The 69,924-nt window shown below is 40.9% G+C and overlaps 1 protein-coding gene and 1 non-coding gene across 7 annotated transcripts; one reads left to right on the forward strand and one right to left on the reverse strand.

The window, feature by feature from the left end:
• Window positions 1-16,352: 16,352 nt before the first annotated feature.
• SRR1 (sensitivity to red light reduced protein (SRR1)) lies at window positions 16,353-35,962 on the reverse strand. 6 transcript variants are annotated; one of them, XM_088967301.1, is made up of 4 exons: window positions 35,180-35,936; window positions 32,090-32,627; window positions 23,603-23,787; window positions 16,353-17,384 (listed from the first exon to the last, which is right to left on the reverse strand). In XM_088967301.1, the coding sequence occupies exon 4, from the start codon at window positions 17,278-17,280 to the stop codon at window positions 16,447-16,449; it is 834 nt and encodes a 277-aa protein (XP_088823427.1). In that variant the 5' UTR covers window positions 17,281-17,384; window positions 23,603-23,787; window positions 32,090-32,627; window positions 35,180-35,936; the 3' UTR covers window positions 16,353-16,446. The 6 variants fall into 6 exon arrangements, with proteins under 6 accessions (XP_088823427.1, XP_088823428.1, XP_088823424.1 ...); XM_088967302.1 differs by having other exon boundaries at window positions 16,353-17,368; window positions 32,090-32,663; XM_088967298.1 differs by having other exon boundaries at window positions 32,090-32,663.
• Window positions 31,820-31,882, forward strand: LOC148871969 (small nucleolar RNA snoR101). The gene has a single exon (XR_016108389.1). It is a non-coding gene; the product is annotated as a small nucleolar RNA snoR101 (small nucleolar RNA).
• Window positions 35,963-69,924: the final 33,962 nt, after the last annotated feature.

The following is a 69,924-nucleotide window of genomic DNA, read 5'->3' on the forward strand; positions in this document are numbered from 1 at the left end:
ATGCTTGCGGATACCACGGTTAGACCCTGCAGTACAGCTCGCAGTGGCTAAAAGAGGGGTAATGCACAAAGAATTCAAATGGCACATGGTGGCCAGCCAGCCAGCAACCGTGGCTGATTTCCTCAAGCTCGCGAACAAGTTCATGAGAACAGAGGAAGAAATCAGCCAAAGAACCGAAGGAGGGGTCAAAAAAAGAAAAAGATAAAGCGAGCCCTCCAACCCAGGCGACAGAAGAAGCTAGGCCCGAGATGCGAAGCCAAGCCAGCCGTTCCAAGCTCCCTTAGCAGTTCGGACGGAATACACGCCGTTGAACACAAGGCGGACCGAGATCTTGATGACGATCAAGGACACCCTCTACATAAAGTGGCCACCTCGCCTAAAGAGTAATCCAAACAAGAGAAATAAAAATCTATACTGTAGTTTTCATAAAGATCACCGTCATAGTACCGAACAATGTAATAATCTCCGGGACGAGATAGAGGGACTCATCCGTCATGGATACTTGAGAAATTTTGTACATAACGACAATAATAATAAAGCAGGTCGGCAAGGGGAACACGAAAAGGATGCCCCCGAGTCCAGCAGCAGACCGGTTGAAGCCTTGCAGCGACCTCCTCCAGAAGAGGGGCTGGTTCAGGGAACCATCCACGTGATAGTGGGCGATTCAGTGGTAGCAGGTTGCACTTCGGCTGCAGCATGGACGTCAGTTCGCGAGGCGGCCCGAGAGAAGCAGAACCCTCCAAAGAGGTCGAAGATGGAAGAACGGATCTTTTTCACAGATGACGACACGCGAGGTGTTCACTATCCCCACGATGATGCGCTCGTCATAAAACTAAGGATTAGCGACTTCGAAGTCTGGCGCGTACTTGTGGACTCAAGCAGTTCGGCGGACATCCTCTTCAAATCAGCGTTCAACCAATTACAGTTGCAGAGAAGCGAGTTGAAGCCTGCACACCTCTGGTGGGCTTCAGCGGAGAGGAAGTCAGGCCCCTGGGGAAGATAACAGTACCTGTGGAAGTCAGCACATGGTCGTGCGTAGTAAGACTCAACCATGATTTCCTGGTGGTCGCGACCCCCTCCCCATACAACGCCATAATAGGGCGGCCAATTACGCATATTCTGCGGGCAATGGTCTCCACCTACTATCTTGCAATGAAGTTCCCTAAGGACTTTGGTGTGGGGGTAGCGTGGGGCGACCAGTTTGAGTCCCGAAAATGCTATATTGCCGCCCTAAAGAGAAAAACCAAGGCAGCCGACGACCTCGAATTGGAGCGGCCTACAGAGCAGGGTGAGGAAAGAGCTTCGCCCACTGAGGAAACAGTCACGGTCCCGACCTCGGCTACAGATCCGGTGCGAATGCTACAGATCGGTGCTTCCGTCAAGGAGCCTCTACGAACTAAATTGGTGAGTTTCTTACTTCAAAATTTAGATATTTTTGCATGGTCCACGGCGGATATGCCCGGTATTGACCTTGGCTTTATAACTTACAAACTTAACACTGACCCTGTAGTCAGACCCATTAGACAGAAGAAACGCAACTTAGCCCCGGAGTGCTGAAGGGCGATCGACGAAAAAGTCAAAAAGCTCATCGCAGCGGACTTCATAACGGAAGTTCATTACCTGAGCTGGGTAGCGAACCCAGTGTTTGTGAAAAAAGCAAACGACAAGTGGCGCATGTGCGTCGACTACACCGACCTGAACCGAGCTTGCCCAAAAGACTACTTCCCCCTGCCCCGAATTGACTGTCTACTGGACACGACTTCGGGACATGAGCTACTAAGCTTTCGGGACGCCTACTCAGGCTACAACCAAATCAAGATGGATCAGTCCGACGAGGAAAAAACTAGCTTCATAACTAAGTTCGGCCTGTACTGTTACAAAGTCATGCCCTTCGGACTAAAGAATGCTGGGGCGACCTTCCAAAGACTTGTAAATAATCTTTTTCGGCCCTTAATTGGCATGAAAATAGAATGTTATGTAGACGACATGGTCGTCAAATAGGAATTAATAAAAGACTTAAGTTTTGTCTTCCAAATTCTGCGTCAATATAGAATGAGCTGAACCCAAACAAGTGTGTCTTCGGTGTCACATCGGGTAAGTTCCTAGGGTACATTGTCAACCGGCGCGGTATTGAGGCCAACCCAAACAAAATAAAGGCCATCCTAGATATGAGACCACCCCGAAAAGTAAAAGAGGTTCAGAGGTTAAACGGCCGCATAGCCGCTCTGAGCCGCTTCATGTCCAAATTGGCAGACCGCTGCCTGCCTTTCTTTAAGGCAATCAAAGGCAAAGGGTTCAAATGGACCCGAGATTGTCAGCTCACGTTCGACGAGCTAAAAACCTACCTCGCCACTGTCCCAACCTTATCCAGACCCGAGGAGGGCGATGTCTTAGAACTATACCTCTCGACGAGCGACGAGGTGGTCAGTTCGGTACTAATAAAGGAAGTAGATCGGGTCCAGCGGCCTGTCTATTATGTTAGTAAAATTCAGCAGGGAGCAGAGACGAGATACCCGTAGATAGAAAAAATAGCGTACGCACTGGTGATTTCAACTTGAAAACTCTGCCCCTACTTCCAAGCTCACATCATCGTCGTCTTAACTGACAAACCTCTGAGACAAGTCTTGCTCAAGCCCGAGGTTTCCGGTCGGCTGACGAAGTGGGCCATCGAACTCAGCGAGTACGATCTCCAGTACAAACCACTGACTGCCATTAAGGCCCAAGCCTTAGCAGATTTTATCGCCGAGTGCACATTCAGCCTCGAAGCCCCTGAGTAGGTTGAGCCTGAGATCCCTAGTTCGGGTGAACCCGGAGCTCCCAAGCCAATAGAGTCTGAACCCCGTGAAGTAGTAGCCAGTGTGGCATCTCTCCTGGTTAGGCCAAGCGCGAACTGGGATGAGGAGCCCTGGATCCTTCACGCAGATGGTTCCTCTAACCAACAAGGTAGCGAGGCTGGAATAGTCTTATGTGGCCTGGGTGGCACAAAATTGGAATACGCACTACGCTTTGAGTTCGCGGCATCCAACAATGAGGCAGAGTATGAAGCACTGATAACCGGACTGAACCTAGCGCAAAATGTAAGAGCAAAGCACATAGTCATCTGCAACGATTCCCAGCTCGTGGTCAACCAGGTTACGGGCGAGTACGAAGCATGCGAACTCTCCATGATCGATACTTAGCGAAAGTAAAAGAGGCCCTGCTCAACTTCCAGTCACACTTCATCAGGCAAATCTCGAGGTCAGAGAACACTGAGACCGACGCTTTGTCCCGGTTAGCCAGCACGAGTCACAACAGCATGAGAACCGTGTACATAGAGGACTTACCTCGGCCTAGCATTCTCGGTGGGGCAGAAGAGGTCGCTCCCATCCTTGAAGCAGAGCCGAGCTGGATTGACCCGCTCATGAGCTTCTAGCTGGATTGAGCCGCTCCCATCCGCTTGCGAGTTCGGATGAAGCTGGCCAACGGTAACACCGAAGTGGTTTATGACCTCGACAAGAAGGGGGTGGAAAGGCAATCGCAGCCCCACAACGAGCTGCTCCCGAAATATCACTATCTCATCAGGACCGTGTTCCCAAGGAAAGCCACCCAAAGGAATGAAATAGGCGTACTCGACGAGCAAATTGTAAGAAATAATAAGAGATTGGAGTTCTTCGGGCGTCATGGTCGAAGGACCAAACCTATCTAGCGTCTGACCTCGACGAGAGGTAGACACCAAATTGCCCGAAGCGGCTCGACCTACTGGTTTGAAGTCGTCCTCAAGTTCCACCTCAGGATCACTAAGGCCATCGGGGGATGAGACTCGGGTTCGTAGAACCTACATCTGACCTACTCGAAGAATCGTCTGAGCTATCCAAGCTAGACATCGAGGAGAAAAGGTGGATCCAAGAAAGTACTCGCCCGAAAAAATGTTTCGAAGGCTCCGGAAACTGAAACAAGCAAGAAGACCTTTGAGGTGAAATAACAAGCCTAGACGTGAACTGAAAGGCCTGGGCGCGAGCTGAAAAATTGAACGCGAGCTCAAGAATCAAATCATAGAAGTGACAAATCGACTGGGGTCCCCTACTATTTATAGATACAGTAACCAAGAACCAACAACGCAGATCAAAGACAATCCGACGGCCCGCATTCGCGCTGACCGCACGCCCCCTAAGATCGAGACATGATTGGCACACGTCTCTCTGAAATGGATGAAACGTTAGCACACGTCTTTTTGAAACCAACGATGCGCTAGCGCACGTCTTTCTAAAACTGGCAATGCGCCGCACATGTCTTTCTGCAATTGACAGCTGCCAGTGCACGTCTCCTCAAAATGGTAGTGGCGCATTTTTTTTTTCAAAATCAAAAGACCCGCTGTCATGTCTCCCAGCGCCGCGTTTATTTTTGAAATTTAAAATAAACGCGCACCTCACATCTGTCAACATTTGTAAGCAGGTAGGTGCATCTCCCACCTTTTTGGACACTCTAGAAAACCGAAGAACTCTGACAAAGTACCTCGCGCTATCAAGATCCGAAGAACAGGACAAATCCACCTACCACCTCGCAAACTCCCCGCGCCAGGGCAAGACCCTTGGCACGAGGAGTGGGGAGCAATTGATGAAGGAAGATTTGGCTCGACCTCATAGTTACGCAACACGTGGAATAGGCAACAGCTCGGCACAAAAGCACGCCTAAGGCGCGAGCACCAAGGGGAGGAACCAGCAGACCGAACTCCCCTACCAGCAGTCTGAACTCCCTACTAGAAGCCCGAACTCTCCCTTAAGCCCCAAGCCTCTCAAAGGATAGTAACCCAAACTGGCCTGCCTTATAGCAGTTCAAGACACACCTCGCCGAACTGGCCTGCCTTATAGCAGTTCGGGACACACCTCGCCGAATTGGCCTGCCTTCGAACTCAAGACTTCACCTCGCTCACCACTCCAGCACTTCGCCTCCAGGGCGCCAAAATGAACAAACCGTACCATGCCTGACACCGAGGAAGTTCGTACCCAGGGGCGGTGCACCTGACTGACTTGGGATCTAACGCTTGACGGCTGCACTTCAAACGACCACCTGCCACAACCACCTGACACCGCCATCTCCAGTTACAGAGATGGCTCCAACAAGGAGCAGTGGCGGTTCTGTCCCAACAGAAAGGATGACACCCAAACTGGCAGAAATAGAGGTAATCATACCCGACCTGACAGAGGCCTCAGAGTGAGTACGCGAAGTGGTTGTAAAAGGCCCCCTACCCCCAAACAAGGTATGTGAACTTTGCGCCATCTGGGTCTTTACTTTGCCTTTGAGAGAATACTAACTTGAGCTTCGGAGTTCTCTCACCGGGTTCCCCCTGGAGTTCCCTCATCTTCTCCATTTTAGGCTCCCCGTCGTTCCAGTCAGAGACGAAATCGTTGACAGCTAAGACCGTCCGGATTGCGCTCCATCAACTATAGTTTATTATGGTGATTTATAATAGATCTTTTATGGGTAGTAAGCTATGGGTGGCAAACAACAGGGAGGAGATAAAGAATAAAATATTCAAAAAACACAAAATTTGATATCAAGGTTTTAGTATTTCCAATTAAGATTAAGTGAAGTGATTATCTTATATGAATAAGTGGTAGTATGTGGTAGGGGCTATACAACTATCATGCATCTAAACAAATCAATATATCATCATATATATATAATATTCATATATGATATATACTATAGAGTTGTGTTCGGGTTGGGTCAAACCTAACCCAACCCAAAGTAAAGTTGGGTTCATAAATTTCAGCCCTAACCCTTACCCTAACCCTAACCTGAACATCAACCTGACCCGATCTGACCTTTTCAGGTTGGGTTAAGGCTAACCCGGCCCAAGTTGCAGCCTTAAGAGATTGTACCAATTGAACCATCATGAGTTGGGAAAGAGAAAACAATTGTAGCAAGGGTGATCAATCCCACAAAATTTTGGACTTGGTTCCATGTCTTATATCTAGATTTATCTCAAGTTGGGGTGCAACGGAGTCGAACCTCTACATGTCTTGCCTCTATTTGACAAAAATATTATTAGGCTTGACTTTGTAATCAAATTTGACTTGAATATTTCCTAGTCGAGCTCAACTTGAATAAATATTCAATGAGGTTGAATTTGGTTTCAAAAGCTTGAAATTGAATATATTTTCATATTATATATATATATATATTATAATATATAGTATATTCTTATATTTTATATAATATAAAAACATACTAATATATTTTTATATTCTATAACATATGTATATATGTATGTGTATGTTAATCGATCTAGGTGAAGGGATAGGATATCCATCACATGGACGCCCAAAGATTGCGGAATAAGGGGGCGAATTTTAAAAATTTTTCTCTCCCTTCAACTGGGAATCAAATTCCCTATTTAGAAAATCATATTTTCAAGGATCATTCTTGAACCACAAACTAGACCAGATCTGAACCAAAAGGAGTAGGGAGGGATTATACCTGATATGGAGAAACAGTATCTCCCAATGGAGGTGCTCACGCCCAAGGAAGGATCCAAAATCTGCTCCCACTAAAAATGGCGCAGTGCGGGGTGGAGCAGAATCAGCAGTGTTCTTCCAAAAGAACTTGACCTTTCGCAAGAATTAACTGGATGGCTTGTGAATACAACTCCAACCAATCTTAAAATTGGTATCAAGATCAAATCTTGATTTCTCCCAAGAACTGGAGATCGAACTGCTGGAGGCGGCGGCTGTAGGAAGGAGGCGGCAAGAGAGTATTTGTAGGGTGCAGAATTCTCTTTTCTTGTGATTTTAGCTCTGATACTAACTCCCACTTGCACTTAGGTCCAATCAGGTACTAGCCGAAGTCTCATGCTTTCCACGTGTTTCACAAACACTTTCTGTGATTGTGGCTTTGTAAATGGGTCTGCTACATTTTCCACTGACGCTACCTTCTAAATCAGGATGTCCCCTCTACCAACAATCTCCCGCAGTACATGGTACTTCCTCTCGATGTGCTTCGACTTCGAGTGGGCTCGTGGCTCCTTAGCCTGAGCAATGGCTCCATTGTTGTCACATAACAATGAGATGGGTGATGTGCTGGACGGAACTACTCCCAACTCGTGAACGAACTTCTTCATCCACACGGCTTTTTTGGCAGCCTCACTTGCGGCAATGTACTCAGCCTCCGTCGTGGAGTCTGCAGTGGACTTTCGATCGTGAAAACATATATGGATGTAGACTTTCTATCATCTGGATCCGACTGGAAATCGACATTTGTATACCCTTGGATCTGTAGTGAGCTACCATCGAATACTAGACAAAATTCTTTTGTCCTTCGAAGGTACTTAAGTATGTTTATCACAGCAGTCCAATGCTCCTGCCCTGGGTTGGCCTGAAATCTGCTTACAATACTCACTGCTGGAGCAATGTCAGGACGAGTGCACAGCATGGCATACATGATGCTCCCTACGGCAGAGGCATAGGGAACGTCTTTCATGCCATCAATCTCTTCAGAAGTCTTGGGAGACATCTTTTTGGAGAGAGTGATTTCGTGCCTGAAAGGAACATTTCCTTTCTTGGAGTTTTTCGTGCTGTATCTTTTGACTATTTTGTCAATGTAGGCAGATTGGAATAATCCTATTATCCGCTTTGATCTATCTCTATAGAATCAAAGACCTAGTATATAGGAGGCTTCTCCAAGATCTTTCATGGAGAATTGGTGTGAAAGCCATACTTACACCGTAGTCAACATTCCTACATCATTCCCAATGAATAGAATGTCATCTACATACAGAACCAAGAAGGTAACCTTATCTCCACTGTACTTCTTGTAGACACAGGGTTCATCCGGATTCTACTCGAAGTCAAACGATTTGATAGCAGAGTCAAAACAAATGTTCTAACTTCTAGAAGCTTGCTTAAGTCCATAAAATGGATCTATTAAGTTTACATACCATGTTTTCCTGACCTGCAGCAATGAAGCCTTTCGGCTGCTGCATATAGATATCTTCAGTAAGATCTCCATTCAAGAAAGCAGTTTTGACATCTATCTACCAAATCTCATAATCATGGTATGCAGCTACAGCTAGCAGAATCCTAATGGATTTAAGCATGGCCACAGGTGAAAAGGTTTCCTCATAATCGATGCCTTCTTTCTGAGTGTACCCTTTCACCACCAGATGAGCTTTGAAGGTTTCAACCCTACCATCAGGGCCCTTCTTCATCTTGTAAATCCATTTGCAACCGACTACTTTTACCCCAGAGGGTGGATCTACTAGAGCCCAGACTCCATGGGTCTCCATTGAGTCCATTTCTGCTCTCATGGCCTCCACCCACTTCTAGGAATCTATGTCCAACATAGTTTCCACGTAAGTCACGGGATCCTTTTCACTAGTCAAGGTTTCCACCAGGTAACTGTCCTGGTCATAACCATAACGGACTGGTGGCCTAGATACCCGAGTGGATCTTCTAGGTTGGTCACTACCTGGAACTTGTGGGATATCTCCCACTACTCCTAAGCTCTCCTCATCAAGAACAATTTCCTGACGATGGGTGTCCAGGATGTAATCGGTCTCCAAGAATTGTGCATTTCGACTACAGAACACTTTTTGCTCACTTGGGTCATAGAATAGGTAACTTAAAGAGCCTTTTGGGTAGCTTACAAATAGACAACAGCTGGTTTTGGATTCCAACTTGTCTGCACTCGTTCTTTTAACGTGTACTGGACAACCCCAAATCTTCAAGTGTTTAACACTTGGTTTCTTTCCGGTCCAAAGTTCATATGGAGTATTTGGAACCGATTTGGTTGGAACCCGATTCAGCACATAAATCGTAGTCTCTAATGCGTAACCCCAAAAGGATGTGGGTAACTTTGAGTGTATGAGAAGCGACCAAACCATATCCAATAAGGTCTTATTCCTCCTCTCTGAAACACTGTTAAGTTGTAGTATAGCAAGCGGAGCTAAATGTGATCCTATCCCATTGTCCTTTAAGTAGTCCCTGAATTTGTCAGAGAGATACTCGCCACCTTGATCTGATCAAAGGGCCTTAATTTCTCTCCCTAACTGTTTTTCGACCTCTTGTCTAAATTCTTTGAACTTTTCAAAGGATTCAGATTTGTGTCTCATTAGGTACACATAACCATATCGTGAGAAATCATCTATGAAGGTGATGAAATACACGTGCTGATTCTGTGTCCTAACACTCAGGGAACCACATACATCAGTATGTATTAAGTTAAGTGTGCCTGTACATCTTTTAGGCTTGTAGGCAAGGTTCACAGGTGGAAAGATCTTCTATAGTTAGAAAATCCAAAGGACCATCCTTTACCAACCTTGTGATTCGGTCAACACCGCTATGGCCAAGTCGGTAATGCCACAGACACGTGGGATTAACTGTATCACGGGCTCTCTTCTTGGGGATTTTAGCCGATGTTTCGGTTATGTTAGTTTCTAGAGAAGGATGTAGAACATAAAGACCGTTCTCATGTTCCCTATATGCGATGAATCTGTTATTTCTTTTAATAGTAATTTTATTACTAAAGAAGACAGAATAACCATCTGCACACAGTTTTGAGATAAAAATCAAAATTCTCCTTAAATTTTGTACATAAAGACAATCTTTTAGTACAAAAGTTCATTCTCTAAAAAATAACTCCACGGTTCCTATGGTCGCGACTGCAATAGTTGCAGTAGTCCCCAAGTAAAGAGTGACTTCTCCTTCACTCAGCCTTCTGCTTACTTTGAACCCCTACAGTGAGTTACATGCATGAGTTGAAGCCCTAGAGTCAATACACCAGGACGCAGAAGCTACCAATAAATTGGTTTCTATAACACAAGTTTCAAAATTACCTTTCTTGGATTCCAGGTAGGCAGGATAATTCATTTTCTAGTGGTCGGTCTTCTTGTAGAAGTGACAGGCATCCGATGCTTTGTCTTTCTTCTGCTTCTTACCCTTAGTGGCTTTCTTCTGAGGCTTCTTCGCCTTCCTCTTTCTCTTGCCTGTTTTGCTAGCTTCAACAAGCATAACTACAGGCTCATCCTTTCTAATTAGTTCTTCGGCTCTTTGCAACGTATTGCTGAGCTCTAGCAAGTTGACATTCAACTTGTTCATGTTATAGTTCATGATGAACGGATTAAAGGAAGGAGGCAAAGAATTAAGGATAGCATCTATCTAGGTCGCAAGGTCCAGCCCGAATCCAAGAGCCTCCAGTTCATTGATGTATCCCATCATCCGAAGACAATGGTTGTGAACTTGTTGGCCCTTGGACATTTGTGCGGTCATGAACTGTTTCAAGACCTTTTGTCGAGTAGAACGATTATGCTCTTCATACATCATCCTGAGATTGTCCAATATGTCCTTGGCAAGTTCAATCTGATCGAACTGCCTCTGTATTGGGTTGTCCAAGGAGGCAATGATGTAACACCGGGCAAGGGAGTTTTTCTCCTCCCATTCCTGATAGTCTCTCCTTCGGGGCATGATTCTTTGCCACCTTGTCCAGCTTTTCAAAAGCTAGGACCAGCATAAGGTTCCTGCATCAGTTGGCATAGTTTGGGCCCTTAAGCTTGTTGTCATCGATAAGCTATCAAAAGATCCGTTTGCCATTTTCTGATAAAAGAGCAAACGTCAGTCCACAACCTAATTTGATTCATATTCATTTCATAGATATGGATTTTAATCTACGTTCCATTTCCATTTATTCGTCTCTGAGATTTTCCTCCTTTCTCAGTGACGGAGACTATGGGTTGTCTCTGGAAATGTGAGAAATCACATAGGATGCATGGAGCCAACTGTTTCAGTTGCATTACCCCACCACCTTTCTCTGAAGGATCATATCCACTCATCATATGAGTTTTCTCTTTGGCTTCTGTCAGACAAGGTTCAGAGCCGTTTTTAGGTAAACCTTTCTGTCTAGTGAGTGTTTACCCATCATATTCGTGAACGCCAAGGTACCGTGAGAGAGTTCCCATTTTCTGGTGAAGCCCCTCCCACATCGGTCTATGAAGTCTCTATCATCTTATGAAACACTTAGACAAGCCCAACAACAAATGGATAACCCATTTTCTGGTGCATTTCCTCATTACTGAAGGACTCATCCTCATGCTAATGATGGAAGGCCTTTAGAGAGTTCATCATATGAATCTCCCTATCACATGCACTCATATTAGTTGGAGGGAATAGTTAATTACGCCGTAGTTTGATTTAGGTCAAACCAAAGTAGCTCCCACTGACTTTCATAAAGTCAGACTTTGGTGGGCCTTAAATCGGCTAGGGTTCCACACGTAACCTCTCGATGAGGCATGGGGCCTACCATAGAGGGAGGTCATTCAATGACCAAAAGGGACACCATGGCAATGATGTGCATTCAGCCATGGTGTGCGCAAGAGCCACTGTCGAATGAGCATGGGCCAAGCACTTATGGCCCATGTACGTAGCACATCACACATCCATACATCTCATGCAGGGATAAATTGATCCAATCAATTAATTATCTGTAAGGCCCATTAGAAGCCCGTTTTAAATCCATGATATTAACCATTAATATTATCTAGGTATATGGGCTGAATTAGGGTTACTCAATTCGGTTCATATAGTTTTATCCTTTGAAGTGGGCTTTTGGCAGTTTTAACTATTTAAAACTGGGCCTTTACAGGTTGGGCCGAATTAACCATTTAATTAAATATCAATCCTCAGGCCCATTAGTGGGAAAATTAGGGCTGACTTTCATCCTTGATTAAACCCTAGATTTGGTCCAAACTGTTTGAACCAATCTTGGTTCAAATGGGTCCAGGGTTTGATCTTTGATTCAAGAAAATAATCTAAAATTAAATAACTGATAAAAGAAAATCAAGAATCAGTTAAACAGGGATGTTCGCACAACCACCCTACAAAGAAGAGGTTAGATCACAATTTGTAGTTTCATAAACTGCAAATCGCAGATAGTGAATGTCCCATCTGCGAAATCTCCTTCTCTGTGAAATCTCCCTTTCTGCGCCACCATCTTTGATCCAAGAATAAAAATAAATAGAAATCCTATTTTATTATTAATTATATCAGATCAAATGCCTATACATTGAGTAAAAAAAAATTATTTACAGACCAAATGTAATAAATTAAGAAACTGCAAATCTTGCAGTTCTCCCTACGCAAACCAAGAATTCGATCTCCTTTTGTACGAACAACCCATAAATCAAGAAAATCATAAATAACTATTATAGACAATAATTAGATTTATATAAAATTAATTTCAGATTATTTGCCCATCAATTTTGGGAACAACTTTCCCAAAACCCATATTTGCGCAAAATTGGGTAGAACGCCTTCTGCCCATTTGCGCAGGTTCAGATCTAAAATAGAATGGTTCAAGATTTGAACCATGGCTCTGATACCACTGAAGGGATAGGATATCCATCACATGGACGCCCAAATATTGCGGAATAAGGGGGCGAATTTCAAAAATTTTTCTCTCCCTTCAACTGGGAATCAAATTCCCTATTTAGAAAATCATATTTTCAAGGATCATTCTTGAACCACAAACTGAACTAGATCTGAACCAAAAGGAGTGGGGAGGGATTATACCTGATACAAAGAAGCTGTATCTCCCAATGGAGGTGTTCACGCCCAAGGAAGAATCCAAAATTTGCTCCACTGAAAATGGCGCAGTGCAGGGTGGAGCAGAATCAACAGTGTTCTTCCAAAAGAACTTGACCCTTCGCAAGAATCAACTAGATGGATTGTGAATACAACTCCAACCAATCTTTTCTCCAAAAGATTGGTATCAAGATCAAATCTTGATTTCTCCCAAGAACTAGAGGTTGAACTGCTGGAGGTGGCGGCTGTAGGAAGGAGGCGGCAAGAGAGTATTTGCAAGGTGTAGAATTCTTTCTTCTTGTGATTTCAGCTCTGAAGACAAGGATGTGCTGGTTGCATGTATAAAGGCTGCCGCCCCTTCCTCCTTTTATAATCTCAAAGGGATCAACTCTTAATAGGATTTGGAGTTGCTAACCAAAATCATATATGGATTAGAAGTCCCTTTAAATGATAAGGGATAACCCTTATCTTATTTGCAGATTAGATCAGCCATCTCCTAATCTAATTAGGAGGCTTCCAGATCTAAATCTTATTTAGATCTTGGACTCTCTAATTGGATAGGGTCTGGGCCCAATCCTATCAGCTAATCCATCTCAGAATTCGCCCCTTTAAGTGACTAATCAAATTAGCCCAGTTCGAAATGGGATTAAGGCCCATTTAAGGTTATGTATTCACTTAGCCTTCTAAACTGCTGCCCAGTTGGGCTTCATTGTATGGCGTGTGACCCAAACATTGATCTACACATCAACCACATGGGTTCGGCCCAGCCTTTGTTACAAGGCCTGGCCAAATACACTGTTATGGATAGTGCTTCCCCTGAAAACCATCTTATGGTCTCTATGGGCCCAACACTTACCCTAAGTGGTCCCTGGGCCAAGCCACCTTGTAACACCCAGGGACTGTGGGCGGATGCAAGATTAGCCCATCAGGTATTATCCTCAATGGTTTTACACTTATCCTTTTAGCCCATAATGATCATACACTGTCCGATAAGGGAGGACCTCTCCCTCGGCTACAAGGAACAGTGTTGCACTCTCTGCTTATATGGATCCCGGGAATTAAAACCTTTTGCAAATCATTTAGAAACCATAATATATATACTTTTATATCTCATATAAAATATATTTTGCAAACTAAATCTCAATGATTGAAATCGGCTGCCAGCAGTCTTGGTTTCCATCAGTGAGAGTGCATCCCCAATCATTACCTTTGTTCGACAAAGGGGTTGATCCTATCACTATAATCACCCACTCAGATGAATTCTCAGACTGCCCCAACATACCCAGGTTTTGACCCCCGCTAAGGATCTCACTGAATGGTATATCAAAGACAGCTCAATCCGATACATAGTGTAGTATCATAATCGAGTCTAGGGGCCGGGTGTAATTTTTCAGTTTTGCCCATCAATCTCCAAGGTCCAGGGAAATACTGGAAATCTGGTCTAGTTCAAAGATTCAATTAATCCTACACTGTACGTGCCTAGGGTCTCACCCTGGCAGCTGAGATAGGCCACCCCAACCGACTTGGTGGCACCACAGTGTCAGCCTTGTCAGGATTGGTCTCTCCAGACCGACCCACTGGCTGTGAATATTCTAAACTAACACGAGTCTCATTAAGTGTCCAGTTTAAGGGTATTACACAGAAACATACCAAAGGAACATGAATCAAATATGCACTTTTATTCATTTACAATAAACTCATAAAATACATCATCTTGATTGAAGCTAAGGGCATAAAATATTATTATATTTTATAAAATATAAAAATATACTAATATATTTTTATATTCTATAACATATGTATATATGTATGTATATGTTAATCGATCTAGGCTCATGAGCTTTCTAGCCAAACTTTTTATGAGCTTGAGTTCAAATAATTAATCAAGCTTACCTTGAGATTTGAACTCAATTAGAATGGAACTCAAATGGAACCTAATCCAACTTGAGTCTGTACTATTTGATTAAGTGTTGGTTCAATTGGAACCTTAATCTCAAGCCTAGGAATGTACATATATAGACATACATATTATTTTATCCAATTGGTTGGATTCATCAAAATTCACCTTGGGAGTTCTAATTGGTCAAATTTCCTATATATATATATATATATATATATATTATGCGAGTCACATGAATACTATATATAATATATTTTACAAATGCTATTGTGTTTGAAATTGGTGGATAGAGAGCTAATTCTTTATTGTTAAAACAAATGATTAAGGTTCAAGCCTTTTAAATAACATTTTCTTTAAAATGTGAGTGTATTAAAGCAATATGTACATTAAAAAGGCAAAAAGAACATAAGTAGAAAAGTGGGTTAATGGTAACAAGATGGCATGCACAAATAAAAAGTTATGAGTTCAAGTCTTACCATTGGCATTGGCATTTGATCAATCAATTCATTTAGTGACCAAGTCTTATCATTGGTATTGGCATTTGATGCTAGGCCCAGTTTGGTTTTCTAAACATTGTTTAAAATTAATGAGTTTGCATATGATACATATCTTAAAAGGTCTAATAGATATATATTTTTAAATTAAGATTATATGTTTCTTTAATTTATTAATTATTATTTTTGTTTACAAAATATAACATATTTATTATTTACAAAAATAAAAATAATATTTATGAAATGTTTAATGATTTAAGTTTAAGTTGACTTAATTTTTGTTAATATATAAAAGTAAAAATAATAAATAAAAACAATTGAGTTGAAAATTAAAATACAATACTTGCATATGATTTGTGTCTTGGATATTCTATATTCTCTATATTTTGTAATTGTTAATAAATAATTTAACTTAAATAAATAATATATTAATGGCTTTATGCATTTAGTGATTTGTAAAAATATGTATAGCAAATGTCATATCTTATTCATAGTTATTTTGACCTTAATTTTGGTATTATTAATGCATTTGTGGAGTTTAATTAATGTATGTATTCATTTCCAAGCTTACCAATAGGATATGTAGCACCGATATTTTGAACTTTGGATACGACATTTTCTTTTGCAGATCAATTTAGCAGCTCCAACTCCAAGTGGTACATGCACTGGTTGAGGTCGATCATCTTCTGATCCATGGCATTCAATTGGCCTGTCAATGCTATCTTTCATCGAGGAAATAGATGCATACAATTTATAGAAACTCTACCATAAAAGGGACTACGGGTAGGGGTGCAAACGTCACGAAAAAACATTTTGAGACTTTTATAGACACGACATTTGTACAAAAGTCGACAAAAGTTTTTGGCTACGTTTGTAGTAGTTTTGGTGACGATTGTCTAACGTCGTCAAAACCTTTTTTTTGGGAGGGGGGGTTAGGGTTGGGGTTTTGTCAAAATTTTAATGGGCTCAACCTGAAGCCCGGGCTCAAATCAAGGTAAACTACTAACTCGGGCCAACCCGACTTGCACCCCTTACGGGAGTGTCCATCCAAACAAGGGCTTCTTTTCTAATAGCATGCTTTTGCTTCATTCCACAAAAGGAATATCATGTTCATGGGTCTGGGGGATACAAGGCCCCGAGTACAGACCTAGAGTTCCTAAATAATGTATTGGGCATTAGATATCCCATTTATTCAACCTAGCCATGATAACCAAGCATGGAGATTATGACCAAAGTCATAATCACTATGAGCAAATGTCAAGGCTGAGTATTTTTCTACAAAAGAATTTCTTTCCTGCTCTATCGCAGTGTTATAAGACTCGGATCAGACTGAATGGTTGCAATCCATTTTTATGTCTAGTATAGGCTCCTATCAAGATGTATGTGTACATGCCAAAGAAACTCAAATAAATCCAAAAAAGGGCTGGAAACGTCACTTTAAATATGTAAAGTATTTCCTTTTTACAAAGTAATAAAATTTGCTGTTATTGATAAAAAAATGCTATAATGCAATGAATTGAAGATCCACTTGTGCTTCTAGATTAAAAAAGTGCCAGCTCAAATCATGAAAAGCGCTATAAAGATCATCTGAAACTGTCTTAATTGGAACCTCATTTGTAAATCTTCGGATACTCAAAACATGCTTTACTGAATCAACAACGACTGAGTTCTTGAACTCCACTACATGGTGTTCATATCTCTCGAAGCTGTTCCCAAACAATACCATTCGGTTCAAGAGCTCTGGCCGCCAGTTTGCTTGTAAGAGATTGTCATATAACACTGCCTCACAGTGTGGCATGAAGAACATTGTTGGCTTTATTGCCTCTCTCCGACCTTGCTCATTTACTGATAGTACACAACAGCCTAAGGCTTCCAGCACCCTAACTTCTATTGCTGAAAGAACTGGATCAAACACTTCAATGTCACCAATCCAATTTAATGTTCTCTTTATTAATATTGCAAGGCTCAACTGCAATCGAGGGGGTTCATATGATTCAATACTGCCAATTCCATACACCACCATCTGCATCTTTATTTCAGAACCCAAAATCCTAGAAAAATATGTTAATATCTCAGGAGTGAGTATTTGATTGAGGAAAGTGCAGTAGAATTCTGAGTCCTCAAGCTTCTTGATGCATATCTGCATCTTCTGCATCAGTTTTGATTCTCTTTCAGGGTCAGTTTCAAGATCAGTTGGGGCCCATGGTTTCTGTTGTTGCTCTTCTAAAGCTCTAATCTTGGGGAGACTGCCCCTTCTCTGTTTCCCACGACGAGGTAAAACAACTGTCCACTCCTTAAGCTCTTCAGGGTCAACATTTTTTGTAGTAGTAGCCATTCTTCTTTGTGGGTTCTCCAATTTCTGGAGACTAGAAAAGTGCAAGTATGTTTAACAGACAGAGCCTACAACCAAGATGAGATCCACTCTGCAAACAAAAAGCCCTGACCAAAAATTAAAATAAAAGTAAATATATAAATGATAAGTGACAGGAATTGGAGAATCAATGACCACGAGGGTTAAAAATAACTGTTTCCTCAAATCCCAAGAATCTAGATGAGAAATTGACAACGTTATCTGATGCAGATATCACATCAGCTTGGAGTGGAGTCCCTAATGATAAAAGGGGACTCAAAAGTGGTGGAAAGGATTCAGATTCTGTTATCTGGTTCTATAGGAATGAAATAAAGAGATTCAAGTGGCTTATACAGAATATGAATATAAAAAACAATGGGTGGGAAGGGAAGCAAATGTTTTGGCTGATTGTGCAAGGGGGGGGGGGGGGGTTAATAGGGAGCATTTGTCTTGGGCTCAGTTGTAACTGCATTTTGTATTAATCTATGCCTTTTTGGAGAGGAGGTAGCTCACGCATCTCGTAGGGATGCTTCTGTTGCTTCGGTTTTTGATTAATAAAGTTTTCGTCATTGATTAAAAAAAACATTATCTAATGCAAATTACTCTCTATAAGACTAACAACTTAATCTCATTAGAAAAGCGTACATATTCAAATGTCAGACACATGTCAATGCTTTCTTTGCATATATCCCTTTCTTCTAATAAGTACTGAAATAATAACCTCTTTTTTCCTACTCTATCTATACATTTTATTTTACTCTCTATATTTTGCTTTGGTCTTTTGATTAATAAAGTTTTCTTCATTGATTAAAAAATACATTATCTAATGCAGATTATTCTCTATAAGACTGTAACAACTTAATCTCATTAGAAAAATGTACATATTCAAATGTCAGACACATGCCAATGCTTTCTCAGAAAGCTTAGTTGCATATATCCCTTTCTTCTAATAAGTACTGAAATAATAACCTCTTTTTCATACTCTATCTATACATTCTATTTTACCACCCAACTACTTGTATTGAATCTTGAAATATTTTAAAAGATGAACAACTTTTTTATCTGGTTGGCAGTTCAGAGTGCAACCATCTAGTTTGAACAGTTCAATCAGTAATGTCAGCAGATTATTTATTATGAACGCAACCTGATAGTGATGAGTTGAGAAGGACCATTAATCCCTAAATAAGAATAGGAAAACACAAAAAATCTTACAGGAAAAGAAAAGGAGATTGGTGCAGCCAACTCTCTCTCTCTCTCTCTCTCTCTTACCATTACAAAAAAAAGAATTCTGTACAAGCAAGTGCCGTAGCAGCCCTCATTTTGGGCCAACTACTACTGCCCATCATTTACTTTCTTCTTTCATTCCTCTTTTAAAAAAATACCCCCAAACCAGTCCCCAAAACTGATTTCTGCCCACACCCTGCCTTGCCAGTGCATCAGCCACACAATTAGCTGATCTAGATGTCCATCTTCATATGATCACTACGTGCCTTTCCATCTTTGTTCTTAACATCCTGAACTTCATATCTATAGTGCCATGTTAGCATGGGAATCACCTTCTGCCATCAAATTTCTGAAATTTAAAGTTTTAGCTAGCTTCAATCCTTGTTGAACTACTATTATTTCTGCCCTAGTGAAGTCCCATTCCAAAAAGGCTAAGGAATAATGCTAAGATATGCCCATGGTTTCTAAAGACACCTCCAATTCCTGACTCCCCTAGATTATCGAGAATATGCCTGCCAAACACCATCGCCTAAGAGTCTTTTTCCAATGAGCTACCTTTACAAAGATGTTTTCTATTGAAGCTACCTAGGATGGCATTTTCTCTTTAAAAATTCCGGTGTTCCTTTCTTCCCATGCACACCAAACATGGCAGCTCTGACACATCTCCGCAGCATCTTAACACTCTATTTGGATGGGGAAAGAAGAGAGGCAAAATAGGCTGTGAACGTTCCTAGGAGCTGTCTGCCTGAATTCAGAATAAAGAAAAGAAAAACTCCAAAATGCTAGAGGCAAAAGCGTAGAGATTAGCAAGCGGTTATAGTTTTGTAACTTGCACTTCCACTTCCACTCGTCATCCACCTCAACAGAAACTTACTGATTCTGCAATAGCTGAAGAAGCTTCTCCAACAGTTGCTCCAGCTCCCAATCATGGAGGTTCCTCCTAAAGAGGGGACACCAAACAACACTCCCCTCCTCCCACTCAAGAGAGTCAAATACTGATGCATCAGGGGAAGAGGCACAATGATAGAGGTTAGGGAAGACCTCAGCCAAGGGGGAGTTTAGGCACCAGGGGTCCTTCCAGAATTTCAGCCTCTTTCCATCCCCCACCTTATATTCCAAACCTTCTAAAAAAGAGGGGAAGTTTCTCATAATACCTTTCCACAAGGAACAACCCCACGTCTGAAAAGGGTCCAAAGGTCTCCAGTTACTCCAATCCAGACCATATTTAGCAGCAATCAGAGACCTCCACCAAGCCTCCCTCTCAGAGCCAAATCTCCAAATCCACTTGCTTAAGAGGGTAGAATTAAAAATCTTAAGTTTTCTCACTCCCAGCCCACCTTCTTTGACAGGCAAACAGACCTGATCCCACTTAACTAAATGAATTTTCTTTTCTTCTTCCCACCCCCTCCACAAGAAGTTCCTTTTGAGGGATTCTAACTTTTTAGAAATCTTGGAAGGGATGGAAAAGAGCGAGAGAAAATATGTTGGGTGATTGGAAAGGGTACTCTTTATTAGGGTCACTCTACCACCTACAGAGTAGTACTTGCCCTTCCAGGAAGTCAATTTCTTCTCCATTCTTTCAATCACAGGAACCCAAATAGAAGAGGAAGTGAATTTAGCCCCCAGAAGAAGACCCAAACATTTCCCTGGGAGATGGTTTACTTGACAGGCCAAGATCTCAGCTAACTCCTCCAAATTCTCCACATGGCCAATAGGAAAAATTACACTCTTACCAAGATTAACTTTGAGTCTTTGAGTCCAGTCACTTCCTCAAACCAGCAATGAATGCCCAAGATAGATTCAAGCTGCTCAGCCGAGGAATCAATAAAGCATAAAGTATCATCTACAAATTGGAGAAGATGAACCTTCTCCCCTCCTGGAAAACCTCAAAACCATCCCACATGCCTCCATCCACAGCCTACTTGCTAAACTGAGTAAAGACCTCCATAAGGCAAATGAAAAGCAAAGGGGAAAGAGGATCCCCTTGCCTTAACCCCCTAGAACTCTCGAAGAATTCTGACACTTGACCATTGATTAGGACTGAAAATTTAGGAGAAGACACACACACACACACTGTCACCCAATTCCTCCATTTACGACCAAATTTCATTTTACCCAGGATGAAGTCCAGACATCTCTAGTTCACATGTCATAAGCTTTCTCAATATCCAGTTCACGTCGCCATAAGCTTTCCCTTGATTATGACGACATATTAACAGTCTTTATGGCTTCCAGCGCCCTGGGCTTGGGATAGCTGTCTGAGCTTGAAAATTTGCTGGCCACCAGGTCGTAAATGATCATCCCTATTAGAAAACTAATTGTTTACATGTATTCATAAACTAATGAAGGGTGGCTGCATTGGGAAGGGTTTTAGATCATATTGAGAAGGAGATCTAAGTAGATTTTTATTTAAGTAGTCTTTAGAAAAACTAGTTATGTAGGAAATACCTGAATCTACCTCAATCAACCTAAAATTTAGTTAGGTGACAGTATTTCCTGGGCATTTTGGAGGCTCATTGCCTAGATGACCAACTAGGTAGGTGGTAAACACATGAAAATCTTAGTGGGGGTAAATAAGTAATTATGCATTTATGTCGCCCCCTTTATACATTGACATGAAAGTGTAATCCACTTTAGGTCAATAGGAGTATTTATAGAACTAAAAACTAGACCTCTTAATCCCTTTGTATGTTTTCCTTTAAACTAGGAAAGTTATTCAAGATCCTGTTTTATTTTCATTTTTGGAAAATCAGGTATAAGTAGTCTGTAGTCATTTGATCACTTATTGATTAAATTGTGGTTCACTAAATGTAACTATATAATATATATATACAGTGACATACACGATAAAATATGTATATATATTTATTCATTTTAACTATCAAAGAAAAAATGCCTAGTTGTGCAAGGTGCCAACCAGCAGGTTGGTAAGGTATCCTGTTGGTTGTAGCAGAGACTTAGGATCGAATCCCGCACCTGGGTTGGGGGATGGGCTACCCCCCGTTGTGTACTCCTTCAAAAGAAATAAAAAAAATGCCTAGTTGTTGCCTAGGCATTGACTAGCCTTGCTAGGCCAAAATACATATGCTAGGCATCATCAGTTCTAATATTTAGAAGCAGGGGATGGTATTTTGTTCATGGAACATTGATGTGCTTGATACCCTAGTTGACACACCAAAAGAGTGATCCTTAATACTGCATTGCCTATATCGGGTATTGAAGATAAGTTTATTTGCTTTATGGAGGCAAGTGGTGAATTGCCAACTAAGTCTGCCTATAGTATCTTGTGGCTTGTGCTCCTAGCAAAGAGAGATAAACAGTGGCCTTGGGGTTATTTGAAGAATTTGGAAAATCTAGTGTTTTCCAAAGATAAAAATACTTTTATGGTTCTTAATTCAGGAAAAGAATTCCCAGTAAGGTCTTCCTTTGCAACAAAGGAATGAATTTGGATTCTGACTGTGCTATGTATGGTGAGGAGGATACTAGACATTTTTTTTTTTGATAATTGAAAGATAATTCCATTGATCAAAGAAGATAAGCTGTTACATGCTTCCCTTCGCACCTCTCTTAAACATTACAGTGGAACAAGAGCAACAAGAAAAAAGTTACAAACTTGCCCAAAAAAGCTCTTCCCTAGACACCCCTTGTTTGGCTAGCAAATCAGCGAAAGCATTTGCCGACCTACCCACCCATTGGACTCTAACAGTCATGTGTCTTGTTAACCATTTAACTCTTTTCATAGCTGTGAATGTCAGAAAACAGTTCGCTTTGGTTAATTTGGAGTCGCCACTCATCAAGTAAATGAAATGGAGATGATGAGACCTCCGTGATTTACATCTGAAAGCGTTTTTGGTTTATTAGTGACTCCGAACCTAAGGCACTGGCTACACCAGTCTGAGTAAGATTCGGATGGGAGAGGGAAGGGGTTAGGGCACTCCTCTCCCCTGTCCAATAGGTGGGGGCCCACATGGGGCTTCAATCAGGCACAAAAAACATAAGAAAAACAATCATTTAAATGACTGGGAACATATTAACAATCAACAAATCAAAAACAAAACAACACAATATTTTTTTTATAGTTTTATCATTTGTTTATGTTATTCTCTTATGGAACCTAATTTGTATAGCTATTTTGTGGATTTTTTTTATTTATTTCCTTTTTTATTTTCTACTTTTTTATTTTTTTACATTTTTTATTCTTTTACTATTTCTACCCATTTTTAATTTTTATGTTTTTTTACTTCATTTTTCTATTATTGTTTCCCCTTTCAATGGCTCATTCTTCCCCATTCACCTAAGCACGTCTGAGCCTATACTAGCCTCCCCATTTCACCTTTGAACTGATTTATTTACTATTTATTTATTTTTGTTTTTTTTTATTGGGTTAATTTGGCCTCCCCTGCCAATCTGCCAATTACCCTTCTCATTCAGAATCCGCAAAATAGAGGAATCACTTCGGTTCTTTCACATCTTCGCGACCATTTCTCTCTCTCTTCCTCTCTCTACCCCCCTCCACCCCCCCCTTTTTACTGTATTTGTTTATTTATCTTAATCACGATGGGATGTGTTTCAATGAACTGAAATATCACACTGACAGTCCTCTCTGAGATCAAAGTTCAACTTAACCGAATAACGAGATGAACCTGTGTTTCTCATCTAAGCCGAACCAGGTAATTAATTGTTCAATCCGACTCATAAAACTATCATGAGAATATGATATCAATCTGTTCCGGATCAACAACCAATGAAATGGAGTAAATCGGAAACTAATATTGATCTTAATCATAGTAAAACATAGCAAGCAAACAGACCAATCAAACAGCTGAGAGGATAGGGGTGATATGTCTGGATTCGAAGATTCTCAGCTTTCTTATCCAAACTGGATTTCAAGCTTAAAAGAAAAGGGAAAGAAAAATGGCATAAAATGAAAGCGGAACCAGCAGTAGCATTATCAGAGAAGAAAATCACAACAAAAAAAATGCAAGAAATGATCAATTATTCACCGAAACTCATCGCAGATGGGAGAAGAAAAAGCACAGAAAACGAAAAAAAAAAAGAAAAATACAGTGAGAGTAGGACTTACCTGGGCTGTATGCCGGCCTGAATTCGCACGATGCAACAGGGGTCTATTCGTTTCGGATCGACTTCTCGGACAACAGTGGTGACCGCGGCTATATCCAAGCGGTTGATGAGAAGGGGAGTGATTCCAGTGTAAGATCCGCCTGAACGTTAGCGTAAAACTTCCAATAAGACTTGCTGCGGTCGGCTCTGTTCAACCAGGAAACGAAACAGAGCTTATATGATAGATTGGGGAAGCCAAAATACTACGCTAACGTTCAGATGAGAAGAGAAGGAATGAGAAGAGAAGGAGTGAGAGAGAGAGGCGGGGGAGGCGGGGGAGAAAATAACCGAAAAACCAAATCGAGAAATCGGTTAACCGAATCAATCGGTTCAGTGGTTTTAAAAAATCGAAGGTATAGGTTCGGTTCGATTAAACAATATAAAAAATTCCGATGTATATATATTTTTATATATTTTATATAAAAGCTAATGATCTGATAAAAGCAATAAAGTCAATGGTATAACTGAAAATTGCAGTTCATATCAAAATTTGCAATGTGTTGTGTAACTAAAGACAAAAAAAAAAAAAAAATCACAAAACCATAGAAAAAGCAATTATCATGATGAAATGAAGACAAGACAAAAACTTGCTATAATGCAATGAAGAACACTACCAATATGCCAAATGTAATGAATACACAATGTGATAAAGACTCGACAACTATCATCTGTGAGCATTGGGAAATGGCTTACTTGGGCTAGAAATGGAATCCCACTCATCAAGTAAATGAAATGGAGGTGATGAGACCTCCCGGAATCTCATCAAAGTTGTCTTTGGTTTAATAGTGATTCTAACAATCTAAGGCATTGGCTAAAATAGTTTAGGTAGGATTTGAATGGGAGAGGGAAGGGGTTAGTCACCCCTCTTGGGTTCAATAGGTGGGGCCCACATGAGATCTCAAATAAACATAAACACAAACAAACAATTTTTTAGTTGATTCAAGGGGCCTAATAAAGCAAAACAAATAGAACAAACATCATAAGAGAATCTATCTAAACATTTTTTATTTATCATATTTTTATATATTTTTTATTTTTTTATTTTCTTTTACTTTTATTATATTGTGTTATTTTTAATTTAATTTTATTAGTTATTCACATTGTTTTCTCATGAAACCCCATTTGATTTCATTTTTAATTTTTAATTCTGTTTTTTCCTTTCCTTTTTGTTTTCTATTTGTTTGAGTCTTATAAATTTTTCTCTTTTTTGTTTTTATATTTATTTTATATTCTATTTTTATTACTTTTCTCTTTCAACAGTTTATCTCCCCCTATGCCTCCCAAGTATGTTCAAGCCTAATGAACCAACCTTCCCCATTCCACATTTTCCCAATTTATTTATCGTTCTACGTTTTTTTACCTATTCTTTAATTGTAAATTATTTGTTTATTGTTCAAGTCAATTCAGTCCTGAGGATTGTTTAGAGTTCATATCTCTTGCACATTTGTCCTTGTAGAGCCTCCTGTACATCAATTCAGAGGGTGCCATGTCAACACCCTCTCATGCTTAAATTTCACATGTATGAGTGGGAGTAATAGACATTTCATACATCCTCCCATCCAGTTTTTTATATATTAAAATTGTAAACACAAATAAAAAACAGAAGTTGAGGTTTCTTCTTCCTACTTCGTTCAAATAAAGAACAAGAATTTATAGAGCTGAATATCACTAAGAAGAAAAAACCACAAATAAGAGTTCTGACTTCCAAGAATTGAACTCCTGAGGCTAAGACGATTCTCTAACTTTTACATGACTACCAACTGGGATCAACAATTGAGGTAAGGTCTTGAATTGAACAGAAAATCAAGAGCGATGGCATATGCTCTGTACTTTGTTGATAGATGCCTATATTTCATTGATCCTAGTTAGTGTTTCGTTTACTTAATAGCATCAAGTGAGATATGAGAGAGAGTTATCTCAGCCAGGCGTTTGATTATCTGAACCCTTAAGGCGATAGGAATCCAAAAGGGAAAAAAACAATTGAAATAGAAAGCTTATTTGAGTTTCCAATCTCATGAAAATTGGTGGTTGTTGAATGATTCTCTACAAGGACAAATGTACAGGAGATCTTGTGATCCCAGTTGAGGTTTGGTTGATAGTTAATATTTAACAACAGAGTGAAAGATATGAGAGAAAGTCGTTCTAGCCAAGCGTTCAATCCTCTGAACCCTTATTCTTGTTTTTCTTCTAGTGTTATTCAATTCGTTCGTTGGAGAAAGATTTGAACAAGGAAGAAGAAACCCTTTTAACCCTTGTTTTTTATTTGTTTTAAAATTTTATAAATTTTAATACATTAAAAACAGGATGGGAGGATGTTTGTAATGTCTATTACTCCTACTCCCACATGTGAGATTTAAGCAAGAGAGGGTGCTGATATTGCATCCTTTGATTTGATGTATAGGAAATTCTACAAGGATGGATGTGCAGGAGATCCACACTCGATTTTTTAAGCTCAATAACTCGGTAACGTAATCTTCCTCACCTAGGGGATAAGAGTAACAACATGATCAGAAATATTTCATCACATTATCGTGAGACTTAAGAGAGACAATTCAATCCTGGCATTGACTCATCAAAGATGAAGTATCAAAACATTGAAATGCTAAATTAGAATATTGACGAGAAAACATAAACATTGTAAATCCCAACCTCAGATTAATCCCCAGAAGGGGTGTCAATGGACTAGTTTCAGGTTGGACACCGTTCGAATCAAAAGTGATATGGACAGACTAAACGGTCCTAAAAATCATATGGACTCGGACTGGTGCGAACATGAATCGTCCATTCATAGAATGGACCGATAGTGGACAAAGCCAAAAGTTCGAATGATCCGTTCATTTTCGTTTGAACTTTGAAGCGTTGATAACTTTGCATTTTGATGCCTTAAGGGCATCAATTTAGGGGTATTTTCGGCCTTAGAATAGTCAAGATGTGCCATTTTCCCAATTAAATGCAATGTTGTGGCCTCTAAGGGTCTTTGTGCAAATTCTAGGAAAAACTGAGAAGTTTTCATGGTTGAAATGCAGATTTTGGGAAGCTGGTATGAAGTCCAGCTGAGAGAGAGGGTGCTTTTGTGAAAAAATGAAAGCAGGAGGGCGCCTCCTATTTGGTAAACCCAGTTTGACGCCCCTTTTACCGTATTAGCATGCTCCCCATGCCTTAGCAAACCCTAAGGCGCCTTTTAACCCATTCTTTTCACTCTTAACAAACCCTAGCCGCCCCTAACCGCTAAATCCTCACCTTCCATCCCTTCTAATCTCCACCATCCATTCTAGGGCACTCTCTTTCTAGCATTCTAATCCTAGGAGCCACCTAACTTCTAATCTTCACCATTCAACCTTTAGTCATTAAATCTCAACCTTACATAATATTGGGTGTCATCTCTTTCTCTTCTCAGCCTTAGGATCAACCCAGAGCCATCCTAACCCTTCATTAGAAACCCTAGGGCACCCATATCTTTGCTAAAACCCAGTTGCTGCCCCCCTTTCTCTCTAATCCCAATTGTATCCACCATTCTCTATAAAAAGGACCTAAAGGCTTCTGAGAAAGGGTTAGATGCTGCTCCCAGGTAAGATGGAAGGCTGATTTTGAAAAGTTCAAGGGTAGAGGAAGAGGAGGACGCCCAGACAAGAGGAGGGGTTCCTACTTGCAGTTTGCCAACACCACTACCACCACCACTGGAATCGGATCCCAACCATTTCTGCTTTACTTTAGATTTAATTTTTGTTCTTTTCAATTCCAGGATTGTTATTTACTTTATGCAATTTATTTTCCTTCCATTTGATTTTTGTTTTGCTTTTTGCAGATCTGCAATTTGGCCAGGTAAGGCAAAAGGCCTAGCTCGAGAAGTTTGAGGGTCAATGGAGAGATCCCCGAAGGCTGCTACCTCTGATCGGATTAAAGATTTTTATTCATTTTCTTTTGTTCATTTATTTCTGTATTTATTTTTGTTTATGCACTTTTAATTTTCAATACTGTTTGAATTCTATATTTTTCTTAGGTTAATTAATTAATTTTTATATTTCTACACTTCCCCCTTGTGTTCTATTGTCCGGATTGGAGTTTATATTAATTTTTCCCTTTCTTCTCTATGAATATGACCCGTTCTCACTCCTTTATTGCGTTAGTAATTGTTTGAGAATGGAAAAATTTTATAAATAATTAAACTAGTGTTCCGAAGTGATTAACGACATGCTTCCAGATCACACCAATCGTCAAGCGTGAAAACTTTCGATGGCTAGGGTTCAACTCCTCTACGCCTCAATTGCTCCATCCTCAGTCTCATTGGTGGACAACGGTATTTCATTTGAAGCTTCGAACAAACTTTGGCTGTATTTCCCTCTCTCTGACGATCTTCCTCTTGCCCTCTCACTTTCTCCAATGACAGAACTTCTTCTTCTCTCAGCACCCTCTCACTTTGTGTAGTGACAACAGTACAACACTCTCTCTTCTCTCAATCACCTCTCACTTTCTCTAGCGGTGACAACACTCCCTCTTCACTCAAGCAATCATATTTTGGTGATTTTTTTTTCTCTTGCATCTTGCTCTCAAGTGATAGTCTCCTTTGACCTCTGCGATTTGTTCATTCAGGTATCCTCTGTCATTAGAATCTAGCACAAAGTTTGGTAGACACTCTCCTAATTTTAATTGTAGACAACAATACATGGTTCTGTTTGAATATTTGTTTTCTACAATTTGAATATTTCTTGGAATATCTTTATGATTTCTGATTGGAATGGCTGGATGGTGGGATTATTCAAAAATTATGCAGATTATATTGTTGTTTAACTAAAAATTAAACATAATAATCTTCAAAATCAATATTTTATAAACATTAACAGAATGGAGAAATCTATCAAACGTCATATTATGTATCTTATAAATTCTAATAGATTTGATATATTTTAAAGTTAAAATTAAATATTTTTTCCTAGGGGAAAATCTATGCTATCGAAAAGACATGATACTGGAAGGGCTTTGACCAATCAAACCCTCCCATGAATTTTGGTAAATATCATCTGATTGGATACCTGTTTTATGATATTGGTTGATTGGTGATTTGGTTTTAGTTTTTTTTTTCGATATCATAGTTGAACCCTTTTTCTTGTTCTTAAATTTGGTATTCAATTGCATTTTCTTTTTAATTTTACAATAGAAGAGGCATATTCAACGCACAAGCTGTAAATAGTGAAGGGATTTATAATTATATCCTTGTAAATGGAGGTGTCGATGGTCTGGGTTTGGTTGGACCTTACCCGAATCAAAACCAGTTTGGATGAGCTGGACAATCCAAGAAGACAATGCTGAATTGGACTAGTCCAGACCTAATTGACATGGCCCATTTGTAATGGGATCATATTGGAGTAGATCAAATTAGACCAATGTCCTATCCATTGACAATCCTGTTTGTAAACAATCTATTTGACTTTCTTGTGTTTTATGTTAGTGTGAAAGTTAATTTATTTTCTTTCTTATTACATTAAGGATGGATGAAACTGGTGCTGAAAATACAAATGTGCCTGAAAACCCCAGTGAATCATCTATGGCATGTAGCTCTACTGGAAAGCGGTTTTGGTCCAAAGCATGGGATCATTTTAAGAAAATAAAATTGAAATTAGGGGAACAGAGAGCTATTTGTAATCATTGTGAAAAATAGTATATACGAGGAAGTTCTAAAGGAACAAGCCACCCTTTAGGGCATGTAATAAAATGTCCTAAATTAAAACAAAAGGGCACAAATGAACAAGAAGTTGTAGAAAACTTCAAGTTTGACCAAGATAGAAGCTGAATGGACTTAGCAAAGATGATAATGAAGCATGGACATCCTTTTAGTATAGTTGAAGAAGAGTTTTTTTTCAGATATTTGTCAATGATCTTCAGCCATCATTTAGGTTTGTTTCTAGAAATACAATAAAGAATGATGTCATGAAGATTTACTTGGATGAAGATGATAGGATATACAAATACTTTGATGGTTTGGATTGTAGGATTAGCTTAACCACCGATATGTGGACTTCAGAACAAAATTTGGGGTATCATTGTTTAACAATGCACTTTATAGATGGTGGGTGGGAGCTGAAAAAGAAAATTATTGCATTTGTAGTAGTTGAGTGTCCCCATGATAGAAACACTCTGTATGAAGCCGTTATGGAGAGGTTGTTAACTTAGAACATTGATAAAAAAAATATGTTCTATAGCAATTGACAATGCCTCTAACAATGATGTTATGGTTAGGGAGCTCAAGAATCGGCTTTGTGTTAAGGGTTTGCTCCCATTTCATGGTGACCTATTTCATGTGAGATGTGATACTCACATCTTAAACCTTATTGTGCAAGATGGGTTAAGAGAAGTATTACCATTGTTACATAAGATATGAGAAAGTGCTAAATATGTAAGGTTGACACCCTATAAGACATTGAAATTTGACAATTCAAGAAGCCAAGCAAAAATACAACATAAGAGAGGGGTGGTTGTTGATTGTCCAACGTGATGAAACTCCACATATGACATGTTAGACATAGTTTTAGAGTTGAAGGAAGCATTTTGTTGACTAACTGAGCTTGATCGTGACTATAAGAATCTACCATCTAATGAGGAATGGGAGATAGGGGCAGTGGTATGGGATTGTTTGCAAGTTTTTTGCATCTGCACACAAAATATCTCAAGTACTACTCCAACCTCAAATGTATTTTTCCCGATATCTGCACAATCAAGCTTTTGTTGTTTTAGTGGCTAGATAGTGAAAATGAGTATGCTCGTTCAATGGCAAATAGAATGAAGCAAAAAATTGATAAATATTGGGATGAATGTTCTTTGGTGCTTGCGATTGCTATTGTCCTCGATCCTAGGTTTAAGATGGAGATTGTTACATATTACTACAATTTTATTTATGGAGGGACTGCTGAGAGGCATGTTACAAGAGTTAGAGAGGCACTAAATGACCTATATTCAGCGTATGCGGGTTTTGATATAGAGGATAGTCACTTGTAGGATCTAGTATTGCCTCTCAATCATTGAGGATTTGTGGTGTTGTAGATTTTTTGACCGGTTTTGATTGGTGGTTGACTGAAGAGCGTCCGAAATATTGTCTAGGGACTCAAAAGTCGAGGTTGGATCTTTATCTTGAAGAAAAACTGTTTTCTATAGATGAAGATTTTGATATTTTGAGATTTTGGCAAGTTGATGGTTCCAAGTTTCCAAAACTCTCTAAATTGGCACAAGATATTTTGACAATTCTAGTATCCACTGTAGCATTCGAGGGAACATTCAATACTAGGGGCAGAATGAGACTGTGGAGGCTTTGGTTTGTGGGCAAGACTGGTTCGAAGCTCTAGTTATAAAAAATAAGTTAAAAATTGGATCTTGAAGCAGTTGTTATCTTTCCTATATTTTTATGTTTATTTATATGTTTTTGTTTCTAATATGTGTTTTTGGTTGTGTATTATTATTTTTAGAATTGGTTATTGAAGCAGTTGTTACTTCTCCCATATGTGTGGCTTCTACAACTGATACTAACCGAACATGTAAGTTATGGCAAATAGTCTATAATTAAATTATTGATTTGCAAAATGTTTGTTTTTATGTAATTTAACTAAGCAAATGTTTTTTGTTTAGGATATTGGAGCATGTGCCATGCATCTAGTTTGGACATTTTTGCTTCATAGGTATTTTTTTCTTATATTTTTTTTATAAAATATTTGTTTATAAAATTTGGATTGGATTGGACATAGTCCAATTATAATGGTTTATATTGATAGAAGATAAGATTGGGGGTTGTCAATGGACCATGTTTGGGTTGGACGCAATCTGAATTGAATTAAAACCAATTTGAACAAGTTGAACAGTCCAATGTGACAGTGGATTGGACTAGTCCAATCTAGTCCAGGTTGATCAGTCCAATAAGATAGTGGATTGGACCAATCCAATCCGGTCCAGGTTGATCAGTCCAATAAGACAATGGATTGGACCAATCCAATCCAATCAGATGTTAAATATTTTTTTTAACCTACCTAACAAAAACTATCATCACTGAATAGATTTTAAGTTTTTTTTTTGCCTAAAATAATTGATTTTCCTATTTATATTCTGGCCTTTGATGCCTATACTTTCAGATGTTAAATTTGTTTTTTCAATTTGGGCTTTTTACTCTTTCATTTTAAGTGAAGTCTATGCATATGATGTCTTACACTTGATCTCTAAGGTAAGTTCATGTGTTGACAAGGGTTGCTCTCATTAGAGAGCCTGTGGAAGTAGATATCAGCCATGTGATGGCATATGAGGGATTGACTGCAGTGGACAATTGCTCTAAGTCAAATTCTACAAGCTAAAGTTATTAAAGACATGAAAAGATATTAATGGGAGTTTGAAGATTATACAAACGTAGGTAAAAAACTAATAAAACAACCAAAAAAATATACATGTTTAACTTGAATTGGTTCAGTTTAGATACCTTGTAGATGTCCCATTGGTTAAGAAATTCCTGGAGTCATCCTCAGAAGGGAAAAATCACTAAAGCACCATGCACAAATATTCCTGTATGATCCAAATATGCTCCCTAGGAGGAACATTTCACTTGTTTTTTCTGTTTTTCCCTTTGACCGATTGCAGAGCACATTTTTGTTTTATTGTATCTTTAGACCTGTTATTTGGGGTGTTTAAATAAAAGTTAACCCCACCTTTGATATTTCAGATAGAATTGACTGAATCTTCATTACTCGCTTCGCTGTCACTGCTACTGCTCCCACTCCCACTCCCACTCTCACTGCTGCTCTCACTTCTCCCACTTGAACTTGAAGTCTGCTCATCTCTTTCTTCAGCATTCACCTGGGCCCTCAAGGCCTCTGCGGCATTAGGGCCCTTTTCTGCCTCATCATCACTGACATCTACATCGGCAATCTCATCATCTATGTCATTCTAGTTGATACCAAGCACAATATTGATCATTTGTTCAGCAACATTCCCCTTGTTAGATGTTCAGCAGCATTCCCCTGGTTTGTAAGCATTGGTCTTGCTTTAAGAATTGGCTTCACGTTTAACAAGGTAAGCTTGTCTGAGTATTGAGTGCAGTCTTTGATAGTGAGAATTGACTACACAGTAATAATAATTGTGGGTTTACAAAATTGATATGGTTCATGATGATATAATTTTAGCTAGTATCTTTAATATCAAGAAGACTCAGGGCAATCAGTGTCTTGGCAATATGAATTCACTAATCTGTTTTCTATAGAGATTCTTTGTATAGGTGCAATATGAGAAGAACACAAGATTTAGGCATGAATTGTTTATTCTTCATAATTGAATTTATAGGGATAAATGTGTTTAAACTTCTAATATTCTTTCAAATTAATTGCAGTTTCAGACCCCCGTCAAGCAAGAGATCTAATGAGGGAAGAAATGCCAGAGTTCTTTGATAAGCCACAAAGGTCGCTGAGAACACCCATGATAAATCCCAAATACGTCAATTAACGTCCCATGCATGCATGGCCCATGCAAGGCATGATGTGGCATCAGTCAAGGCGTGACGTGGCATCAGGGCCACTTCATTTTCTTATCAGTTATTTTTGTTTTATTTCCTTGTTATCAGTGCATAGGAATACGTCAATAAAGTCAAGGGTTGGCTCCTTAGGAAGTGGTCATTGTGATTAAACAGTTATTACTTAAGACTAGGCCTGGTTGTTAGTGGTTAAGTGGTTATGTTCCTATGGCTTAGGAATAGGCTAGATAATAGAGAACTTAATCCCTTAATCAGTGGCTAAGTTAGTGGAAGGAAGTTGAGAATTTTCTTGTATTTAAACACCCCCCAATCAGCATGGGAGGGTAGTTGAAAGTTCAATAAAATCTAATGATTTATTGTCACCCTAAGCAGAATATTTTTCCTTAGTTCTAGCTTTGACTGGGACCTAACATTCTTTGGTTCTTATCTTGCATATTCAACTTTTGTTCTTCTCATCTTCACCATTTTTTACAATATATTCTTCATTTATCAAACCATCTGTAGATGCTTGGTGGAATAGAGTCAGCTCCAGCTCCTACTGTCTTCTTCCAACCATCCTATTTCGTTTTTTGGTTTCTGATGAACACCCCTGATTCCAACCATCCTATTTCTAGCTTACAAACTTGTCTTCTTCAACATGGCCATACTAGATGATACGCCCCAAAAGGGGTTATTCTGGGCTAAGCAGGTTTGACCAGACATTCAAACCATGTTTACCTAATAACACACCCGACAGAGATAGTCAAACAAATGGATGCAAGATTCCTGACTCATCTGGGTAAGTAACATATGGTCCAAAAACTTGGGCTATTCAACTGACTGGACCAGGTTTACTGAGAATGTTCCAAGAACCAACCTTTATGCATCCATGTTGCACCGCTTATCTGGTCCTAAAATGTGAACGAGTTGGTCAATTCAGACGGAACCAGGTTTATTGAGACGTTAATGGTAGTGACCCACAACTGAACCGGCAGATGACGCAGTAAATTGCTTGTGTGAAATGAAATCATATCCTTTTATGTTGACTTTTAAGTAGGGAAAACATTTTTTGAGGAAAACATTTAATTTGGACTGGATGGATTGGGTCCAATCCAGTCGATTTGCATTTCGGTTGGACTGGACTGGATCCGGTTTGTATGGGGTTTGGACCGGATTTGGTTCAGTCTATTTGTAAATGGACCAATGTTGGACTGTACCGGATTGGACCAAATCCAGTCCAATTGACAGTAGGGGTGTTCATGAGCCGGGCCAGGCCAGGCTGGGTTCGGGCCGGGTTTTGCACTTATCATAAAGGTTATAGCTTAGGCCCGGGCCTAAAACATAAGCCATAATCTAGGTCTATACGAGCTCAGGCTGGGCCGGGCCGGGCCAATGTCACTCATATATAAAACATTACATATCTATATATTAAATGACATAACATGCATATAAACTTATTTTATACATTATATAATATAAATTATACATGTCATATTATAATATTTATATATAAAATATATAATATAATATAAAATAACATGTATATATATGTATGCATTATACACAGAATATATAAGTTTAAATATATGAGAGTCCAATTCAACTTAAAGCATTAAGCCAAAACCCAACCTTAAAATTTGTGAACTTGAACACAAAACACAGACCCAAGCCCAGAATTTCTGGACCGGGCTAAATGATCACGCAGCCCTGATCCCAGCAAACTGTCAAAAGGAAAGGCGGCAATAGACTACTTGACTTACTAATCCTCGCTCTAACAAGATACTGCATTTAATAGAATTATCATTAACAATGTCGTCAGTTGAACAAGATGGATAACACCGATTTTTTAATTGAATAACTAAAGTCTAAATGAAACACATTATCACAAGGAGATAGTTGTAGCTGATCTGAGTTGGTTTTAGGGACTTCCTAGAGAACAACTCGGTGGAGCCACATCTTAGGTTCGGATGACCACCCGGATAACAGTCCAGAGCAAAATGACTGAGATAAATAAAGCAGAAAATGCCAGAAAATAACAGAGGAAGAAGCGGTAATAGTCAGGCTTACCTGATTTTATTTTTGGCCAAAAAAAACCGAATGCTGCAACGAGGGGGTGTATATCCAAGTCGTCTATTTCACCTTTCAAATTTCCATTCCGAGCGTTGGTTTGGTTCGATGGACGAAGAGATTTAGAGACTCGATTGTATCAGCTTTTGATCTGTACTCAATCGGTGAAATAGGGGAAGTTCAATCAATTTCAGTCACCCGTGGCTTGCCGGGAAGAGGATCCAAATGTACGCTGGATCAGTGAGAGTAAACAAGACGCACCGCCACTGCAGCTCTTCTGCCTTCGTCACAGAGAATGGTGGATGGGGAACCGACAGTGGGAGAGGAAGATCGAAAGGAAAATGGGTGAGCAATGTAAGGTACTCCGGAGAAGCGGGGAGAAGGGGATTTTTCTCTTAGTCGCCGCTTTGTTCTTCGTCCCAAGGAAGGAGACAATGAACAGGGACAGCCGAAAGTATAGGAGGAAGGAAAAGAAGAAAAAGAGGAGGGGCCGAAGAGAGAATGAGAGACCGAGAGAGGAAGGAGATTGAAGAGGAGGGGGATTAGATAGAGAGAAGCAGAGAGCGCGAGATGGAGAAAAACTGGAGAGGGAGAGTGGTCAGTCGTTGCTAAACTGTTCTCGTCCAGAAGTAGACGATGAACAGTAACCTTAAAAATCCTTCTTTTAAATGAAATTAGATTTGTTTGACGAAGTACGGATACATTCGATGCAGAATTCTGAATTCCAGTCCTCTCCTACTAGTCCCCTCCCCCTAAAAACCACATCCTGCCCGTAAATTTGGCATCAATTCACGGTCAGATGGGATTATATAATTCTGATGTGGCTGACCGGTCATTCTCCTTTGTTTGAATAGTAGGCGAGCAATGGCAATTTTTGTAAATTTTAGAAAATCCAAGGGTAATTCTTTGTAATGTTATGAATTCGGGTCAAAACCAGTCCAATGGGGTCAAGTGGGGTTCTGTTTCAATGATGTGTGTGTAGTGGGGTGGGGGCAGGGGGGTGGGGGGTGGGTTAATGAACAAAGGGTTGAGAGGGTCCTGGCCATAGAGCCGTAGAGAAGGGTTTTGCATATGGAGGCTAGTGAGATTAGCCAAATTAAAATCTTTCCGGATGGTTTGGTAAATTGGGGTAGTTTGGGTTGAAACTTCACATGATAGAGTCTTGCAACAATCTGAGGTGATTAGTAGGGTTTGATTGGCCCAACCGGACCTGGAACAAGCTAATATGGAAGGATAGTGGTTTGTTTGATTTAGGGCTTCAAAATGGAATCTTGGTGCAATGAAGGGACAAGCAAATGGAGCTTTGGGTGAAACTTCATAGGGTAGGGTTTTTGGACAGTTTGAGCTGATTGGTAAGGTCATATTGGGCCAGTTGGGCCTGGATTGGAAAGACTTGAAATCCGATCAATTTAGAGTCTTGAAATGAAATCTAGGCACAATAGAGGGGCAAACAAAGGCAGTTTTGGGTGAAACTTCACAGGATAGGGTTTTTGGACAGTCGAAGGTGATTGGTAGGGTTTGATCAGCCCAACTGGCCCGGACTGGGCTGATTTGGAATGATAGTGGTTCAACAGATATAGGGCTTTGAAATGGAATCTTGGTGCGATGAATGGGCAAATAGATAATCCAGAATGGTTTAGGGTATTTGGGATCTTGTGGTAATGTTTGATTGGTTTAGAGGGTCAAGATCGTAAGAATTTTGGTCAACTAGATGATCTAGAATGGAATCTTGGTTTGATGGAAGGGCGGATGGGGAAATCTGGGGTCAAAACTTTATGGGTAGGTGTTTTGATGTATCTAAGGTTTAATGATCTGATTTGATCGGTTCGAATGTATTAACATCAAGGGAATCTGGGTTCTAAGTGTTTAGGTAAACGAAAGGCAAATAGAATCTTTTCTTGATGAAGGGGTAAAGGAAGAATCTTGAGTTGATATTTTATGGATAGTTATTTTAAGAGGTTTTAAGTGTGATGGTGGTATCTGATATGAGGTTAAAAATGTAGATGGGGGTTGATCGGGGCCATCAAATTGGTATCAGACAGATTTATGGTGGATTTGAGGTTGAAAGTTTGGCTTTTTGGATATTTGGGTGTTTTGGAGAGGTTAGATGGGTCTGATCGAGTACTTGGGGTAAATTGGAGGTTTAGACAGCAAACCGAACAAAAATCGGGTGCTGACATTATCCCAATAGGTTTAGTTTAACTGCTATTTCTTACTTGATCATTCATCATAAAATTTCACTCCTTTTTTATTATTTATTTATTCATTTATTACTTTTTTTTTCTTTTCTCATTTCTTCTTTTTATTATTAATTTTCTTGATGCACGATAAACAACCGAACTCCTTTTTTAAACACCTTTGCAATGGAACAACTTGTGCTTCTTCTTTGAGACAAATCTGTGCTCGACTTGGATGCCAAATGCCCTGGGATGACCTCAATTTAGCTTTTTCTTTTTCTTTTTAAATGTCTTTCTAACATCTAAAATAGAAAGACAGTATGAAACTTCATAAGAAAAGGAGATTGGAATTTCTTTTTTTTTTTTTTATCTTGAATTTTTGGGAGGCTGTGTCATTAGTACTAATCCAGGATAGAACAATTGTATCCAATGAATTTGGCTTCTATTAGGGTAGACTTCATAATCGCACCATTTGCACAGTAGGAGGATGTACCACGTGTTCTTTATCTCATGCGCTTGCTTAAAGCGTGCGTAAACATCGTCTCCTATCAACATCGTTAGGCTCTATTTGAAAATTTCATATTTCATTCCATTCTACTTCTTGCTCCTTTCTTGCCAAACAGACTCCCCTCTCATCAGACAGAATGAACCAAACCCTGTTCACTATTATTCTCTCCCTCTCCAACCGGCGGTGACCAACAACCAATACCAGTGGCTGTTAACACTGGCGACCGAGGAAAACCTCAGGTATTGATTTTTTCATTTTTTCCTTCCCTAAACATTGCATCTTTGCCATGGAAAACCTAACCCTAACTGGTTTGGATAGCAATCATATTAACTGTGGTGACTGTTTCACCGAATACCGGCGACCGGTGACAATTAGATACCTACATCTTCCTTCCTTCCTTTTACTTTCCCCAAAACTAAAATTTTTTATTTCATCTTGTCTAAACCCACATTGGAACTAGTCATGTGTTCGATTCCCTAGATGAGTAATTAAGATCATTTTTTTATTTATTTATCAGATTGTACTAATGATCATATTTCACCATTACATTCTCGTAGTATATAGGTTATCAAATTTTATTGAAGGGGATTCTTATGGATCTTAAGCTCTTAAGAAAACACAAACTTAATTAGGTAATCATGTCGTTCTTCTTCATTGAGTCAATGGTGTGATAGGGATTCATGTAGACCTAGATTATTTAATCTTATCTATTTCTTGTAATTCACTTGCTATTAACAAGTTAACAAGGTGAATGTGTATTGGCTAAACCAATATGACTTTAGTGTACCAAGTTCATCTACCTTATGAATTATTTTAATAGTATATACTCATTCCATAGGCATAACCTTTAATTCAAAAAACATGAATTATTTTAATAGTATATACTCATTCTATAGGTATAACCTCAAATTCAGTTTTTCTTATATTGCTAAGTTAAGCTCTTGGATCTACTTTGGATTCCAAGTCCCATCTCCAAGTACAAGCAAAATTGGTTATAGCTAAATTCCATACACTTCTTTTTCTTAACAGAAGGAGGCTAGAGTTGGCATTTATGTTCTTTCGATTCAATGGTAGACCCCCTCCCCTAGAGTTGGCATCTGCTGCAATGCTGCAACCAACCACATAATCTGTACCATTAACTATAATGATATAGTCTAGATGTAAGGAGGCAGATTTTATAACGTGTGTTTATTAGTGCAAAAAATGAGTTCGCAATCGATATCTTAGAGTACATCTTATAAGAAGTTGTCAAGACTCTATGATTGTGGAAAGAAATGTATAATCCGTGTGTTGGAGACAAATTTTAACCCACAAAGGTTGTTTTATAGTTGTTTCGTAACCATGGTAAGTGTTGTTGTTTGGATTGGCTGAGAACAATACTGTCAATTCACTCCTAAGTCCAAGAGGGACCAAGGTGTCCGAGGCCAGCTATGTCTTATGTCCGAGGCAGCCGAGGACCAGAGAGTCAGTTCTGCAAGAGGAAGAATGTCAGAGGCCCCGGGTGAAGACCCGAGGTGGAGACTCCGACGATCAAGTTAGTATTGAGGCACGGAATGGATGAGGCCTGAGGTGCGAGCACCTAGACGAGGTCACAAAAGAGTAATAGATCTCGGGTGCTAGTGAGAAAACTCAAATGTTCCTCACCTTGAGGGGGGTCACCTCCTATTTATACTTGAATCTGCCTAGAGGCAGGTGAATTCAGAGGGTGGAGATTCAGTCCGTATGCGAGGAGGCCATATTGGGCTGCCAAATGATCCCACACCATTGGCTCCCTGAAACCCGCTGAGCTGAGCTGCACGTATCAGCTACTTGGTTCCGTTTTGGCTTGCGCTGCCCGACACGTGTAAGCCTACAAGTGGACAGGGTCATTTGCGCCTACATCAATAAGTTTTATTCTATTTGTATATTTTACGTGCTTGTAATTACAATTATGAGGTTAGATACATTGACGTGACTTATGTGTATCTGGAAAAAAAAAGTCAAAATATTGTTTTGCGACTATTTTGAATGGGCATATCCTACTACTACTTTAGATGAAGCCACACCATCGACAAATGAAAGATGTGTTGGATTTTAATCTCATAAGAGATTAAATCCAATGGGTTTGATTGGTCAATTACATGAGAAATTGCACCTGTACACTTGTTTGAAAAAATCAGTTTTTCTCTTACAAAAACCCAGTTTTGAACTTGTCCTTAGAAATAGTAGAGGAGAGTATGGGGGAATGATACTGTGCAATGCGTGCGCACGCGTGTGCACGCATGTGTGTGGCGCAATGAGGCGCTTTAGAGGCACACTTTGTTTGCATTCGTGTGGCTCACGAAGGGCGGCTTTGGTTTTGGTGCCATGCTGACCGTTGATCACCATTGATGAGATCGATAGTCACAATTCAATCGGGTGTGATCAAGAGGCACAATTCAAAGTTAACAGTCACCAACTGTTAACAACTTTTTAAACAGTCACAATGTTTGAAATTGTGACTGTTCAAGGTGCCTTCTCTAAACCAGCACTTACCTTTTCCTCACATCTCTTCACAAATTATTTAAGGAGCATGAATCAGACTCCAAAACACACAATTTCAAAATTCACTATCTCTCTCTCTCAGTCCGGTCTGCTACAGTCTCACAGAAGCTTTCTTTGGAGACTCTTCAACTTTGCTAATTGCAGATTCTCGCCCAAGGCTCTGTTGTATCTTGGGAACGAATTTGCCTGTAACCCAACAGCAAACTCAGTAAAACTGAGTGGGGGCAAATAACGTTCTAAAGACAGTGTCTTCAGACGCGTTTCAGAGCTTCTCTTCCTAAGTTACAGTGACCCCATCATCCCCAACATTTTTAGAACGTTATTTTGCAATGGAGGCGGAAGCAAGCATGACTTCGATCAAGATGATGAACCAAGATCTTGTTCGACTAGACCAGTTTGATGGAGCAAATTTCAGCCGATGGCAAGACAAGATGATCTTCTTTCTAACCACACTGAAGCTATACTATCTGTTGGACCCGAATCTACAATAACTTCTTGAACCCATTGACAAAGACTCTAAGAAACTAAAGAAGGAAAGAGCAAAACAGGAAGATGACTCACTTCTGTGCCGAGGACACATACTGAATGCCTTATCAGACCGGCTCTACAACTTCTACAAGGAACTTACATCTCCAAAGAAATTTGGAAGGCCCTGGAATTCAAATATAAGGTGCAAAAAACAAGTACGAATAAGTACCTTATTGCAGAATACTTTGATTTCACCATGAACGACCATAAACATATACTGGAGCAAGTACATGAACTACATGTGATAGTCAATAAAATTCAATCCCTTAACATCATCCTTCCTGAATCTTTCCAAGTGGGAGCAATCATTGCCAAACTTCCACCCTCTTGGAAGGATTACAGGAAGAAGCTTCTATACAAGGCTGAAGAACTTAATTTGGAGCAAATTCAGCAACACCTTCGTATTGAAGAAGAGTCTCGAATTAGAGACAGTAGGGATAAGACCCTGACTGGTATGCTGAACTCTAAGGTAAATTTTGTGGAAAACGGATCGAAGAAGACTAACCCTGCATTACAAGTAAAGAAGAAAGATGAGAACTTCAAAAGGAGCAACAACAAGAAAGGATCCTGCTATGTTTGTGGAAATAAGGGGCACTATGCCCGAGTCTGCCGACATCAGAAATGCAGAACCAAGTCTGCAAACATGGTAGAAGACAATCTCATGGCCATGATTACTGAAATCAACATGGCAGAATCGTCTTCTGGATGGTGGTTTGATTCAGGCGCCACAGTCCATGTTTGTAAGGATAAGTCCTTATTCAAGACATATGAAGAAGTGATTGATGGCCAGGAGGTACAGATGGGAAACCAAACATGTGCCAAAGTTGCTGGAAGAGGCAACGTAGAGTTGAACTTCACCTCCGGAAAGACACTGACTCTCCTGAATGTTCTCCATGTTCCTAACATTAAAAAGAACTTGGTCTCAGTAAATCTTGTTTGTAAGAGGGGATTCAAAGTTGTCTTTGAATCCGACAAACTAATCATATCCAAGAATGAGATGCTTGTTGGAAAGGGATATGGTTGTAATGGTATGTTCAAATTAAGTATTAATGAAGGAAAAATTTCTGCTTATATTGTTGATTCTTTCTCTTTATGGCATGATAGATTAGCACACTTGAATTTTAAATCCATAAAGAACATGAGCAAACTAGGTATAATTGCTTACAGTAATGAATCAACTGGAAAATGTGAAATATGTGTAAAATCTAAAATGGCTAAGAAACCTTTCCCTAGTGTTTGAGAGAAATTCTCAACTTCTAGAACTAATCCATTCTGACATCTGTGAACTCAATGGTGTATTAACTAGAGGATGCAAGAGATACTTCATAACATTTATAAATGACTTTTCTAGGTACACCTATGTCTACCTTATGAGAACTAAGGATGAAGCCTTTGACATATTTAAACTATAGAAGACTGAAGTTGAAAATCAACTAGAAAAGAAAATTAAAATCCTTAGAAGTGATAGGGGTGCTGAATACTTTAAAAATGAGTTTAATTCTTTCTGTGAAGAATTTGGAATAATACATCAGTGTTCTGCTCCCTATACCCCTAAGCAGAATGACCTGACTAAAAGGAAAAATAGAACACTTACAGAAGTGATAAACTGCATGTTGTTAAAAGCTAATGCACCCTTAAACCTGTGGGGGGAAGCACTCTTAACAACCTGCCATTTACATAACAGAATTGTTTCTAGAGTTAATAACAAATGCCCATATTGATTATGAACAGGAAGAAAACCTAATTTAGCATATCTAAAAGTGTGGGGGTGCTTTGCATATTATAGAGTTTCAGATCCTAAAAAAACCAAATTAGGACTCAGAGCTAAGAAAAGTATGTTTGTTGGATATGCAGAACATAGCAAGGCCTATAGGCTTCTAGACTTAGTGTCTAACATAATAATTGAAACTAGAGATGTTGAATTCTTTGAAAATAAACTATGTTCTGAACCTGTAGAAAATGAATCCATAGGAAATGACAGAGAAACTCAGATCTCAATACCTGTTGATAATAATGAGACTGAAAGAAGAAATGACACAACTATAACACCTACAATAGGACTTAGAAGAAGTCAAAGACAAAGAACAGAGAAACACTTAGGTTCAGATTTTGTCTCTACTTAGTCAATTGTATTTTTGGTTGAGACTGATAAAGAGAAGATTTTAAATAAAATACCCATTGTCCTAAACATTGAAAATGATCCAAAAACCTATAGTGAGACCATGATCTCTAGAGATGCTGCCTTTTGGAAGGAAGCTATAAATGATGAAATTGATTCAATAATGTCAAATAACACATGGGTACTAGTAGATCTGCCTCCAGGATCTAAACCAATAAAATGTAAATGGGTGTTTAGAAGAAAATACAACACTAATGGAACTATGTAAACTTTTAAGGTTAGATTGGTAGTCAAAGGATTTAGTCAAAAGGAAGGGATTGATTACTTTGACACCTATGCACCAGTGGCTAGAACAACTTCTATTAGAACACTTATAGCATTAGCATCCATTTATCACTTATCTATTCACCAAATGGATGTTAAAATTGCTTTCTTAAATGGTGATTTAAATGAAGATGTTTAAATGGAACAACCAGAAGGATTTGTTCTTCCTAGAAACGAGAAGAAAGTCTGTAAACTGGTTAAATCACTATATGGATTAAAACAAACACCTAAACAGTGGCATGAGAAATTTGGTTCTTGCATCTTAGCTTTTGGTTTTAAACATAATAGTGCTGATAGATGCATCTATTCAAAATTCACTGAAAATTATGGAGTAACTGTTTGTCTTTATGTTGATGATATGCTTATTGTGGGTACCAATATGGTTGGCATAAATGAAACTAAAAATTATTTATCATCTGCTTTCAAGATGAAAGATTTAGGATAAGTAGATACCATCTTGGGAATAAAAGTTAAAAAGCATAATAGGGGCTATGCACTAAGCCAGTCACATTATATTGAGAAAGTACTTGAGAAATTTAAGCATTTAGGATTTAAAGAATATAGCACGCCATATGATTCTAGTATAAAACTAGTAGAAAATACTAGTAGAGCAATTGCACAACTTGAGTATGCTAGTGCAGTAGGAAGCTTGATGTATGCTATGCTTTGTACCAGACCTGATATTGCATTTGCAGTAAGTAAACTCAGCCGGTTTACAAGTAATCCCGGTGCAGAGCACTAGAAGGCAATTGGGAGAGTTCTTGGGTATCTCAAGAGAACTTTGGAACTTGGCTTGTTTTATTGTGATTATCCAGCTGTAGTAGAAGGGTACACTGATGCAAGTTGGATTACCGGTAATGGAGATAACAAGTCCACATCTTGATGGATTTTTGTCCTTGGTGGGGGTGCGATCTCTTGGGCATCTAAGAGACAAACTTGTATATCTCACTTGATCATGGAATTCGAATTCATAGCCTTAGCGGCTGCTGGAAAAGAGGCTAAATGGATTAGGAATTTATTATTGGATATAAAATTTTGGCCTAGTCTCATACCTCTAATTTCTATTTACTGTGATAGTGAGACAACTCTGTCAAGGGCCTACAGTGGTACCTACAATGGTAAGTCCAGACATATAAGTCTGAGACATGAATTTGTTAGGCAACTGATTCAAGATGGAGTCATCACTATTTAACCTATGTGAGGTCAAGTAAAAACTTAGCTGATCCTCTTACCAAGGGTTTAGCCAGAGAATTGGTAAGAATGACAACCAAAGAGATGGGATTAAAACCCTTTACTTAGTCACCTGTAATGGTAGCCCAACCTGAACTGAAAAGCCATCAGTGTTGGGTTTAATGGGTAACAACAAGTTACAACAATGTGATTGTTAGCACTGACATTGAGAAATTTCCCATCACAACATAAACAATGCTGTCTGTTATGATGAGAGGTTGAGATAAACTCTTAATGAAGTTTTGAAATGTGTCAAATAACGGAACACATAGTGGAACTTCACCTATGTGAACATAGAAGTGGTGCCGCTTCTCATGAGGGTTTGGGTTTACTCTTGTGATTGTTCATGAAACCAGGAAAGAAGCACATGACCATAATAGTGCTGAGCAAAATTTGAAACTCTTGCAGAGACTAAACATTTTTATGTGTATAGATGTCTCCGGTCTGTTTTGAGAGTAGTTGGTTTAAGGTCTTACCACCAATAACTTTGACAAGGCTCTGAGATAACTATACTAACAAGAGGTTTAATTTGATAAACACCTTTTGTATGCATAACAATGTCATAGTAGTTTGGATTGAGAGAGAACTATGTAATTGACCAATCAATGTGGGGGATTGTTGGATTTTAATCTCATAAGAGATTAAATCCAATGGGTTTGATTGGTCAATTACATGAGAAATTGCACTTGTACACTTGTTTGAAAAAATCAGTTTTTCTCTTACAAAAACCCAGTTTTGAACTTGTCCCACATTGGAAAATTACAAGGTTGTTTTCAGTATTTCAATAGGAGCTGATTTACACTCCTTAGAAATAGTAGAGGAGAGTATGGGGGAATGATACTGTGCAACGCATGCGCATGTGTGTGCACGCATGTGTGTGGCACAATGAGGCACTTTAGAGGTGCACTTTGTGTGCATTCGCGTGGCTCACGAAGGGCGGCTTTGGTTTTGGTGCCATGCTGACCGTTGATCACCGTTGATGAGATCAATAGTCACAATTCGATCGGGTGTGATCAAGAGGCACAATTCAAAGTTAACAGTCACCAATTGTTAACAACTTTTTAAACAGTCACAATGTTTGAAATTGTGACTGTTCAAGGTGCATTCTCTAAACCAGCACTTACCTTTTCCTCACATCTCTTCACAAATTATTTAAGGAGCATGAATCAGACTCCAAAACACATAATTTCGAAATTCACTATCTCTCTCTCTCAGTCCGATCTGCTACAGTCTCATAGAAGGTTTCTTTGGAGACTCTTCAACTTTGCTGGTTGCAGATTCTCGCCCAAGGCTCTGTTGTATCTTGGGAATGAATTTGCCTGTAACCCAACAGCAAACTCAGTAAAACTGAGTGGGGGCAAATAACATTCTAAAGACAGTGTCTTCAGACGTGCTTCAAAGCTTCTCCTCCTAAGTTACAATGACCCCATCGTCCCCAACAAGACATGTAGAAATTCGTGTTGAAAAGATTGATAGGTTACTATTTGAATTAGATAGGCGTGTGCAATCATTGGAGTCATTGAAAGCTGCTCAACAACTACTTGTTGAAGAGTTGAAGAAGATATGGGTTTTGCTCTTGTTTTAATGTTTTTGTTTCTTGTGGTGTATATGTTTAAGAACTAGCATTTAGGGAACATGATGTAAACTTTTATGGTGCTTTGTCTTGGGATTTTGCTCTATGGATTTATGTTTTTGAATCTCTTTCTTTCTATTGGAACATAATGTATTTGTCTTTTTTCTTATTTTCTTTATTAATATGTTAATGTAGGCTTTCAAATTCATCTAAATGAGGTATTCATGCTACATGGTGGACCATTAGATTGGCAACATAAAGATAGAAGGTCCAAAAGTCCTCCTTAACAAGTTTTTGTTTTGTTTATCGATAAAAACAAAAATAATGAAAGCTGAATATTTCACTTTGAGCTAATACCTAATTAACTGGATTATGAGTTTATAACCATTAGTTCCTTTTATTTTTGACCCAATCAAGCAATGTGTAGCTACTTGACTCAGAGGGTGAAGGGACAGGATATCCATCACATGGACGCCCAAAGATTGCGGAATAAGGGGGCGAATTTAAAAAATTTTTCTCTCCCTTCAACTGGGAATCAAATTCCCTATTTAGAAAATCATATTTTCAAGGATCATTCTTGAACTACAAACTGAACCAGATCTGAACATAAAGGAGTAAGAAGGGATTATACTTGATACGGAGAAACAATAGCTTCCAATGGAGGTGTTCACGCCCAAGGAAGGATCCAAAATCTGCTCCCACTGAAGATGGCGCAGTGCAGGGTGGAGCAGAATCAACAGTGTTCTTCCAAAAGAACTTGACCCTTCGCAAGAATCAATTGGATGGCTTATGAATACAGTCCCAACTAATTTTTTTTCCAAAAGATTGGCATCAAGATCGAATCTTGATTACTCTTGTAGAGAGGAGGAGATCGAACTGCTGGAGGCGGCGGTTGTAGGAAGGAGGCGGCAAGAGAATATTCGCAGGGTGCAGAATTCTCTCTTCTTGTGATTTCAGCTCTGAAGACAGGAGTTGTGTATTGCATGTCTAAAGGCTGCCACCCCGTCCTCCTTTTATAGACTTAAAGGGATCAGCTCCTAATCCCATTAGGAGTTGCTGATCCAAATCAAATTTGGATTAGAAGTCCCTTTAAGTGATAAGGGATAACCCTTATCTTATCTGCAGATCAGATCAGCTATCTCCTAATCTAATTAGGAGGCTTCTAGATCTAAATCTTATTTAGATCTTGGACTCTCTAATTGGATAGGGTCTGGGCCCAATCCTATCAGCTGATCCATCTCAGAATTCGCCCCTTTAAGTGACTAATCAAATCAGCCCAGTTCGAAATGGGCTTAAGGCCCATTTAAGGTTATGTATTCACTTAGCCTTCTAAACTGCTGCCCAGTTGGGCTTCCTTGTATGGCGTGGGACCCAAACATTGATTTACACATCAGCCACATGGGTCCGGCCCAGCCTTTGTTATAAGGCCTAGCCGAATACACTATTATGGACAGTGCACCCCCTGAAACCTATCTCATGGGCTTTATGGGTCCAACACTTACCCTAAGTGGTCTCTAGGCCAAGCCACCTTGTAACACCCAGGTACTGTGGGCAGATGCAAGATTAGCCCATTACATATTATCCTCAATGGTTTTACACTTAACCTCTCAGCCCATAATGATCACACACTGCCCGACAAGAGATGACCTCTCCCTCGGTTGCAAGGAACAGTGTTGCACTTTCTGCTTATATGGATCCCGGGAATTAAAACCTTTTGCAAGTCATTTCGAAACCATAATATATATACTTTATATCTCATATAAAATATATTTTGCAAAACAAATCTCAATGATTTAAATCGGCTGCCGACAGTTTTGGTTTCCATCAGTGAGAGTGCATCCCCGATCATTACCTTTGTCCGACAAAGGGACTGATCCTGTCACTATGATCACCCACTCAGATGAATTCTTAGACTGTCCCAACATACCTAGGTTTTGACCCCCGCTAAGGATCTCACTGATTGGTACATCAAAGACAGTCCAATCCGACACCTAGTGCAATATCATAATCGAGTATAGGGGTTGGGTGTAATTTTCCAGTTTTGCCCATCAATCTCCAAGGTCCGGGGCAATACTGGAAATCTAGTCTAGTTCAAAGATTCAATTAATCCTACACTGTACGGGCCTAGGGTTTCACCCTAGCATCTGAGACAGGCCACCCCAACCGACTTGGTGGTACCACAGTGTCAGCCTTGTCAGGATAGGTCTCCCTAGACTGACCCACTGGCTGTGAACATTCTAAACTAACATGAGTCTCATTAAGTGTTCAGTTTAAGGGTATTACACAAAAACATACCAAGGGAACATGAATCAAATATGCACTTTTATTCATTTACAATAAACTCATAAAGTGCATCATCTTGATTGAAGCTAAGGGCATACAAAACTGTCTAATAGAGGGGGGATAGAATGAAGTATGGAGTGGAGTTGGAGTCGTCACCTAAATTTTTTGAAATTCGGGAATTTAAGAAAACTTAAAAATTTTCAAGAATTTTTTTTTTTTTTTATTTTCTTGGTGATTCGTTGCCCAAAGAGGATGAGACTCTTAGTATCTTGGGGACTAAGGTATGTTGTGGGATGGTGTTAAGCACCCCACACGCACCCAGTTAAAGTGGCCTTTACTTCACCAATATTCCAAGGAACATTTAATTATTTTGGGACCTTTTTCTATCTACTCATTTTATTAACTAAGAAAATGAGTATTTAGTAGCAAAAAGATGGGTGGTAATGTTGAATGGATTGGATATTCATGGAGTTGCTATGCCAAAGGTAGGGGCCCACTAATATCAAGGCAAAGACACCTATCAAAAATTGGTAATTAAAATGTAACCGTAGATTAGAATGAGAAGCACGTTAAAATGAAATATAGAGATAAGTGATGAGCATATGCAGCTAATTAGAACCTGAGAATGCAATCGAATACTTAACTATGCAAATTTAAAATGGGTAAGACAATTAATAAAAAGATAAATCATGGGTTAAGTGAGGCCTAGCACTCAATAAAGTAAAGACAAAGATGTGTATACAAAAATCAAAAGAAAAAAAGAAAGAAACATTTTTTTTTTGTAGAAAGAGAGAAAAATGAAAGTAGAAAACGACTAATTTGCTGAAACAAGTACTACTTAATAAACTAAGAACCAAAAAAAAAAGAGAAAGAAAAAGAAACTAAGAACTAAAAGAAGTAAACAAACTAACGACTAACTTGTACCGAAAACAAGAAATGAACATACTATTACTAACAATAAACAATCACTCAAAATGACAAATAACTCATACTCGACTGCTTAAGAAAGAGTAGAGATTACCTACAAATTGAATGGATTCTGATGGTGATTTGGCCCGAACTGATAATATGGGGACACGTGGATATGCCCAAACTAGCAGGATGATAGCTCAGTCCGACACACCAAGTCTGTGACGAATCAAGCTCGGATAACCAAACCACCTCGGGATAAGTCTACCTCGGGACAAGTTCACCTCGGGGCACGATCGTATCAGGACCATGTTGGTCTCAAGGCACTTCGACATTCGTACCAGGTCAGATCCAAAGGGCACTAGCTCGGATAATATTGACCGACCACTGCATGGCAACTCTTAAGATCTCGCCACCAGATTCCATGCCTTACAGGATCACGCCTTGTAGCAGCTAGCATTATCTCCCCCGTCCGATTCGGGCGGAAGTGATAAAACTTATCTGCTGGCAGCACTATCCCAAATCAATGTGAAAACGAACCTCATCGTAATGAGGATCCCGGAACCACTCCGCAAAACTAGTGAGGACTCCACTATATAAAGGCTCCATCCCCCGGGGGTGAAAGGTATGCGTAATCTTTGCTCACCAGCTCTCTTGCTTTCTAAGCTACTATCAGCTCGCAACCCGTTACTGACTTAAGCATCGGAGCGACCTCACCGGGTAAGCACCCCCGAGTTCTCTGATTCACCTTTTGTAGATCACTGAGTCCGTCGTCTATAGGGAGCAAAATCACCTCCAACTGGGAGCAGCCAGATTGCATTGCATCATTTGGCACCGTCTATGGGAATCGGTACAAGAAGCCTTTTCCTCAAACAAGCATCCATGACATCCTCCAGTAACGCCGGATGGAGCGCTGACATGAATGTCTCCGGGGGGCAACCTCAGGTCCCAACTGTGTGCATTGGACAATTTATTGTGCCTCCCTCTGCAGATGGGATTTCAACACTGAACGTGCCTCGGGTCATAGCACTGGTGAATGCCCCACTCCCTCCTACGGTGGGTGCAACATTTGCTGAACCCTTTGTAATTCCCCTTGTAGTTGGACAGAATCAGCTTGATGACCTAATACACTATATGTGGGCTATTCAAGTCCAAATGCAACAGGTCCAGCAGTTCCAGTAGTACCAGTAGCAGGTCCTACACCACTTCTCTCAGCAACAATACCAGAAACAGTTCCCACCGCTGCAGCTGAATCCACAACCAATTCCATTTCGACATCCATCGACATAGCAGAACAAGTCTCGCCGCCAGAATGATCACCCTCCTCACCGGGGAGAGACCTCCCAGATCCAAAACCCTCTTGGGAGCCAAGTCTTGTCCCACAGAAGGAGGGGAAGACAAGTAACTCCTCCCGCCTCACAACAAGTGAATAGGTCAGGAGACACTCAGCCCGCCAGAGCTGCTTCACCTCGGCCTTCGCAGCTTGAAGCTTCGCTCGCAGGATACCAGTTTGGGGTTCTGGCCGCAGACTCTACAAAAGTCCCCTCCGTCCATAGCAGCCACCATCAGCAGTCCGAGCAACTCCATGCCAGAACAGTGCCCGACAACACGGAAGCTAGTAGCACTAATGCGGAGCCAGTCAAGAAGCAGCAGAAGCGGCGTCGTAAGGCTTGCCAAGCTACAGTTCAAAGTCAGCTTGAACAGCCTAAAGGCAAAGAAGATGCGAGCTCGGGAACCGCGAAGACTGCTCCCCTCCTCTCTATGCCATCTCCCTTGTCCTCCGAGCTACTGGCCACCCCAATGCCGAAGGACTTCAAGGTACCTCCGCTAGACAAGTATGACGGGTCCTTCGACCCGAATGATCATGTGGATTCCTTCCAATCCCAGATGCACCTAGCTGGGTCTACAACTTTCAAAGGAGTGGCACACACATGGTACAGGAACCTCGCGCCTGGGATGATCAAGAGTTGGGCACAGTTCGTGCAAATGTTCACCTCACACTTCATCACCAGTAAGAAGTGCCCGAGGTAACAGGAAAGCTCCTCAACATAGTCCAGAGGGAAGGAGAGTCAATTCAAAGCTACGCCAAATGCTTCAACGACACATGTTTACAGATCCCCGACTTGGATTCTGTTGTGAGGATCACAGCAGTGAAGAGAGGCATCGCTTACAGAGAGTTTAAGTGGCATGTGGTATCTAACAAGCCCAAGGATATCATTGAGTTCCTCAAGTTCGCTGACCAGTTCATCGGGACAGAAGAAGAGATGAACCAGAAAAGTGAGAATCCAGCGGAGAAGAGGAAACGAGATGGCAACACCTTAATCAATGGGGACAATAAGCGAAGAAAGGATGAACTAACCAGGGGAGGGAACAAGTCAGGTTAGCGTTCCCGAACTCTTCCGGTTGAAATGACGAACTACACGCCCCTCAACGTGAAGAGAGGAGAGATCCTCATGACGATCCAGGATGCCTCGTATGTGATGTGGCCACCTCGGTTGAGAGGGGATCCTAATACCAGAAACAAAAATGTATATTGTCATTTTCAAAGAGATCATGGTCACAGTACCGAAAATTGTAGAAACCTCCATGACAAGATTGAAGAACTCATCTGTCACGGATATCTGAAAAACTTTGTACAAAAAGACAATAAAAATCAAATAGATCGACAGGGGGAGTAAAGAAGAGATGCTCCTGGGTCCAGTAGCAGACAGACTGAGCAGCCATAGAGATAGCTACCCGAAGAGAGACCGATCTGTGGGGTAATCCACATGATTACTGGCGGGTCTATTGTCGTGGGCTACAGGTTGGCAGCAGCGAAGAATTCAGCTCGTGAACTGGAAAGAGAAGATCAGAACCATTCGAAGCGGCCAAGGCTCGAAGATCCTATATTCTTCACAGAAGACAATGCGTGCGGGATTCAATACCCCCATGATTACACGCTTGTCATAAAGGTGAGGATCAACGACTTCGAGGTAAAGTGCGTCCTGGTTGATTCAGGCAGATCAACAGACATCCTATTCAAGGACGCATTCGACAAGCTCCAACTCCAAGAAAGCAACATCAAGCCCACGAGCACTCCTCTGGTAGGCTTTAGCAGAGATGAAGTCTGGCCCCTGGGGCGAATCTCAGTACCTGTGGAGGTCAACACGTGGCCTAATAATGCAAGACTTGAGCATACTTTCCCAGTGGTGGCGACTCCCTCCCCGTACAACGCCATTGTAGGTCAGCCCATCACCTACGCACTTCGTGCAGTGGTGTCCACCTACTACTTGGCTATGAAGTTCCCCACGGACTTCGGAGTAGGGGTAGCATGAGGCGATCAGCTCGAGTCTCGCAAATGCTACGTCGCTGCCCTCATAGGGAAAGCCAAGGCAGTAGATGACCTCGAGCTAGAGTGACCTATGGAGTACACCGAGGAGCGAGCTACACCGATAGAAGAGACATTCCATGTACCTATTTCGATAGAAGATCTAGTTAGGACTCTCCAAATCGGCGCATCGATCGAGGAACCTCTTCATTCTCAGCTGGTAAGCTTTTTAATTAAAAATTTAGATATCTTCGCATGGTCCACGGTAGAGATGCCCGATATAGATGCAAAAATAATAACTCACAAGTTAAATACTGATCCTGTAGTCTGGCCTGTTAGACAGAAGAAACACAACCTAGCCCCGGAGCGCTAGAGGATAGTCGACGAGGAGGTTGAGAACTCATCGCAGCCGATTTTATCAGGGAGGTCCATTACCCGAGCTGGGTAGTTTACCCCGTTCTAGTAGAAAAGGCCAACGGTAAATGGCGCATGTGCGTTGATTATACCGATTTGAATCGAGCTTGCCCGAAGGGCTGTTTTCCACTCCCCAAGATTGACCGTCTAGTGGACGCGACCTTAGGGCATGAATTGTTGAGTTTATTGGATGCATACTTAGGATATAATAAGATCAAGATGGACCCTGCCAACGAGGAAAAAACGGCTTTCATAACCAAACTAGGCTTGTATTGTTACAAAGTCATACCCTTTGGACTAAAAAATGCCGCGACAACTATCCAAAGACTTGTAAACATAATTTTTGAGCCGTTGATCGGCAACATGGTTGAATGTTATGTAGATGACATGGTCATCAAAACCCAATTTTCAAATTGTTTAATAAAAGATTTTAATTGTGTTTTCGAAATTTTGCGCAAATATAAAATGAAGTTGAACCCTAACAAGTGTGTCTTCAATGTCACCTCAGGTAAATTCCTGGGTTATATAGTTAACCGACGTGGCATCTAAGCCAACCCTGAAAAAATAAATCCTAGATATGAGGCCACCTCATAAACTGAAGGAGGTTCAGAGGCTAAATGGTCGTATAACCGCTCTGAGCCGCTTTGTGTCCAAGTTGGCAAATTGCTACTTTCCTTTTTTCAAGGCATTTAAAAAAAGTAAGGAAGTAACTAGTATCCCAGTTCTGACCTGACCCGAGGAGGGAGATGTTTTGAAGCTATACCTCTCCACGAGTGATGAGGTAGTCAACTCGATACTAGTAAAGGAAGTAGATCGGGTTCAACGACCCATCTACTATGTCAGTAAAGTTTTGCAGAATGCCAAAACAAGGTACCCAGAGATCGAGAAGCTGGCGTACGCACTGGTCATCGCAGCTTGGAAGCTTTGTCCGTACTTCCAAGCCCACACTGTCGTCGTCCTCACCAACAAACCTCTGAGGCAAATCTCACTCAAGCCCGAGGTCTCTAGTAGACTGACAAAGTGGGCCATCGAACTCAGCGAGTATGACATTCGGTATGAGCCTCGGACAGTGATTAAGGCCCAAGCCTTAGCTGACTTCATTGTAGAATGCACCTTTAGTGCCACAGTCCCTGAATTTATTGAGCTCAAGCACAGTGAGGAAGCTTCAACTAGTGCGGCACCAGTCCCGGTTGGAGCAAGGCTAACCTGGGACGAGGAGACCTGGATCCTCCATGTAGACAGCTCATCCAATCAGCAAGGAAGCGGAGCCGACATCATTTTGTACGGACCAAGCGGGGTGAAGCTGGAGTATGCACTTCGGTTTGAGTTTGAAGCATCCGATAACGAAACGGAGTATGAAGCATTGATAGCCAAACTCGCTCGAGAAAACGAAGTACAAGCAAACCATGTTGTCATTTGCAGCGACTCCCAGTTCATGGTAAACTAGGTCATTGGCGAATATGAATCTCGCAACTCCACCATGGCTGCCTATCTGGCCAAAGTCAGGGAAGTTCTACGCAGCTTCCAATCGTACTTCATCAAGAAGATTCCAAGTTCTGAGAACACTAAGGCCAATGCCTTGGCCCGGTTATCCCACACGAGCAACAACATCATGAGGTCCTCCTTACAGACCGTAACACAGCCAGAAGGGTAGAGCACCAGACAACCAAATACATCATGATAGATGGATGGCTGTATCGAAGATCCTACATGCTCCCCTACTTTCGCGGCTTTTGACCCTTAGAGGCTGAGCTCGTTCTCTGCGACACTCATGAAGGCCTGTGTGGCGGACACTTGGGGGGCATGGTCCTCGCCCAGAAAGCGCTACGACAGGGGTACTATTGGCCCATGATGAAGGCAGATGCACTCGAGCTCATTAAGAAGTGCAATAAATGCCAAAGACACGCCAACATCCACCATCAACCTGCTGCTGACCTGATAGAGGAGATTTTTGGTGGTAGCGGTGGATTACTTCACAAAGTGGGTGAAGGCGGAACCCCTAGCGAAAATTACAGCACGAAGTGTACAAAACTTCTTTTGGAGGAGTATAGTATGCCACTTCGGGCTACATCGGTTGCTTATTTTTGACAATGGTAAGAAATTCGAAGATATTAAGTTTTAGAACTGGTGCGCCGAGATGGGGATACAACAAAATTTCACTTCGGTGGTGCACCCTCAAGCAAAAGGGCAGGCGGAGGTCACGAATAAGGCTATACTCCGTGGGCTAAAAGCCCGCTTAGCCCAAACTAAAGGACTCTAGGTACACGAGCTGCCCAATGTGTTATGAGCCTATTGAACTACCATGAAGACTGCACGGGTGAAACCCCCTTCAACCTTACCTATGGCTCGGAAATGGTAATCCCAGCCGAGATCGAGGTGCCTACATTGCGCCTAGAGGCATACAACGAAGAGGAAAATGACGACGATCTTTGGACCAACCTTGACCTGGTGGAAGAAGTACGAGACCTCACATATATCTGGACTACAGATTACCAGCAAAGAGTGGCTTGGTACTATAACGCCCGGGTCAAGAAGCGGCATTTCTGTGTTGGAGACCTGGTCCTTCGGAAAGTTATGGTGGCCGAGCCCGGTGTTGATAAGCTCGGACCGAATTGGGAAGGACCCTACCGAGTAAAGCGGGTACTTGGGGAACGTACGTACAAGCTCAAAACCTTAGAAGGAAAACATGTACCTCAAGCGTGGAACATCAACAATCTAAGGCGATACTACTTGTGATCGTCTAACTAGAGAGCGGACTGCGAGTCACTCCCAGAAGTCTAAGGACTAAAAGTGTAGAGCTGATAAAAGACCTTAGTATCATATAAGTCCCACTCGCCTCTTTGGCATGGGTGATCAAGTCCTAGTCGCCTCTTCGACATGGGCATATAAGTCCCAGTCGCCTCCTCGACATGGGCATATAAGTCCTAGTCGCCTCTTCGGCATAGGCAAAGTACTTCTAATGCCTAAAGTGCTTGTCGAACGCGAGCTGACATTCTTCAGTCCATTCGAAGCCTTTGCTTTTTATTGCCTTAAAGAAAGGCAGGGAAGAAAGGCAGGGAACGGTCTACTGATTTGGACATGAAATGGCTCAGATCGGCTGCAACGATCTTCCCAACCTCCTCGTTGACTGCCCTTCATCGCTCTGGGGCTAGGTTGTGTTTCTTTTGTCTAATGGGCCTAACTACAGGATCGGTATTAAGCTTATGAGTTATAATGTTAGGGTTTATGCCAAGCATTTCTGCCGTGGACCATGCAAAAATATCCAAATTTTCGAGTAAGAAACTTACCAATTGAGATCGTAGAGGCTCTTCAATAGAAGCACCGATCTGAAGTGCCCGAGCTGGGTCCTCTATCGAAGCCGGGATGGAGACGGTCTCTTCGGTGGGTGCGGCACGCTCTGTGCACTGCTCCGCGGGTCCGACTCGAGGTCGTCTACTACCTTGGCTTTTCCTTTGAGGGTGGCTACATAGCACTTGCAAGACTCAAGCTGATTGTCTCACGTCACTCTAACTCCGAAGTCTGTAGGGAACTTCATTTCCAGATAGTAGGTAGAGACTACTGCTTGTAAGACGTGGGTGATGGGCCGACCTACTATTGCATTGTGCGGGGAGGGAGTCGTGACTGATAGCTATAAATATATAACTCTAGCAAGTGTACTAGTTATCAAGTAGTATAAAAATATCATTCCCACGACGATTTAACAAAATAAGTATTAGAACCACAATCTTCCCTAATTATTTGGACAATCAAAATTCAGATTTGAGCAAGAACTACTGAAAATAAAAACTAGAAAAAGAAAATTAGAAACAAAGTTGATCACTAACCGAATATGTAATGGATGAAATCGCTAGGGCGTTCGGTCCACCTAACCAATGTAATGAATATTGATGGGTTCGATTAACCAAGATTATTTGTCATTCCCAAAAGCTGAGGTCTTTCCAATGTTATTTAATATTCTCTTTCGAGATATGCTAAACCTACGCTCATCAGGTAGCCCTTTGATCTCTCGAGTAGAGCTCTCAAGATGGGAGTGCATTAAGTCCAAGAAAAACATGAAATTCAGATGAATCATGTATATATATCTCTATATACCATTCAATTCACACCATAAATTATTCAGTCAATTATGTGAATTTCTCTCTCGATTCATTCACATAACTCAAATCAATTAAGAGGTGGCCAAGCTCTTAATTGCATTAAGCACAATAATTCATAGACTATATGAAAATCACAATCTTGGATAAATCATAAAGATAAAAATATATCCATTAACATTATTAGGCTTTCCTCATCCCTAGCGAGAAATAAATCAGTTCATGATAGAAGAATTAAAGCAAACAAAGGGAAATAAAGAACTCTTGTAATCGCCCATGGTGCTGAGATCTCCTCCTCTTGCCGCCACCTTCTTCTTGCAGTTTCTTGAATTCTTGCTCCTTTCTTGACTGATTGCTCATTGCTTCTTGATTCAATCCCCAAGATTTAGTGATCCTAAAGCTGGTCCGCCCCCTCCTTTATATAGCTTAAAGGGGAGGGGGTGATCTCCTCCTTCCTCTTGAAGTTGATCTTACAAAAATAGAAAGTCCTATCCTAGTTCTACTCTTATCTCTTTATCGAATGAACTCAACCCCTTTCTCTCTCAAAGATTACATCAAGAATTTAGATCTGGGAGGACTCTTCTTAGTTTCTTGTTCTTGGATTCGTATTAGACCTCCTGTGCAAATTGGGCTTCAGCCAAGCCTTTCTATATGTTGGGCTTCAGCTGCGGATTGGGCCTTCCTATGAATTTGCCCCAACTTCGGGCCCGGATTTGACTTTGATTCAGGCTGACGCTGCTAAAGCCCAAAACATGAAAGTTGTGGATTTTCCTCTTATCTTTCCAGTGGGTCTTGAATTAGCCCAATCAAACTTCGGATACATGAATAATGCCTAGATTACTGAATGATGTCAAAACTGTGAAAAATCATCCGATTTGTCTTTCTTTGCTCCTAGATTTCTATGTAATACCCTTAAATTGGACACTTAATGAGACTCGTGTTAGTTTAGAATGTTCACAGCCAGTAGGTCGGTCTGGGGAGACCTATCCTGACAAGGCTGACACTGTGGTGCCACCAAGTCGGTTGGGGTAGCTTGTCTCAGCTGCCAGGGTGAGACCCTAGGCACATATAGTGTAGGATTAATTGAATCTTTGAACTGGACCTGATTTCCAGTATTGCTCTGGACCTTGGAGATTGATGGGCAAAACTGGAAAGTTACACCTAACCCCTAGACTCGATTATGATACTGCACTAGGTGTCGGATTGGGTTGTCTTTGATATACCAATCAGTGAGATCCTTAGCGGGGGTCAAAACCTAGGTATATTGGGACAGTCTGAGAATTCATCTGAGTGGGTGATCATAGTGACAGGATCAGCCCCTTTGTCGGACAAAGGTAATGGTCGGGGATGCACTCTCTCTGATGGAAACCAAGACTACCGGCAACCGATTTCAATTGTTGACATTTTGTTTTGTAAAATATATTTATATATATATATATATTTGTATATTCTATGGTTTCGAAATGATTTGCAAAAGGTTTTTAATTCCCAGGATCCATGTAAGTAGAGAGTGCAACATTGTTCCTTGTACCCGAGGGAGAGGTCATCTCTTGTCGGGCAGTGTATGATCATTATGGGCTGAGAGTGTTAGCACTGGTGCAATTGTTTGATTCTACATTCTCCAATTCCCAAGTCTCAACTTTATTGAAGTTTCGACATTCGACAAGAAGAAGGCTTGCTCAATCAACTCAAGTATCTCAATTTGGGAGGCTTGTACGTTGAAAGGCATCAACCATTGAAATCAATTTGGGATTTTTAACCGACAATCTGGGTAAGTCGAATTAGATTAATTTTTATCTTTTTAGAATTAAAAAAATGGATGGCTCTTCTGAAAACTGATTCCCCAACATGTTCACCACTGACGATATTCAATCACATCATGATAGTGTTAGCACTGATGCGATTGATGTCGATAGAAGTGGAACTTTCACCCTGGGTAGTAGTGATACTAGGGGAAAAAGGAGGGATTCTAAGCTGAGTAGCCCGATTTGGAAAGTTTTCAAAGTAGAGGATATTTAGGAGAAGGGCAAAAGGGTCATTTGCCAAAAATGTAGGAAAGACTTTAGTTATTGTAGCAAGGGTGGTACGAGTCATTTGAGTAGACATCTGCTACACATGAACCAGGGGAAGATGAAGGGAGAGAAACAACCTAAACACAGATTGGGAGGGGGAATAATTTTGGTACTTTTAAATATTCATAAGAAAAAACGAGACAATAACTAGGTAAGTATATTGTACATGCAGAAAACCATTGATATTAACTGATGCTATAAAATTTTTTTATTCATATGAACAAAATTTAATTTCTTTGTTAGCAAATCTTAATTCTAAAGTTGCAGTTACTTCGGATGTTTGGAGTAGTGATACTAGTTCCACAATAAATATTTGCAGTAAAAGTGGTTCTAGGTCGAATTCCACAGGGAGCAAATCAGTAATCTCTTAGCCGAATGGGTAAAGTAATTGTGTGGGAAAATTAAATAACTAAAATTAAAAGAATAACAACTAAACAAACAAGAGAAAATCAGTCTTACCGAATTCTGGTTCAAGGGTTCGGGTTGAATCGATTGGCCATCGATCCTAGGTACAATTTAGCATTCTTGCAATTCAAGCATTTAACCTTAGATTTATTAGGATAGCCATAATAAACCTTGTGTTTTCCTAATTCAGTTGACCAAACCCAGCATTCGATCAACACTTATCACCACTCAACTGGGTACGATAGCGTTCCATGTTAAACAGTGATAGCATTAAGATTTGTGAAAATAGTTAAACCAAAATAACAATAATTGAGATAGCTGCAATTACTGAATTTTGTTCCATCGATTCTTTTAGGTTGAATCATGTTAAAACATTGGTCAAAGGCTGTCACGAACAATTGACCCAAAAAGATATCAACCTAATTACTACTTGTACCATTATTCGTGACAATTATCGATCACCGAAATCATGGATAGCAGTAGGAAAATCAACATTAATTCAGTTTGTTAGACTAATTAACATTAACATCCAAAATAAATGTGTACAAGAACCAATGAATACTTGAATTAAAAAGAAAGAAAATAAAGTAATTACAGAACCTCACAATGACACAATCGAACCTCCCCCCTTGAACCAGAAAAAGAAGCTTAGCTACTCATGATCTGCGCAATCTCCATGCTCTTCTTCTCCTTAGCCGAACTGCCTTCTTGCTTCTTGGTCTTCTTGATGATCTTTTGGATCTTGGAATGAGTGATTTCTAGAGCTGGTTCGCCCCCTCTTTATATAGCCAAAGGAGAGGGCTGTTTTCCAACTCCTTCTAGGAGATCATCTTATCCTTAGGGAGTTTTGATCTTATTTTGAACTAATCCTATCCTATCTCTTATCTAATGCTCTAATATCAATCTTCTTATCTCTCTAGGATTACATTCAAGACTTTAGATCTGATAAAAATCTCTCCTTGGAGATTACATTCGAAATTCAGACTCTTAAATCTTGAATTCGACTTGGGCTGCTTCAAGGTATTTCTGCGAGTTGGGCTTAAGTTGTGAAATGGGCTTGGCTGCGAACTTGCTCCAACTTTGGGCTCGTTTTCGTACTCGATGTGGGCCGAATCTGTCAAAACTAAAAACATAAAAGTTGTGGACCTTCCTTTCATCTTTTTAATGCTTTTTGAATTGTCCAATTTGGTGTCCGGAATTGAGAGTTAGACTCAGATTACTGACTGTCGCTGAAACTGTGCAAAATCACCCGATTTGCCTTGTTTTCTTCCAATTGTCTTTTTTATTGCCCTGAATCGAAATACAAGAGTAATGAGTCAATTTAAGTGCTAAATAAATGTAAAAGAGTGAATATTAGAGGGTAAAATTAGGGTTCATTTTGGTCTCATCAAATCCCCCACACTTAAACTTTGCCCGTCCTCGGGCAAGGCAAAAACTCAAGTAACACAAGAGAGACTAACTATTGATTTTCAAGCTTTCTTTTTCTCTACATGAGGCCTGGTTCATTTCATACTTTAGTTCAGACTTGGTAACCTTTCCCTTTTCATCTCTTTCTCCCCTTTTTCTTGTCCAAGAGTGATCGCAAATCTCCATTCCTCATGGTCCCAAGTTAAATCGATAGTCAAGGAGACAAGCCTTCCAGGGCTGAAACTCCTTGGACTGCACAGGTGCTCATTGCTTTTAACAAACCAATTCAGCCAGATGCAATTACTTTCATTTGAATCAAAACAAGGTGTGCTTATTGCCATAAGCTTGCTATGTATCACATCTTCACCACTTAGTGTGAATTCCTAGGATCTGAATGTGAGAATGGGGTTGGGGTTCTAGGGTGAGTGCATCTTATGCTCCATCTCACCCTTGCCTTCTTTTCAAGATGTGAGTGCATTTTATGCTCCATCTCACACTTGCTTTCATTTCTAGATGTGAGTGCATTTTATGCTCCGTCTCACACTTGTTTTTTGTTTCTAGATGTGAGTGAATTTTATGCTCTGTATCAAACTTGTTTTTTGTTTTTAGATGTGAGTGCATTTTATGCTCCATCTCACATTAGTTACTATTTTATTTTCAAACTCCTCTTTTTTTTTTTCACAAGAATCACAGGGTTTCACCGCCTGATCCATGAATTCATTGGTCGTGGTCTCTATATGCCTAGCACAACTAGTTCTAGAATGATCAACCCATGTTTGACAGATAATTATGTGAAAATCAATCAAACCCTTATGCATCTTGCCTATTGATCGATTAAAATCATGAGGTACCATATGCAGCCAAGAAAGATTCAGTTAGTCATGCTTGCATCCTATCTTATCTATTCAGCCTAAGCACATGATTCCTGATAAGTTGAAATCGTTCAAGGATAAGTTTCCAGGGAGCAGAAATTTCAAGAAGATAAGGTATCCCAAATTTCCATCAGATTTCCGTAATCCCCCCACACTTAAGTTATACATTGTCCCTAATGTATGTGATTATGCATAAAGTAGAAGGATTTGGGGGTACTTCCCTGTTTGTCTTGTTGGGTTCCTGCTAAACACAAAAGTCAAAAACCAAACGAAATAACAAAATTAACTAAACACAATGGGTTGCCTCCCACAAGCGCAATTGTTTAACGTCGTTATGCTCGACGTCCTCCTTTGCTACTTTAGCTCTCGTGGTTTCAGCTTTTGGTGTGCTCCCCTTCCATCCATCATGAGCGGGTTCAAATCGGGAATAGGGGCCTTCGTATCCAATTGTGCTCTCGATTCTAGCTCCTCATTCATATCTTTTTCAAAAAATTCATGCACAGTTGGATCAATAGTGTCAACTGAATGGTCTTCATTTGGGTACTTCATAGCTTCAAAAATATTAAATTTAATAGTCTCCCCGTCACATTCGACGAAGAGGGTACCCTCATCCACATCTATTTTGGTATTGGCCATTTTCATAAATGGCCTGCCTAATAGAAGTGGGTCTGAACTTTCGATCGTGTCCTCCTCCATCTTCAGAATGTAAAAATCAGCTGGGAAAATTAAATCGTTAACTTGCACCATTACATTCTCAACAATCCCTTCTGGGAATGCGTTAGAACGATCAGCTAATTGGATAACAGCTTTAGTTTCCCTTAAAGGACCTAATCTCAAAGCATAGTAAATCAAGTATGGCATGACATTGATAGATGCACCTAAGTCTAGCATGGCATGCTCGATTTTCTTATTGCCAATCGCACAAGGTAGGGTGAACATACCTGGATCAGCATGTTTTTCTGGTAAGGTCCTCTTGATCATGGCTGAAACATTCTCTCTAACCCTTGAGTCCTGCACCTTGTCTTCTTCTTGTCTTTTATCCACCTTCCTTGGTGAGGTAGGTTCTAGCTGCAGTTCCTTTCCGCTTCTCAGCACCACTGCACTTACATTCTCCTTGGGGTTGACTACCGTTTGTGGTGGTAGTTTCCCGGAGCTCTGTACCTCCAACTTGCTAATGACAGTGGCAAGTTGGCTGATTTGGTTCCCCAAATTCTGAATGCTGGCTCTTGTTTCCTGTTGAAATTGCTGAGTATTTGTAGCTAGAGCCTTAACTATATCTTCTAATGACGTACCTGAATTCAAGGGTTGGCTTTGCGCTATGATGGGTGTTGAAAACTGGGGCTGTCGACTGAAAAAATGGGGCTGGTATTGCTGCTGTCCTCCTTGGTTCCCGTAGCTTAAGTTTGGGTGATCTCTCCACCCCGGATTGTAATAATTGGAGTAGGGATCATACTTTCGTTGGGGCTGGCCCGGGAATCCTCCTACGGCATTGACTTGCTGCATCGAACCATCTTGCAATGATGGACACATGTCCAAAGGATGGCCAGGAATCGAACAGATACCACACACCCTGGCAGTTTGTACTTGTCCTGCAGTGAGTTGTCTTACCAAAGCAGTTAGGTCAGAAATCTGATTTTCTAAATTTACATGGCTTACCTCATTAACCCGTCTAATGGTACCGTCTGTCCTAGCACCGAACTGTTGTGAATTTTCGGCCATGTTGGAGATTAACTCCCTGGCCGCTTTGGGTGTCTTGTTCACCAAGGCTCCTCCATTGGCTGCATCGACCATACTTCTATCCATGGGCTGCAGCCCTTCATAGAAGTATTGGATTAATAGTTGTTCGGGTATTTGGTGATGTGGACAGCTAGCAACAAGTTGTTTAAATCTTTCCCAATATTTGTATAGTGTCTCACCACCAAATTGCCGAACTCCACATATTTCTTTTCTTATATTTGGAGCCCGGGATGCAGGAAAATATTTATCTAAAAATATCCTGTTCATCTCGTCCCATGTGCGTACTGAACCAGGAGGAAGAATATACAACCAATCCTTTGCTTTATCTCTTAAAGTAAATGGAAAGGCTATGAGTTTTACCTGGTCCTCGATCATACCATGGGGTTTCATGCTTGAATAGACGACATGAAATTCCTTTAGATGTTTGTGAGCAAGATTTGTCCTTGAAAATATGATTTTCTAAATAGGGAATGTGATTCCCAGTTGAAGGGAGAGAAAAAATTTTGAAATTCGCCCCTTATTCCGCAATCTTTGGGTGTTCATGTGATGGATCTCTCAACCCTTCAGATGGAGGAGTCTTTGATGGCCATTAAGATCTCTCCTCGCTTTGCATTAAGGGGAGTATAGTTGGTTTTCTCCATTGGTGAGGTCCTAGAACGCCAACCCGACCTGTAACTTCATGAGGGGGACTTACTCCTCGAGCTTAGGGACTTGCTTCTTTGCTTAGGAGATTTGCTCTTTTTTCTTATCTTGTTGCTCATTCCTTCTTCATCTCTCTTCCTCTTCTTTCCTTGGTTGTCAGTTTTCTGGTTTATCTCTTCTTCTATATTGATAAATTGATCAGCCAACTTGAGGAACTCGATTATGTTCTTTGGTTTGTTGGCCATGACGTACCATTTAAAATCTTTGTGAGTGATTCCTTTTCATGCTGTGATGAGACGTACTGCTAGGTCAAGGTCCAGTATCTGCATGCATGTCTCATTGAAGCACTTGATGTAGCTTCGAATTGACTCCCCTTCCCTCTACACAATGTTCAAAAGACTCTCCTATGACTTTGGGCACTTCTTAATGGTAATGAAGTTGGCCGTAAACATGTCTGCAAACTGTGCCCAACTTCTGATGGAACCTGGTGCGAGTTTTTTATACCAGGACCAAACTACTCCTCTGAATATGGGGGAGAAAGCCATGCATATACAAGTCTCATCGGCCCCAACGAGATGCATCTGGGACTCGAATGCGTCTACGTGATCGTTAGGATCAAAGGACCCATCATACTTATCTAGCGGCGGTACCTTGAAATCTTTTAGCATTGGGGCTGCTAGGAGCTCGGGTGACAAGGGGATGGCCGCCTTAAGAGAGCAGGCGCTGTTCTTGTGGCCACCAAGCTCACCTTCTCTCTTTCACGGGGGGACTGTTCCTTGCTAATGAACCACAAGTCTTGCGGCGTTGCCGCTACTGCTTCTTTGGTGGTGTAGTGTTAATACTGTCAGCCTCTATGTTGTCGGGTACCTCAGTCTTAATTCAAATGGTATGGCGAGGTGGTTTAGGAGTTCTTCTTGCTACTTATTCGTTGCGTGTTTGATGCTGGCTGTAGCGGGCAACCGAGGGGTCTCCTCTCAAGCCCGCACCTTGGTCATCGAGCTGGCGATCTGCATTACCTTGATGTGGAACTTGTTGATTGCGCCTCTCGGCTGGCTGGGTTCAGGCCTATCCCTTTTCTCTTTGAGAAGCAGGGGGAGTATGTCAGTCGCCTACTGTGCCTCGCTGCAGGGTCCGTTCCAAGGGAGAACTGGTACTTGTGAAGTTCTCTCACAGTGAGGAGGAGACTGGTGGACGTTCTAGTAGGCCCGGTGCTGATTCTAGTTCTGGGTCTGCCCTTGATGATGATTTACCAACTGGTTTGGTTGTAGTGGTGGAAACTTCTGCTGATATTGTTGATAGAAGTAGTACTGCTGAAATTGCTGGAACTAATGTATCTATTACATTTGGATCTGTATCGTTCGGACACCCTGGACGAGGTCGTTGAATTTGGAATGCCTGACCCCAGGGGGAATCATGGAGGGCTCTAAGAATGTGGTGCTTACTTGGGGGAGTGGGGCACTGACCTATTGGGTAGTGTGCAACACGGACAGTGATGGGACCCTGGAGGTAGTCCGGGGAATGGTGAACTGGCCAACTGTCACTGAGGAACCCTAGGGAGTGACATTTGTTGCTCTTGCCCCTAGAGATGTTCATGTCATTCTTTCTGTTGTGGCTGGATGATGCCATTGAGGCTAAGATTGAGACTGAGACTATAAGTAGAGTTGGGATGACCTTTCAATCATTTCCCACAGATGGCACCAATTGATGATGTGTGATCTGGAAGCTCCTAGCTGGAAGGTTGCTTGGACGGACTCGTATGGTGAGCTAGATCAAAATACAAAACAAGGATCAGGGAGATCAGGGTGGACGACCCGATGAGGTCGCTCTGATGCTTAAGTCAGTATTCTTGTTGTGGTTACGACTTGCGAGCTAAAGTTTGAGTGGTAGAGAGCTTGAATGTAAGTAATCACACATACCTGGGCCTTGGAGGGGTTGTTGCTCTTATATAGTTGAGCTTTCGTAGGTCTCACAAAATGGTCCCGGGATCTTCACCCTGAGTAGATGAGATCTGTTTCCACTTTAGTCAGGAAGTAACGTATCAACTAATGAAGTCTATCATCTCCACCCGATCCGGGAGGGGAGAGGATAAGGCCTTCCATTATGCGGCGTGATCCCATGAGGTTTGGAGTCTGCTGGAAGCTTCTAGAGTTGATTACGTGTCACTTCGGTTCTTGGGCCCCAAACTAGATTAGGTGCCGAGGTGCCTTTACGCCGAAGTGACTCTATGCTGAGGTGACTTTATGCTGAGGTGACCAAACACCCGAGCTCTGAAAACTACTGACTAGGCTCCTTTTGCTGAGTTGTCACCCTTCGGGTAGATCGTGTCCACGTGACCTTTACTTACCAGGTCGTGCCAAATCACCCCTCATCACTAGCAGTTCTTGAAGAGAATTCAAAATAAATGAAAAAGAGAATGAGGAATTAAAGGAAGAAGTAACAAAGAAAAATAAAAGAGAGGAAAGAAAGAAAAATAAAAGCGAAGAAAAGAAGATGGAAAAAGGGAAGATATAAGAAGAAAAGGAAGAAGAGGAGAAAAAATGATAAGGTCTTAAGGATTTAGTATCCAAAAGACCCATGAATCAATTTGTGTCAATAGCCAACCTACCCTTGAACCTTAACCACATTTCGTCGTAGCACTAAGACCTTCCTGATCAAAGATAAAAGCAAGAACATGGAATAGGATGACAAGGAAAGAATCCCCCCATCACCATGTGTCAAAGATGGGAGGAATGAGTGGAGAGAAATAACAAGTAATCGCATGCCTTGAAAAGGAAGAGCGAAAAACTAAAAGGGCATTCAGACTAAAAGAATCATGTCACAATAAGATCAAATTTTGTCAGCACAGATTAAAACTAGCAATGGCTTTGGTGTGCAACAATTAGGCAACACCAAGACTCGGTGAAAACCCCAATTGGGGCACTAAAGGCAAAAAGGGTGATGGAGCGCAATCCGGCCGGTCTTAGCTGTCCACGACCTTGCTTCTGAATGGGGTAGCAGGGAACCTGAAATGGAGGAGATGAGGAAGCTCCGGGGGGAACCCGTTGTAGCGGCTCCGAAGCTCAAATTAGAATCCTTCAAAAGCAAGATAATACCAGATAGCACAAAGTTTGCATACCTTGTTTGTTGGGGGCAGGGGGCTCATATAATCACTTCGTGCACTCGCTCCGAGGCCCTTGTTAGGTCAGGTATGATTACCCTTGTGCTTGTCAATTCGGCCATCGTCCTTTCTGCTGGGACAGAACCGTCACTGCCTAACTATCTCTCTAACTGGAGATGGCGGTGTCAGTGGCGGTGGCAGGTGGCCGTTTAGAGTGCGGCCACCAAACGTCAGATCCCAAGTCAGTCAGGTGCGGCGCCCTCGGGCACAAACTTCCTCAGTGTCAGGCATGGTACGACTTGTTTGGTTTTGGTGCCCAGAAGGTGATGCGGAGTGCTGAGCGAGGCGAAGTCTTGAGCTCGGAGGTGTCTATAGGGCAGGTCAGTTCGACGAGGTGTATCTCAAACTGTTACAAGGTTGGCCAGTTCGGTGAGGTGTATCCCGAACTATTACAAGGTGGCTAGTTCAGTGAGGTATATCCCGAGCTGTTACAAGGTTGGTTAATTCGGTGAGGTGTATCCCGAGCTGTTACAAAGTTGACCAGTTCGGCGAGGTGTATCCCGAACTATTACAAGGTGGCCAGTTCGGCGAGGTATACCTCGAGCTGTTACAAGGTTGGTCAGTTCGGATTACTCTGGTTTTGGGCAAAGGGTGAGTTCGGGCCCCCCGTAGGGAGTTCGGTCTGCTGGTGTCCCCTTGTTCACGCCTTAGGCTTGGCCCCTTTTGCCAAGCTGTTGTTTCTGCCACGTGTCACGTAACAGTGAGGTCGGGCAAATCTTCCTTCATCAATTGCCCCCCACTCCTCGCTCCAAGGGTCTTGCCCTAGTGTAGGGAGTTTCGCAAGGTAGTAGGTGGATTTGTCCCATCCTTCGAATATTGACTGTGCGAGTTGCTTTTGCCAGGGTTCTTCGGTTTCCGAGAAGGCTAGAAACGTGCCTACTCATGAATGCTGATGGTTGTGATAGCGTGCATTTTAAATTTCAAAAATTCGTGCCGCTGGGACGTGACAGCGGGTCATTCAAATAGGCGTGCCATTGTTGTACGTGTGCGGGCGGCTGTCAAGGAGACGTGCAGCGCATCGGTTTTGGAAAGACGCGTGTCGAAGCGACATCAGTTTCAAAAAGACGTGCACTGACGTTTCGCTTTTTTCGGAAAGACATGCACCAATCACATCTCGACCTTATGGGATGTGCGGTCAGTGAAAACGTGGGTCGTCAGATCGTCTTAGATCTGCACGGTCGATTCTTGGTTACTGTAGCTATAAATAGTGGGGGACCCCAGTCGATTTGTCACTTCTACGGTTTGTCTACTGAGCTCGTGTCCAACTTTTCAGCTCGCGTCCAAGTTTTTTCCAGCTCGCGTCAAGGCTGGTTATATAGCCTTCAAGGTTCTTTGGCTTGTTCTAGTCTCCGAAGCCTTCAAACTTTCTTCCGGTGAGTACTTTCCTGAATCCACCTTTTCCCCAATGTCTAGCTTTGATAGCTCAGACGATTCTTCAAGTAGGATCGATGTAGGTTCTACCAACCGAGCCGTGTCCCCCGACTGCCTCAGTGATCCTGAGGTGGAACTCAAGGACTATGAACCAGTAGGCCGAGTGACGGGTTTGTCGAAGCCCTCAAAATTAGTACTAGTCCCACAATAAAATATTTGCAATAAAAGTGGTTCTAGGTCGAATCCCACAGGGAGCAAATCAGTAATCTCTTAGCCGAATGGATAAAGTAATTGTGTGGGAATATTAAATAACTAAAATTAAAAGAATAACAAACTAAACAAACAAGAGAAAATCAGTCTTACCGAATTCTGGTTCAAGGGTTCGGGTTGAATCGATTGGCCATCGATCCTAGGTACAATTTAGCATTCTTGCAATTCAAGCATTTAACCTTAGATTTATTAGGATAGCCATAATAAACCTTGTGTTTTCCTAATTCAATTGACCAAACCCAGCATTCGATCAACACTTATCACCACTCAACTGGGTACGATAGCGTTCCATGTTAAACAGTGATAGCATTAAGATTTGTGAAAATAGTTAAACCAAAATAACAATAATTGAGATAGCTGCAATTACTGAATTTTGTTCCATCGATTCTTTTAGGTTGAACCATGTTAAAACATTGGTCAAAGGCTGTCACGAACAATTGACCCAAAAAAGATAACAACCTAATTGCTACTTGTACCATTATTCGTGACAATTACGGATCACCGAAATCATGGATAGCAGTAGGAAAATCAACATTAATTCAGTTTGTTAGACTAATTAACATTAACATCCAATAAAAATGTGCACAAGAACCAATGAATACTTGAATTAAAATGAAAGAAAATAAAGTAACTACAGAACCTCACAATGACACAATCGAACCTCCCCCCTTGAACCAGAAAAAGAAGCTTAGCTACTCATGATCTGCACAATCTCAATGCTCTTCTTCTCCATAGCCGAACTGCCTTCTTGCTTCTTGATCTTCTTGATGATCTCTTGGATCTTGGAATGAGTGATTTCTAGAGCTGGTTTGCCCCTCTCTTT

Source organism: Nelumbo lutea, chromosome 2, assembly GCF_056320005.1.
Source record: "Nelumbo lutea isolate HS-2025 chromosome 2, American lotus-T2T, whole genome shotgun sequence".
Taxonomy (NCBI): Eukaryota; Viridiplantae; Streptophyta; class Magnoliopsida; order Proteales; family Nelumbonaceae; genus Nelumbo; species Nelumbo lutea.

Coding starts and splice junctions, on each gene's coding strand:
- SRR1 (XM_088967300.1), bottom strand. CDS start 17,280: ATGGCTACTACTACAAAAAATGTTGACCCTGAAGAGCTTAAGGAGTGG.